This window comes from Cornus florida, unplaced genomic scaffold (assembly GCF_030987335.1).
Source record: "Cornus florida cultivar Cherokee Brave unplaced genomic scaffold, ASM3098733v1 CherokeeBrave_3.0.0_Hap2_Chr09, whole genome shotgun sequence".
NCBI lineage: Eukaryota > Viridiplantae > Streptophyta > Magnoliopsida > Cornales > Cornaceae > Cornus > Cornus florida.
In genome coordinates, this window is record NW_026775579.1 from 72,917,364 (window position 1) to 72,989,452 (window position 72,089).

The 72,089-nt window shown below is 35.4% G+C and overlaps 1 protein-coding gene across 1 annotated transcript; it reads left to right on the forward strand.

The window, feature by feature from the left end:
• The first annotated feature begins 29,908 nt into the window (after nucleotides 1-29,908).
• On the forward strand, nucleotides 29,909-59,885 carry LOC132272848 (uncharacterized). Its single transcript, XM_059773927.1, has 3 exons — nucleotides 29,909-30,238; nucleotides 30,305-30,645; nucleotides 58,952-59,885. The coding sequence occupies exons 1-3, from the start codon at nucleotides 29,909-29,911 to the stop codon at nucleotides 59,883-59,885; spliced, it is 1,605 nt and encodes a 534-aa protein (XP_059629910.1).
• Nucleotides 59,886-72,089: the final 12,204 nt, after the last annotated feature.

The following is a 72,089-nucleotide window of genomic DNA, read 5'->3' on the forward strand; positions in this document are numbered from 1 at the left end:
GCTATTTTATGGATTAATGCACCATTATGGGATGGGGGCATATTAGGGACGGATTAACTTACTAGTTAAGTCCTACCTATTTTTTTAATAAGGGAACGGATTAACCACAGTGTTAAGTCCTACTTATTCGTGTCAGGTCAACGGAATAGTTGGATGACATAGTATTGAAATAATAATTGGATAGTTTATTTTTGATGGTTGGATAGGACGGATTTTAAATATATAATTATACACCATGATATGAGCTTGATTCTCAGGATCAGTGGTTAGGGTGCGTATATTGCCAGGGATGTGTAGCTAGATATAGCGTAATTGTGTACCCTGGTAGGTCTAGGTACTCATGCCCACTATATGTGCGTTTTGCATGTTGCCTACTATTCAGGTTGAGACAACTCTATAGTCTAGTGAGGTTCCTTTAGTGTGTATATATCTACATATGGACTATTTAGTTATTGCTGAATTAATTAGGATGTGTACGTGTATCGGGTCTCTGTTTGGGATGTAGTAGATTAGAACTTGTTTGTGGGCCTGACCCACCATTATTTTTCAGGTGTTCGTCAGTTCCAGTCTTAGAGATTGTTCGTACCGAGCAGAAACAGTCATTCACTCTTCCGACTCTATGTAGGACTCGTCTTCATTAGTTACCTATTATTTTTATTTCGGTTCGGTTATTTCAGTTAGGATATTATTCGGGTCCACAGGATGGATTCCCGAGTTGTAATTTAATTAATTACTAGTATCCGAAGATTGGAGGATTTTATTATTGGATTTTTTTTTAACTATTATTTATTTGAGGATTTTAAAATAGGGATTTATTATTTAGTTTCTTTTTAGCTTATTTATTTATTCTTAATTCATCTTGTATTCCAATGCTTATTTAAATATTAATTGTTTGATATCCCTTGTATTCTGTGCTCGGACTTGATCACCCGTGGCTCTAGAATCGAGGGGTATCACAGTTGGTATCAGAGCACTCCAGGTTCAAGTGTCTCTAGGGATCTATCGTTTTAAGACTTCCACGTAGCGTATTCTTTTATTTAGAGCCTAAGATTAGGATTCGTTGTATTCTTTACGGTTCGGTTAAATCGTACTAATGTCTGTCTTTCTATGTTAACTGAATGGTTAACGCTAGAAGAAGACGGAACAATCAGAGAAACAGGCAACGAAGGGAGGCGGCTCGTAGGCAGCGTCAGGAGGATGAGGGTCAGTTCTATGAGGAGCATGAGGAAGTTCAGCAGACTCGGGATCAGGGAGGAGATCCAGAGTTTCCTCCTCACATCAATGACCTTATTGCTCGGGCTATAGAAGCAGGGGTAACCGCTGCACTTCGAAATCAGCCTCAAGTACAGCCGGCACCGTTGTCGGCACCGGTTGTTCGGATTGATACTTGGGAGAAGGCTAGGAGTTCTTTCACAAAGGGGAGCCCACCTGAGTTCACAGGCTCCACCGATGCGAGAGCAGCTCATCAGTGGAAACAGGATATCGAGCGACATCTTCGCTTGGTTCAGTGTACGGAGGTTCAGAAGCAGATGCTTGCTACCTTCAAGCTAGTTGGGGATGCACTACAGTGGTGGGAGTCAGTTACCAATGCAGCGGAGAAGATGGCATTGACTTACGATCAGTTCAGTGCACGCTTTGATGAAAAGTATTTCCCTTATGCAATCAGGTCAGCCATGAAGACTGAGTTTCTTAATCTGTAGTAGGGGAACATGATAGTGGCAGAGTATGAGCAGCAGTTCACGCGCTTATCTCTTTTTGCACCGGAGGAGGTGGATACAGAAGAAAAGAAGCGTAACAGTTTCGTCAAGGGACTGATGTGGTCTATCAAGAGAGCTATTACGGGTAGTCCAGCCTATACTACTTATGCTCAGGTGGTAGACGCCGCTCTACAGTAGTATCAGTTGACCGTGGATTTCAGACAGGCCAAGGGTGAGAAGCGGGGTGATCGAGACTCTGCTAATCAGTCAGCTGAGAAAGGGAATGGGAACGGATACCGACAGAATGACAGGGGCAAGTTCCAAGGACAACAACCTTGGAAGAAGCACAAGGGTGGTTCAGATGCTCCCAGGGATGTGGCACCTATTCAGCGACAGCAGAACGGGGGACCACAGGCAGGACAGGGTCAGCTACAGGCTAACCGACAGAGGAGGCCATTTGGTACTTTCCAGGGTAGTTGTTATACTTGTGGAGAGTATGGTCACACTTCCAGGTAGTGTCCTACAGTAAGACGGGGACAGAGACAGGGACAACATGTGCAGCAGGGGCAGAGGGCACCAGTGCCTTTACCAGCTCCACAGGTTCCACGGATTCAGGGACAGACATATCCGGCTCTACCAGTGCCACTGCAGCCTTAGGGACAGGCACCGCAGTAGTTACACTATGGCAGGGTGTACAACCCTATGCCATAGGATGTTTGGGCACCTCAGGCTGTTGAGGGTAAGTTTCCTATTCATGATTTACTTGGACGTGTTTTATTTGATACGGGTGCTACACACTCATTTGTAGCTAGGTCATTTGTTACTTTGTCTGGGATGATGACTCGGGTATGCAGTAGACCACATGGAATTTCTACACCGTTAGGCAATACAACCATTCTTCATGAGAGTGATGGGCCTGTGACACTAGATATTGGTAGACTCAGATTTCTAGCCAATCTTTTGGTCCTGGATATGCATACTTATGATGTGATACTTGGGATGGATTGGTTATCGCATTACCATGCCCAAGTTGATTGTTATGATAGGTTAGTTGTTTTCACCATACCTAGTCAGGACATGTACGTCATCGCTATGCCGCGTTCTAAGGGGGTCACTAACACCTATTTGTTTCATATGGAAGAGGAAACGGAGGAGGGGACTATTGTATTATTGGATAACATACCAATTGTACAGGATTACCCGGATGTATTTCAGGAGATTCCAGGGTTGCCGCCTAGTCGCGAGATCGACTTTGTGATAGACTTAGCTCCAGGCACTACGCCTATTGCTAGGGCACCGTATAGGATGGCACCAGTGGAGATGCGCGAGCTAAGGGAGCAAATTCAGCAGCTACTGAGCCAGGGTTTCATTCGCAGGAGTACTTCACCCTGGGGAGCACCGGTTTTATTTGTGAAGAAGAAGGATGGTTCGCTCCGCTTGTGTATAGATTACAGGGAGTTGAACAAGGTTACTATTCGTAACAAGTATCCTTTGCCCAGGATTGATGACTTGTTTGATCAGTTGAAGGGAGCTACTTATTTCTCTAAGATTGATCTGCGGTCTGGATATCATCAACTTCGGGTTCGGGAGCAGGATGTCCCAAGGACAGCGTTTCTCACTAGATATGGATCTTATGAGTTTCGGGTGATACCGTTCGGGTTAACTAATGCACCAGCGGTTTTCATGGATTTAATGAATAGAGTTTTCAGAGCTTACTTGGATCAATTTGTCATTGTCTTCATAGATGACATTTTGATTTACTCGAGGTCAGAGGACGATCATGCTAGACATCTTCGGATAGTCTTACAGACGCTTCGTGAGCATCAGTTGTATGCCAAGTTTGAGAAATGTGAATTTTGGCAACAGGAAGTGAAATTTCTGGGTCACGTGGTGTCAGAAAGGGGAATAGCGGTGGATCCAGCCAAGGTTTCAGCGGTGGTTGAGTGGGGACAGCCTACATCACCTACCGAGATTCGGAGTTTTCTCGGTTTGGCAGGTTGTTATAGAAGGTTCATCCAGGGGTTCTCAAAGATAGCGGGATCACTCACTCATCTGACTAAGAAGGGTGTACGGTTCGTGTGGGATGAACATTGTCAGAAAGCTTTTGATGAACTGAAGATTAAGTTGACTTCTGCACCGGTTTTATCTACCCCACAGAGCGGGATTGAGTATCTTGTCTACACAGATGCTTCTTTGCAGGGTCTGGGATGTGTCTTGATACAGGAGGAGCGACCAATTTCGTATCGGAAGCTTAAGCCTCATTAGCTTAATTATCCAACACATGATTTGGAGTTGGCAGCGGTGGTCTTTGCCTTACGTATTTGGAGGCATTATCTGTTGGGTGAATCCTTCAAATTATTTAGTGATCACAAGAGTCTGCAGTACTTGTTCACTCAGCGAGAGCTGAATATGAGACAGCGCCGATGGTTGGAGTTTGTGAAAGACTATCATTTCTCTATCCAGTATTATCCAGGGAAAGCGAATGTGGTGGCAGATGCACTCAGTCGTCGACCTATTGGTAGTCTTTCCACTCTATTCACTACTGAGTGGAATGCGTTGAAGAAGGTGGATGAATTGTCGGATACTTTCTTGGCTTGCATGGTAGTTACACCTTCTATCATTCACAAAGTTTTGAAGGCACAACTCACGGATCAGCAGTGCATTGATAAAGTTACAGAGATAGCTTCTGGAGAGGTTCCATTCTACAATGTTGGGGCTGATGGAGGTTTGAGGTACAAGGGACGGTTAGTGGTACCTTCTGCTGATGAGTTGAGGAAGGATGTGATGACTGAGACTCACCACTCTGAGTTTTCGGTTCATCCTGGAGGTGACAAAATGTATCAGGATATGAAGTGACAGTTTTGGTGGGCAGGTATGAAAAGGGACATTGCTCTATTTGTCTCACGATGTAGTACTTGTCAGATGGTCAAGATTGATCATCAGAGGCCGCCAGGAGCTCTACAGCCACTGCCGATACCAGAGTGGAAATGGGAGAGCATTTCTATGGATTTTGTGGAAGGATTGCCTAATTCGTTCAAGAATCACAATTCCATTTGGGTCATCATTGATAGGTTGACCAAATCAGCTCATTTCTTACCTATTCGCACTAATTACACTTTGGAACAATTAGCGAGACTTTACATTGCACTTCCGGATCACTTGGATCGCATCCACAACGTGTTTCATGTTTCCATGTTGCGGAAATTTCTGCGCGATGAGGATAGGTATCAGCACATAGATGTGGGTGAGATTGAGTTGCAACCGGATGCAACTTATGTGGAGCCACCGTGTCGCATTATAGACCGTAAGGATCATGTTCTTCGCAATAAAGTCATATCATTAGTGCGTGTCCAGTGGAGTCACCATAATGAGGCTGAGTCTACTTGGGAACAAGTGGATGTCATTCGCTCACAGTTTCCAGATATAATGGAAGAAGGTAAGGGCGAATTCCAAGGACGAAATTCCTTTTTTTAGGGGGGAAGAATGTAATACCCCTAATTTAAAAAGGATATTCTCGATATTTTTTTTAATAGTTTTAATTGCATTTAATTATTTAGTTGTTTCTTGGCTAATTGTTTACTTGTTTAATTGATTTAATTATTTGTTTAAATTGAATTGTATGTGATGGTGTGTATTTATTTAGGAATTTAATTGTTTTATTTTTATTTATTTTATTTTTATAATTTTATTTTAGTTTATTTTTATTTTGTTTTAGTTTGTCTTGGAATGGGAAAAGGATTAGGGTTATTTTAGTTGCCTATAAATATATAACTATAGAGTTGTGAAAGAGGTTAAAAAATATATCACGTACTATATTTTAGAGAGAGAAAGAAGGAAGAGGAAGGATGAGAAAAAGAAAGAAGGAGGCTAGGGTTTTTATCAAATCCCTAAAGGCAAGTTCTAATTCTTCTCTTCTCCTTTGATTCGTACTCTATACATGCTAGATTAATTATAGGTTCTGTAAATAAGGTAATTGAATCAAATTTCATTGATTAATTTGACAATCTAAATTCATATTTTAATAATGGAATTTAATTCTTCTCTTTCACCGAATTTAACGCTGTTGATGGCATTGTGTTTTAATTTAATTTATTTACTAGCATGAATCAATCTGGATACATTGATTTATTATCTGCAAAAGTGCGCCGAACGAGGCCAATATTTTGCATGAATCAGTTGATACACTATAAGCATTTGAAAACAAATTGTGAATTTGTTTCTTGCATATACACGCTGACCGAGGAAGACAAAAAGGCAAAAATATATATATATATAATAAAATACACAAACAAACAATGGCTTAAGGACAATCAGTATATCTAGAATTGGTTTCCTTTTTGGTTCATATGGTATGCACGTCACTATAACTAGAATTGGTTTCCTTTTTGGTTCATATGGTATGCACGTCCAACGAGGAAGTAGAAAATCAATGGATTTAATGGGACTAAATTGATTATTTAGATTGTTCTTTAAATTGTTTTGTATACAGTTGTTGTTCTGTTTTGATTTCATAGTATTATTTGATAGTATTATTTTGTTCATTAAATATTTTTGATATTAATCTATTTAATGTTAGAATAAAAATAAAAAAAATTATAAATAAATATTTGTTAGTTTTGATTGATCGATTCGAATTAAATTTTTATTTAATTTAATTAGATTCATTAAGAATTGGAATGCATGATTTAAGTTTACATGCTAAGTATGGAATTTAATTAATGTTAAAAGGATAACTTAATTAAATATTGTTGGATTAAATTATTTTGATCAATTGTTTAGATTTAAATTAATTTAATCAGACCATGGAGATGTACAATTTAGTTGATATGCATGGTAATTTCTTGTGTTGTAAATTAAATTATACTATTTGGAATTGATATTTTTACTCAAGTAAATGCAAAGAATGTGTTTATGATTTATATCATATTTTTGGATTATTAGATGTAAATATTATTTACATTATTCTTGGATTGAAAACTTTTATTTGGCTATTTTATGGATTAATGCACCATTATGGGATGGGGGCATATTAGGGACGGATTAACTTACTAGTTAAGTCCTACCTATCTTTTTAATAAGGGAACGGATTAACCACAGTGTTAAGTCCTACTTATTCATGTCAGGTCAACGGAATAGTTGGATGACATAGTATTGAAATAATAATTGGATAGTTTATTTTTGATGGTTGGATAGGACGGATTTTAAATATATAATTATACACCATGATATGAGCTTGATTCTCAGGATCAGTGGTTAGGGTGCGTATATTGCCAGGGATGTGTAGCTAGATATAGCGTAGTTGTGTACCCTGGTAGGTCTAGGTACTCATGCCCACTATATGTGCGTTTTGCATGTTGCCTACTATTCAGGTTGAGACAACTCTATAGTCTAGTGAGGTTCCTTTAGTGTGTATATATCTACATATGGACTATTTAGTTATTGCTGAATTAATTAGGATGTGTACGTGTATCGGGTCTCTGTTTGGGATGTAGTAGATTAGAACTTGTTTGTGGGCCTGACCCACCATTATTTTTCAGGTGTTCGTCAGTTCCAATCTTAGAGATTGTTCGTACCGAGCAGAAACAGTCATTCACTCTTCCGACTCTATGTAGGACTCGTCTTCATTAGTTACCTATTATTTTTATTTCGGTTCAGTTATTTCTTTTAGGATATTATTAGGGGTCCACAGGATGGATTCCCGAGTTGTAATTTAATTAATTACTAGTATCCGAAGATTGGAGTATTTTATTATTGGATTTTTTTTAACTATTATTTATTTGAGGATTTTAAAATAGGGATTTATTATTTAGTTTCTTTTCAGCTTATTTATTTATTCTTAATTCATCTTGTATTCCAATGCTTATTTAAATATTAATTGTTTGATATCCCTTGTATTCTGTGCTCGGACTTGATCACCCGTGGCTCTAGAATCGAGGGGTATCACATCGACCTTCTGTAAGGAGTGATCGATTTACATGCAATCTGCTATTACAATTGAAAGAAAATATAAGGGATGAATAATTATTTGGTTGTAGCAATCCACTCTCATCCATTTTGAGCTAGGGTAATTTGTTTCCAACTTCTGAATTAGTTATCCCTCAAATCAATTTAAGTTATGTCTTTGAGCCCTTCCATTGGTTCATTTAAATAGTGAAAATAAGTTTTAATATAGCTAGATTAAAATTAGTACTTAATTACTCAGGACTTTCTTTATTAAATTGATTACTCTTTCTCATTAACCATGATAGGAGGTGGAGGAGATGGTACCATCTTCATATAGAATTTGTCCCAACGGTAATGAAGAAACTCCTCATGCTTTGTTCACCACAAGGCACTCTAAATTAGTCAAAGAGGGAGAACAATGGATGAGAGATACAACAACGTCTTGTACAATTGTGGCCACACTCATTGTCACTATTATGTTTGCCGCGGCCTTCACATTACCAGGTGGAAATTATGATCAATCAGAGAATTCACGGAACCCCAAGTCAGCAAATGCAGGAACCCCAGGTTCCTTTGGCGTAACTCCTTTATGGTTTTCGTGATATCAGATGCATTATCTCTATTCTCTTCGGTTACTGCAGTGTTAATGTTCCTAAGCATCCTCACTTCACGCTTTGAGGAAAAAGACTTCCTTAAGGCATTACCCTTGAGATTGATAATTGGTCTTGCCGCCATTTTCCTGTCCATTGCCTCCATGATGGTAACTTTTGGTGTCACTCTTGTTATTGTGTTTAGCAAACGAATAAGACGGACATTTGTTCCGGTCATTGTGCTTGCTAGTGTCCCAGTAACCTTATTTCTTTTATTGCAAGCTCCTTTGTTTGTTGACATGGCCTCATCTACCTATGTTGGTATCTTCAACTGGAAAAAAAATGTTCCTTCTTCAACAACCCAAATGACTATCCTTCCGAGAAAAAAACAAATAACAATGTTGATGACCCTGCAAAACAGAGTGAGGTATAATGGTAGTGAAAGTATTTATTATGTTTGTTTCCTTCGTGTTAGTTGTTTGTATTTGTTGTATGTTTGATTGTATTTCTTGGTTGTGATGTCCGTGAATAAACTTTCTCAATGCTATTTATTATGTATGTCATCTACGCACATAATGGTTACCGTCACAAATAATTTTAATTGTGACGGAAATTTTACTGTCACAAAAAAATTTATTTTAGTGACATCTTTTTATTCCGTCACAATTGAAATGTCTATTTGTGACAATTCTCTTTAGGTGTCGTAAATACTTTTATTTGTGACAATAAATTTTCGTTCCCTGTAATGTACTACTTGTGACACTATTTTACTGTCACAATTGAAGTATTCATTTATAACAGTTCTTTAAAGTGTATTTGTGACTGCAAAATTTTGTTACCTATATATTTTATAGTCACAATTACCCTCTTTGTCTTTTTTCTTTTCTTTTCAGTTTTGATCTCAGATAATATTATTTCCTAATTGTACTATATCATCACCATTACACACCCACATATATTTTTTCTAACTAAAGAAACAATATCAGTTGCACACATTGAAGAATATATAGCATAGAAGTAGTTTCATTCAAGTTCTACAAGATAAAAGTTGTTTATTCAAGTTTTAACATACATTTTCATATTATTCTTTCTGAACAAAAACAACACAGAAATGAGCTAAATTTTTTGCCATTCCTTCATGTTGCTTTATGTTCTACCATCACCCTTTTTACCTGCAATAATAATAATAGAACATGAACTAGAACATAACTCTGTTTCCAATAAATCTAGCTATTTCGAAGCATTCATGTCATCTACAGTTTTTGTTCCCATTATGTTTCCATATGTTTTTCTAAAACATTCATGTTTTCAAGTCAATCAAGATTGCCACTCCAAAATATGAAAACAAGAACTCGCATCGAGATTATAAGATATCCGTTCATAGAAACGTCTTTAAAGGTGTCGCTATATGGTGATGACGGTTTCTATTTACAGAAAATACTTCTACCAGAGGAGTTGGAAGCATAGAGGTTGTTTGCTGCAAATATAAATGCAATTTCAGCTTGGCAAAGACACACAGAGACTAAAAACCGTTTGCATGTCCTGTTAAAGTGAGGTTATTTGCACATGTATTCTAGCAAGTCCACTTTAATTTTTCGCAGCATTTAAAACAAATCGATTTCAAGTGAGCAGTAACATTATTCGTTCATACTTATAATTATTTGTTTAAAAACAACTCTTTTGCGAGTTCTAATCAAACAAAATAATTTAACATTAATGGAAAGCCTACTTTTTGTTTCCCTCCTATTTTGCCCTTTTAGAGTAAATAAGTCAAACTTCCCATTAACCTAAGCTAGACACTCAAGAAAGACCTGAAAACATAATACTTGAAAGGAGGGATGGAACGTTACGAAAGTACCTGCTCCATACTACTGAGAAAAGCCGCCGACTGTGAAAAGAGTTCCGAAATCCTCTCTAGCATTGTAAAAATTGACCTGACAGATGACGATAAATTGAATGAGAAAAATTGTAAGCACAAGCCAATATTATGGATTTAATTATGATCCTAATTAAATATATAGAAGTTTAGGGATAACAATATCTGAGCATCGCGGTAGAAGCCAATATTGTCATATTAAGGCATTGTTGTGAACTAGCAGAAAAAAATTACTAGATGTAGGATACAACCCAAAGCATAATTTGTTAGAATTTTATGCTACTGATCATATTACCTAAAGAAAGGGCATGACATAGAAAGATATAAGACTTATTCATTTTGTTAGAACTTTCATTTTCTAGGAAACTAAAACAGAATAGAATGGTTCCATGGAAATTTGACTTGATCTTATTGTTGATTATGTCAGACGTGGGTCTGCCACCCTCCTTTATTATTGGCTCAAATTTGGTATGGTGTTTTTGGCAGACGTGGGTCTGCCACCATCCCTTATTATTAGCTCAAATTTGGTATAGTGGTTTTGGCAGACGTGGGTCTGCCACTCTCCTTTATTATTGGTTACACTATCTCCTATATTGCTCCACTAGCTGGATAATGCTCCATTATCAGCACTCCACTATCCACATATCAGCTAAATTCATGCATCAGTTCTCCTATAAATAGAGAATGTTGGAAGACAGAATACACCAAGAGCTTCAGTGAGTTTTGAGTGAGCAATAAGTGTGAAAAGAAATATTGTATAAATTTCTCTCTTGTGAGCCTTTTGTAACCCTTTGGGTTTTGATATTTCCAAACATTGATCTTGAGCTCCCATGGATATAGGCACATTGCCGAATCACGTAAATCATCGTCTTCCTTGTGTGTATGTGTGTTTTGCTCTTATTTATCATTTGTTATTACTTGTTTCACGCTTCCGCACAACAAATTGGTATCAGAATTTCAAGCTCGTTTTCTGTCCGGATACTATTCATAAGTTCTTTTGGGTGATCGTGATCATTGGAAAAGAAGATGGCAATCGCAAAATTTGATATTGAAAAATTTGATGGGCGACACAACTTCAGCATGTGGCAATGCAAAGTTTTGGATGTTCTGACTCAACAAGAGTTAGACACTGCTCTGGGGGTGGAGAAACCAGGAGAAATGGAGGAAAAAGATTGGAAAAAGATCAATCGTAAGGCTTGTGGTCAAATTCGGCTTTATCTCGGGAAGAATCAGAAATATCCTTTCATGCATGAAGTTTCAGCAAACAAGCTTTGGACACAACTGGAGGACAAGTATATGACAAAGAGCATTGAAAATCGGCTCTATTTGAAGAAGAAGCTCTTCCGATTTGATTATAAAGAAGATATGTCTATCTCCAAGCATCTGGACAATTTTAACAAAATTCTTACTGATTTGCAAATTTGAATGTTAAAATTGATGATGAGGATAAAGCATTATTATTGTTGAATTCTTTACTTAATTCATATGACCATCTTGTTACCACACTACTGTATGGAAAAGAAGAAATTATATATGTTGATGTCTCTAATACTCTCATGAATAATGAGCTTCGCAAGAAGGAAAAGGAGGTTCATAGAGACTCAACTGCTAAAGCTCAAACAGTACGTGGCAAAGCAAATCAGAAGAAGTCTAGTAGCCGTGGAAGATCTCAATCCAAATTTAGAGGAGTATCAACTTCGGACAAGAAAAATCTTACCAAAGATGAATGTGTCATTTGTCACAATAAAGGGCATTGGAAGAAATATTGTCCTAAGTTGAAAAACAAGTATGACAAGAAGATTACCACTAACATTGTAAGCAGTGACGATGAAACTGCAAAGCTAGCTTTGAGTGTATCAGTTGGATCCAGTTCTCATAAATGGATTTTGGATTCGGGTTGTTCTTATCACATGTGTCCCAACTGGGAGTGCTTCTCTAGTTTTTAGGAGCTGAATGTTGGAGCTATTTTCATGGGCAATGATTATGCTTATCAAATAAGGGGGATAGGAAATATCTGTTTGAAGTTGCACAATGGAATAGTCAAAGTTCTCAAAGATGTCCGGTATGTACCGGATTTGAAGAAAAATCTAATTTCACTTGGATCATTACCAGCAAAAGGCTATGAGATCACACTGAAAGGTGATGGTCTGAAGGTTACCTATGAAGCTCTAGTTATGATGAAGGGTACGAGGAAAAGTAACTTATATTTTCTCCTTGGAAATACAGTTACAGGCACAACTGCTGTTGCAGACAGTTTAGAGACAAATGCATCAGATACTACGTACCAGATTATGGCATGTACGCTTGGGACATGCAGGTGAGAAGGCTTTGCAGGGACTAGTGAAGCAGGGTCTATTGAAAGGTGCCAAGACCTGCAAGCTTGGATTTTGTGAATATTGTATTCTGGGCAAGCAAACAAGAGTCAAGTTTGGCACTGCAGTACACCGCACAAAATGAATACTTGACGATGTTCACACCTATGTTACTCGGACTCGGGTACGGGTGTCGGATACGGGTACATGTCTAGAGGTCGGATCCATCAATGTATCAAATTATAGGACACGGGGACACGAAATAAAAGTGTCCAAAACTCGGACACGGGTACTTGGACACTTCATATATCTCGTAAAAGAGAGAGTACTCTTGTCAGTTGTATACCTTTTAGTTTGCACCAGTTGAATTTATATTTTTTATTAAGTCTATTTTTTTCTGTTTTAGCAACCACATTATCTTTTACTATTTTACCTCAAACTAAAAAGAAAATACGAAAATAATTTACAAGAGAAAGTCCAAATAATAGCCCAGTTCAATGTATTTTATAATTGAAACACCCTTACAATTTAATATCCAAATAATAACCCAGACCAATGGATTATATTATTAAAACACTCTTACAATTTAATGTCCAAAGCCTAACCCAATGGATTATATTATTAAAACACTCCTACAATTTAATGGCCAAATAATAGCCCGGCCCAAATAATAGCCCAAGCCCAATGTATTAATGTGTGCACAATGGATATGCGTTACAGTTATAACCCAGTTGTAGTCCACATATAATATACACATGATAAGTGGTAGAATATGAAAAGTCAACAGTGCGTGAATATACTCTCCACAAAAAATTGAAAATCTACTACAGCTGCGCGTGAAAAAACATCATCTTCAACTTTCCAAAACCCTATCTTCCAACCAGCCGCCTCTATAAACTTACAGAACACATCCGATCTAACATAGAGGCTTGAAAAAAAGTTCAAATCCCTAACAAGCATCCATAATACAATCTTCTATGAGCAAGTCTTAATCAGCTGTGTCCGATGTCGCGAAAGGGTGTCTAACCCATATCCCGAGTCGGTGGCCGTGTCGTGTCATGTCAACACGGATACCCTGGGCTAATATGCCGAGTCCAGGTAACATAGGTTCACACAGATTTTTAGGGACCTACCAGAGTTGCATCTTTGGGAGGTACGCATTGGTTTGTCTCATTTGTTAATGACTTCTCTAAACGAGTATAGGTGTACTCCATGAAACATAAAGATGAAGTCTTAAAAGTGTTTTTGAAGTGGAAGAAGATGATGGAGACCCAGACTGGTAGAAAAATCAAAACACTCAGATCTGATAATGGCAGTGAATACACATCGGACCCATTCTTGCAAGTATGCTAAAACGAGGGTATTGTTCGACACTTTATAGTCAGAGACATGCCGCAACAAAATGGGGTGGCAGAATGCATGAATCGAACCTTGTTAGAAAAGGTTAGATGTATGCTATCCAATACTAGATTGGGAAAAGCATTTTAGGCTGAGGCTGTGACATACGCATGCCATCTCATCACCAGGTTGCCTGCAGCTACGAATGAGGGCAAAACGCCTACGGAGGTATGGTGTGGAAACCTATTACAGATTATGATTTTTTGCGAATATTTGGTTGTACTGCCTACTTTCATGTTAAAGAGAGTAAATTGGATCCTAGAGCCAAGAAAGCCATATTCTTAGGCTATAGTGAAGGTGTAAAGTGGTATAGACTTTGGTGCCCCGAGTTGAAGAAAATCATTAATAGCTGGGATGTTACATTTGATGAGTCTTCGATGCTGAAAAGTTCTCTTACAGAGAACAAGACCAAAGAAATTTCGCAGCAAATGGAGCTTGAGGCTCCAATTGTTACAGCTAGACCTATGAGTAATACAGATGATGAAGAAATAGGTACAGATGAGGAGAAGGCTCCTACCCAAGAGACTCCGCAGCAGCCATATTTTATTGCAGTTGGTAGATCAAAAAGAGAAATAAAGAAACCTGCACGATTTACTGATATGGTGGTATACGCATTACCTATAGTTGATGATGACATTCCATCTACCTATAGAGAAGCTGTCAGAAGTTCAGAAAGTGTAGATTGGAAGAAAGCAATGGACGAGGAGATGCAGTCTCTTTATATGAATCAGACTTGGGAATTAGTCTAGCTTCCAAATGAGAAAAAGGCTTTAAGGTGCAAGTGAGTATATACCAGAAGGAAGGCTCTTCAGGGTAAGACAGTGTGAGATTCAAAGCTAGATTGGTGGCAAAAGGCTATACGCAAAATAAAGGAATTGACTATAATGAGGTATTCTGACCTGTTATGAAACACTCTTCCATTCATATTTTGCTAGCTTTGGTTGCACAATTTGATCTTGAGTTAGCTCAACTCGATGTCAAAACTGCTTTCTTACATGGTGATTTGGAGGAGGAAATCTATAAGTCTCAGCCAGATAGATTCAAGGTTGTTGGAAAGGAAAATTGGGTTTACAAGCAAAAGAAGTCGTTGTATGGGTTGAAACAAAGTCCAAGGCAATGGTATAAATGATTTGATCAGTTCATAAAAGGGCAATAGTACATAAGAAGCCATTTTGATCACTGTGTGTATTTTCATAAGCTTTGTGATTGATCATTTGTATATTTGCTCTTATATGTTGATGATATGTTAATTGCATCTAAGAGCAAAGTTGAAATTGATAAGTTGAAGATTCAGCTGAGTACTGAGTTTGAGATGAAAGATCTTAGTGAAGCTAAGAAGATACTTCGAATGGAGATTAGCAGAGATAGAATGAAAGGCACTGTTTGTTTGTCTCAAAAGCAATATTTAAAGAAGGTGCTACATCGGTTTGGTATGGACTCGAATACTAAACCTATAAGTATCCCTTTGCCCCTCATTTCAAGATTAATGCTTCATTATCTCCAAGCACAGATGAAGAGCGTGCGCACATGGCCCATATTCCATATGCAAGCACAGTTGGAAGTTTAATGTATGCAATGATGTGTACGAGAACTGACATTTCACAGGCCGTTAGTATAGTGAGCAGGTATACGCATGACCCATGAAAAGGTAATTGGCAAGCAGTGAAGTGGATTCTACGGTACATCCAAGGTACTGTGGATGTTGGTTTCAAATTTAAGTGGGATGATAGACTTGGTCAGTATTTGAATGGTTATGTGGATTCGGACTACGCTGGTGATTTGGATAAACGTTGATCAACTACAGGTTATGTGTTCACACTTGCTAGAGGACTGGTGAGTTGGAGGTCGACATTATAGCCTACAGTTGCCTTATCTACTACAGAGGCAGAGTACATGGTAGTGACAGAGGCCATTAAGGAAACCGAATGGCTACATGGGTGATTAAGGACTTGGGGATTATTCAAGAGCATGTTGATGTCTATTTTTTTTTTTTATAAGTAATAATAAATTAAAAAAAGGCATTCAATAGGGGAACGCGTCCCATAAACATAAAAGAAATCGGGAACTAAGGCCCCAAAGAATCCAAAAAAGAAATTAAATCAACAGAAGAGGAACAGGAACTTCTGTTCACATAACTGAAGAGAGAACGAATAATAAAAAGTTTCAGTGTCGCTGTAGACGACTCATTTCCTTCAAACATTCTACTATTTCTCTCCCTCCAAATGCACCACCAAATACAATGCGGTGCAGATCTCCAATAATCACGAACACTTCTACTCACACGACAACCTCTCCAAGCATGAATCAGCTCCTTAGTAGAATGTGGCATTACCCAATACATGCCAAAAAGCCCAAGAATAAGATTCCAACAGTCGTGCGCTATAGAACAATGCATTAGGAGATGATCAACTGACTTCCCATTCTGCTTACATATGCAACACCAACTAACAAAATAATTTCCCCTTTTCCTCAAATTATCGATCGTCAGAATCTTACCCCAAACGGCGGTCCAAACAAAAAAAGCCACCCTAGGAGCCATAGAATGCCAAATAGTCGTCCATAGAAAATCAGTGGGTGCAAAATTAGACAAACATAAGAACAAAGACCTTACTTCAAAACGACTATGAGAAAAGGGAATCCAAATCAAATTGTCATAACCCCTGCCAATTCCTTCTTACCGATACAATTGATCCAAAAAAATGCTCACATCATCTAACTCCCAATCCTGAAAAGAACGCTGAAAAAGAACATTCCACGTAATTCCACTATTATTTAGTTGATAACAGTTAGCTACGGTGGCATGTCTATCAACTGCAATACTAAATAATCTTGGGAAAGTACGACATAAAGGCTGATGTCCACACCAAAGATCTTCCCAAAAAGGAATGCAACTGCCATCACGAACTCTAAATCTAACATGAGGAGAAAAGGCATTCCATCCTTTCCGAATAAATTTCCAAGCCCCAACTCCTCCCACAATAGAAACCGGACGTGTAGTCCATCCTCCAACATCATCCCCATACTTGCAGGAAACTAATCTACGCTAAGGGTTTCCTTCACGTATCTCCACAACCATTTACCCAAAAAGGCTTGATTAAAAGGAATCAATCGTCTAATACCGAGACCCCCCAGTTTTATAGGCTTGCAGACTTGCTCCCATCGAACAAGGTGATACTTGAACTCTTCTCCCCTTCCTCCCCAAAGGAAATTCCGTTGAATTTGTTCAATTCTATCAGCAACGGAACATGGGATTTGGAACATAGAAAGAAAATAAGTGGGAAGGCTAGATAAAGTGCTCTTGATAAGAGTAACTTTACCCCCCTTTGACAAATATTGCTTCTTCCAACCTGCCAACCTCTTTGCATACCTATCAATCACAGAATCCCAACTCCCCACTAATTTGGGAGAAACCCCTAGGGGCAAACCCAAATAAAGAATAGGAAAAGAACTCACCCTACACCCAAGAACTACAGCAAGAGAAGAGATGTCCTGTACATTCCCAACTGGAACAAGCACACTCTTGGCCACGTTAAATTTAAGCCCAGAAACTGCCTGAAAGCAAGCCAGAATACATCTTAAATATCTAAGTTAAGACACTTCTGCATCACAAAAAACTAGAGTGTCATCTGCAAATAACAAATGAGAAATCTCCACCTGATTTGCAATATCTCTTCCCACCCAAAATCCTTTGATGAGACCAAGATTCTCTGCCCGGTGCATAAGTCTGCTTAAACCCTCTATAACAATAAGGAAAAAAAAAAAAGAGGACAAAGGATCACCTTGTCTTATACCCCGAGAGCACCCAAAAAAGTCGGCTAGAGAACCATTCACAAGAATTGAGAACTTAACAAACGACAAACATGTCTGAATCCATGTCCTCCATCTATTTCAAAACCCCATTCTTTGAAGCAAGTAGAGAAGGAAATTCCAATTAACATGATCATAAGCTTTCTCAATATCAAGTTTACACAGAACTCTAGGAACACCATTACGTAACCTTGAATCCATACATTCACCGGCGATAAGAACTGAATCAAGAATTTGCCTACCTCCAACAAAGGCATTCTGAGAATCTGAAATAATCCCATTTATAACTTCTCGCATTCTTTGAGTAAGCACCTTAGCTATGAGTTTGTAAATACAACCCATTAAGCTAATAGGACGAAAATCCTTAATATCTGAAGCATTTCCCTTCTTAGGGATGAGGGCAATAAACGATGTATTAAGCAATTTCTCAAATACAACTATAGAATGAAACTCCTAAAAGGTGCTCATCACTTCATTTTTCACAACCGCCCAACTTTCCAACAAGAAACGCATAGTAAACCCGTCAGGCCCCGGGGCTTTATCCCCATTGCATGTTGATGTCATGTCTATTGCAACAATCAAAGTGTTATTTGTTTGGCAAAGAACCAGGTTCATCATTCACGTACAAAACACATCGATGACTATTTCCATTTTGTTCGTAAGATTTTGGATGAAGGCGATATTCTCCTTCAGCAGATTAGGACTGCGGATAATCCCGCAGATATGTTGATGAAGGTTGTAATGAAGGTCAAGTTTGGAAATACTTCACTTCGGAAGATGTATAGATTTTTCGCTAAAATGGAGATTGTTGATTATGGTAGACGTGGGTCAGACGTGGGTCTACTACCCTCCCTTATTATTGGCTTAAATTTGGTATAGTGTTTTTGACAGACGTGGGTCAGCCACCATCCCTTATTATTGGCTCAAATTTGGTATAATGGTTTTGGATATAGTGGTTTTGGCAGACATGGGTCTGCCACTCTCCCATATTATTGGTTGCACTATCTCCTATATTGCTCCACTAGCTGGATAATGCTCCATTATCAGCACTCCACTATCCACATATCAGCTAAATTCATGCATCAGTTCTCCTATAAATAGAGAACGTTAAAAGATTTTGTAAAATATCTAAGAATACACCAAGAGCTTTAGTGAGTTTTGAGTGAGCAATAAGTGTGAAGAGAAATATTGTCTAAATTTCTCTCTTGTAAGCCTTTTGTAACCTTTTAGATTTTGATATTTCCAAGCATTGATCTTGAGCTCCCGTGAACGTAAGCACATTACCGAACCACGTAAATCATTGTCTTCCTTGTGTGTGTTTTGCTCTTATTTATCATTTGTTATTATTTGTTCTCGCTTCCGCACAACACTTATCACAACTTTGTGAAGTCAAATCATATCATTAGTCAAACTAGTTAAAGTTTAATCCCAAAAACTAAATTAAGGCACAAGCTGCAACCATTTAGTTACCAACTAAAAACGCAATATGAAATAAGTTAAAAAAATAAATCAAGTAAAATAAGTGCCAAACAAAATTTTCTAAGAACAAAGTGAATCAAATTTCAAGATTTTAGCTTCCAAACTAGCAACTAGAATAACACAATGAAGCCATCAAATTTCAAGAGATCAGTAATATCTCACCTTGACCACTAGTCCACCACGCACCATAGTCAATCAAATAATGCTCAAGTTTAAGCTTTCACTGATGTTCGAGTACATGAAAATAAACACAATATTAATTAACAAAATGGAAAGGGAAAGCAGTAATCAAAATGAAAAAGATACAGCGCAATTCTATTTTGTTCTTAATGCAATTAGAAATTGTTATTTTGTTCTCATGGAAAATTTTAATTAATTCCATATTGAAGCTTAGTATATATATAATACATCCATATAGTATATATAAATATGCAAAGATACTCTGATGGACTGCACTAAAATCTTAGTTTCTTCTAAAATTGAAAGATAAACTAAATATTGTGATTGGTAAATGCGAACTACAAAGAAGTAATTGAGAAATGTGTATCCCATCTCTGGCACCAACATTATCAACCCTTCTGTGGTTTATAACCCATTAAATTAAGCACTTTCTCTACATAAGGATGTTAAGAGAAGCAATGCATAAGAGCGATTAATATATATATATACAGAACTTTACCAACAAATTAATTCTAAGTCTTCAATGTTGATGCCATTGTATGTTCCTCCACAAAAGGTGCTACCAAGAGCAGAAGCTGATATGGAAACTGTAACACCCAGATATATATTGTATATGTATATATATATTTTTATTTTGAATTCATGTTTTATCCATATAATATATATCTATGTGGAATTATAAGGGATATGAGGGTTATCGTATAATGGAATTTGAGAGATATTAGGCTATCAGTTTAGTTTGATTTTTTTTAAAAGAGTCCTTATAGAACTCAACTACTAGATATATATCTAGACTTGGTGTATCGGCATTATTTTTTTTTTTACGTGCAATACTATTCTGTGAGTAACGAAGAGGTGCAATACTATTCTGTGAGTAACGAAGAGGCTTAAGCAGATTCCATTGTCAAGCAAGTTAATTCTTGATTATATCCTGCATATAATTATGTGATTTGATAGTAAGATGATTATCTATGATATAATTATAGAACTCATGATAATTATGTTTAATTAGACTTATATATGAGGATTACACATGGAGTTACTGATTTATTAGAATTTGATTATATTTCAGTTGATAGTTACTTTATATGTGAATTAGAATGATTTATTTTATCGAGGTATTGGTGTTTTCTTTGATCGGATTATGAGTACATCAAAATGATTGGTTATAGAATCTCTCAGTTTTCATGTATATAAGAGAATGCCAGTGTATGATTTTAGTTGAATTCATTGGATAATCTGGGATAATTATATAATAGGTATGAATAGTGTTATTTGAACTATGTGGATCTTATACATTCAGACTGGGATGGATCTGTACAGATGGATATATATGGTCTAGACATATGTACATAATAATTGGTGGGATTAATTTAATCTATTGTAGGTCACTACTAGGATGTGATTTTTGTAGAAGCTGCATGATTGATACTTCTACTGACAAGCAATTCAAAAGTCAGAATCAAAGGATTTTAAAACTAGAGTATCATTGCATGCTCACGCCAGAATGATGCTACCATCAGTCCGTATTTTTGCCTCTCGGATTGGGCTCCTTATGCACCTGGGATATATATATATATATATACCTATGTCAATAGGTGTGTAAAAAAAGCTCATGAAATGCAAGTTATTTTAACTAATGGGTTGAATGTATGTAATGATGGGTACGGGATTAACTGGAGTAATGAATGAATTAGATAGAGACTAAGATGAAGGTGGTGGTTGGCAGTAAATGGGTTTTGAGGTTTTGCATGTCATGAATTAATATAGCCACTGATATATATATATATATATATATATATATATATATATATATATATATATATATATATATATATATATAAAACTTTTCTTTAAGCCATAGTTTATGGTACATTTTGGAGTCGTTAGAATTAGAAATTTAAGGATGACTTTGTTTTGATGATAGACTATGAATTGGTTAGTATTGGTGGGCAGTATACAAATTTAATGATACTGAGGTTGGAATTTAGAGTAAAGTTACAACTTATTGTAATTAGGACTATGAGTTGGTATGTTGGTATTAATTAATTAATTATTATTTAAGGTGTTGGATGAACTCATGAAATTATGAGTAGAAATTATTTAAATATAATTATTGTTTAATTGATGTGACTAAACAGGTTGGAGGGACTTATACAATGATGAGTTTGTTGAGTGCAGTCAGGGACTGTCTTCGGGAGTGAAATACTCTTTTGTTATAGCCATTGGGCTAAAAGTGCCCTTAGTATGTGGACGAAGTCAGAGGCCATCTGGGTGAGTAGACGTACAACCCAGCCACATATGTGTATTTGGTAGTCAGGGACTATGCAATTCACACCATTTATTTGGAGTGGAGCCAGGGGTTCATGTAAGGTAATGGTTTTAGAACGCCAACCAGTTGAGGGGAGCCAGTGGCTCATGTGAGGTAAGTAGAATTTTAGTAATTTAAATTCTAGATGGGTTACAAGTTCACAGTTTGAGTTAAATGTTATATAATGACGATGATTAGTAGATATGTCGTGGTCACTTCTATATGTATATATATACGGATTTTAAGTAAGGATTGACTTGCTGAGCGATGATAGTGTTTAGTAATTTCTTGCTAAGCTTGTGAACTCACCCCTTTATTACTTTCAGGTGACATGGATTTAGCTTGCAAAGGAGGCACAATGGGAGATGGAGATTTGCCGGATTTCCACATTTTGATTTTATTATTGTTTCTTAGCAAACATTTTGTAATAAGATTCACTTAGTTGGTGGAATTTTAAATTAGTTGGGGATGTAATAAATTTCATTTGGATTGATAGATTTTTGAATAAAATGCTTTCTTATTGATTTAATCATGGATTATGGTGAATGTATGATGTGAGTCACGTACTAGATTTTAGTATCAGAGCCTGACCCAGCCGGAAGTGTGATACCCCTAATTTAACAAGGATAGTTCTGGAATTTATTTAATTATTTAAATTGTGTTTTTGTTTATTTAGTTGTGAATTTGTTGATTACGTGTGACTTTATTAGTTTTTATTTATTTCGTAGTGGTTTGTGAATTAATTAATTAGTTTTTATTTATTTAGTGGTGGTTTGTGAATTAATTAATTAGTTATTAAATTGTATATATATATATTTTTTTTTTCTACTTTTCGTTAATTGAACTTAGGGTTTTGTTTTATTTTTCTTTAGCCGACTTAGTTGCCTATCTAGTATTAGGACTAGAATTAGGGTAACCTTAATCCTATAAATATATACATTAAGGTTTACCTAGGGTTTTAGAACTTAAACACGTCGGTGGAGGCAGAGAGAGAGAACAGAGGAAGGCTTACAGTAGTCGGAGTTCGCCGGAGAATTTAGGAAGCAACGGTGCAAGGTTTCAAACTGAGACCTAAAGGCAAGTTCTAATCCTCACTCCTTCCCGTTGCCTCATGTTCTTTGCATGTTTAACACAACTCCAGGGAACTGTTAAGGATTAAAATTAAACTGGATTTCTTGTACCTCTGTTGTTTTAAAACTGATTGTAGTTAAAACGTGTGTATTGTTTATTTTAATTTCTTCCTTGTGTAACCTCTGTTTAATTCGTGTAAACTGATGAGTAATGATTTTAATTAGTTTTATAACATGTTGGGAAGCACTAGAATTAATTTAGGTTGCAAGTTTGATTTGCTACAACAGTCGATGCTCTGGAATGCTTAAACTGCTCGTATTAAACTCTTGATGCAAAATTCATGTTTTAATTAATTTTAGTAACTGAACAATGAATTTAGTGGATTCTGGTATAAGTTGGAACCTGATTTAAACACTTAGGAACCCTAGGTATGAAGGTCAGTTCATCAGAAACTCACCAGAATTGAAAACGATGAAGAACAGAGAGAGAGACGGCTTACTGTTTTAAAGAGCAGGCTCTTCCGGACGAAGAGCAGGCTCTACTTTTAAGTAGAGCCGGCTCTAGGGGTCTTAGAGCAGGCTCTAATTTTAAGTATAGCCGGCTCCAAGATGGGAAGACCAGGCTCTTCTTTTGGTGGAGCAGGCTCTTCCCTCGGGTGTGCGTTTTTTAATTTTTCTGCGACTATGTGGGCTACAGAATTTGGATTTTGGGATTTTCAGTTTCTATTGGAAGCTATACTAAGGTGTTTAGAGGTGGTCAAAGCTTGATTAAAATCCTTGAGAGAAGATTTATGCAAAATAAAACAACTTTGTTTTAATGCGACAGTGGACAATGCTTAATTAATCAGTTTACTGGGTTTTTGTTATGAAATGATGCAGAATTGATTAACACTTAGAATAGCAATTCTTAGCAATAAAATTCTCAATTAAACCTATCTCAATGTTATAAAATAAGCGTGTGGATTTAAATGGTTTAGTATGCATATTTGGGCCTAAGTTGGTTTACAGTTTGGATGAGAGGAACTGCAAGATGTTTAAGCTTTGGTATTAAAATTCTTAGTGATGATTTGCAGTTAGTCATGTTCCAGAATTACTAAAAATAAACCTGTGAACATTTATATTCTATTATAGTTGATTAGAATTAATTGGTTTACATGTATAAACTGTAATATCAATTAGTGGACCTTGCAGAGTAGTATGGATTAAGCTTGTTAATTGACAATTATTTTATCATGCTTAATATGGAACAATTGATATTTGTACTTAGTGTTTTATTGTCAATTGTGGAATGTATGGATTGGTTGATAGTTATATTTTTATTTATTCTATCAACTGCCGGATGGATTGGATTGTATGCACTGGTATGGGACAGTGACATACTAGGTTTGGATTTGGCTCAAAATTGCTATATCCTACCTATACGGAATAAGGGAATGGATTAAAAATAAATCCTACTTATATTTAGGCTAAGTCAAAGAAGCTACACAAGCTGAATGACTAGCTGGATTACTGGTTATCTATGTTAAGTCTGTGCAGTTGAATAAGCTAAACGACTTACTAGATTTATTATGGATTGTTATGAACGGATTTTAAATTTATGTTTATGGTACCACGAGAGGAGCTTGAGTCTCAGACTCGTTGGTTAGGGTGCGTATATGCAGTGGATGCGTAGCTGGCTATAGTAGATTGAGGTGTACCCTGTTAGGTCTAGGTACTCATGCCCACCTTTGGGTGCGTTTTCGCATGTTGCCTTCTATTCAGGTTGAGACCCCTACTGTAGTCCAGTAAATGTCCCTTAGTATGGATATATATATATATATACACGACTTATATAGTTATTGTTGAGTTGGTTAGAGTGTATATGCGTATCGAGTCTCTGCTTCGATTGTAGTAGGTTAGAACTTGTTCGTGGGCCTGACCCACTCCTATTTTTCCAGGTGTATGTCAGTTCCAGGTTTGAGCTTGTTCGTGCTGGGCAGAGAAGATCTTCCATTCTACCGACGATGTAGGACTTCTTTCCAGATATTTGATTTGGATTTTATCTTTAGTTTACTTTCATTCAGTTTGGTTTTTAGGGGTCCACTGGAGATGGATTCCCGAGTTGTTAACTTATAGAGGTTTTGGATTATTGGGATTTAAGTATATTTAATATTAAAGGTTTTTATATTTAATTTTCTTCCAGCTTAAACTTTATTTATCAAATTCATTTTGTCATCTGTGTTCGTATTACATATTAATTGTTTGATATTTCCCTCGGGTTTGGGCTTGGGCCTGATCAACCCGTGTCTCGGATCCGAGGGGTATCACAGGAAGTGTGCCGACGAGAACGTCGGGCCTCCAAGGGGGGTGGATTGTGATGACCTTATGGGCAGGTGTGCCGTAGGCGGGTGTGAGAGACACTAACATGCTACCACATTGGCGAGCTACGAGTGCACAAGTCCCACATCACCTGGGAGAGGGAAAAGTGAAGTGCTTATATGTAGATGTGTTACTCCAATTGGTATGAGGCCTTTTGGGGTGAAGCCCAAGAGCAAAACCGTGCGGGCTCAGGCCCAAAGCAGACAATATCATACCATGTGGTGGAGTGGGTCTTTACAAATGGTATCAGAGCTTGACCCAGCCGGAAGTGTGCCGACGGGGACGTCGGGCCTCAAGGGAGGTGGATTGTAATGGCCTTGTAGGCGAGTGTGCCTTGGGCGGGTGCGAGACACTGTCAGGTTACCACACTGGTGAGCTACGGGTGCACAAGTCCTACATCACCTAGGTAAAGGAAAGGTGAAATGCTTATATGTAAGTGTATCATCTCCAAATGGTATGAGGCCTTTTGGGGTAAAGCCTAAGAGCAAAACCGTGCGGGCTCAGGCCCAAAGCGGACAATATCATACCATATGATGGAGTGGGTTGTTACAGAAACTGGAAACAATGTTTACTCGGTTTCTTTCTCTATAGTAATAAAATCAGTCTAAGCAAAACAAAACTACAAAATTTCTAACACTTTGTTTGGGAGCACTGATGGTCCGATGCAGCATCTTGAAATTGAAATTAAAATTGGAGAAAATATAGTTCAAAATTTTAACTTTTAATAAGAAAATTTGATGCACCATGTATCATATAGATTGTTATTTAACTAAAAGGTTCGTAGGTGTTTAAAAAACAACAAATTTGAAGAAATATTGGAAAGAAAGCAACCTTAAGCTCCACATCAACATATTCAACAACCAATAACCTATACCAAAAGAGGAAAAAAAAGAAAAAAAAGAAAAAAAAGAAAAAAAAAGAAAAAAAAAAGGGAAGTAGAACCAGCAAATTCCAATGTTCATGAATCGACTAAAGCAAAAATTGAAAGTATTGACCATTTTGGCCTTAATACACCAAAAATTGTATCATACAGAATAAGTTTTCATTTCCCACTTCCTTCCCATCTTCTATCTCCATTATTTAAAACAAGAGGCATTCCATGTGAAATAAAAAGACATTTCTTTAACTAGAATTTGATAGCCTTCCTGATTAATTAGCAAAACCCAGAAGCAAATGATGTGTGTGCGTATGAATCTCCATAATACCATTTACAATATGGAAATAACAAAATATTTGCTAGCTATTAGAAAAGATAGGCATTTGACAAGATTTACTTGCAAATTACAATAATAATTGGAGAACCTTTAATTCTCTGGCATTTTATCAATGTTGGTTTTTCAGTATTCTTTTTTGTCCAAATATCCATCAACCAAAAAATTCGTAAGGGGGCAAACTGTTCATGTTCTATTTAATGAAAAAAATAAATAAATAAAATAAAAATAGCTGTTTCAAGTTCTGAATTGTATTATTAATTTTTAATTGTTATCTTCTGAAATTTCAGAATAAACAAGCACTAAGGGTGTGTTTGGTAGTTGATTTGGAGGGATGGGGAGAGAAAAGAAAAGAGAGAATAGTATAAGAGTGTGTTTGGGTAACTTAATTCGAGAGAAAAGAGAGGATAGGGAGAGATAGGGAGGGATAGCTATCCCTCCCTATCCCTTATAAGCTTTCTCTCCCATTTTGAGAAGATAGGGAGAGATAGGGAAGGATAGTAAGTTATAAACTCTTAATACCAAAAATACCCTCCACAAATCAATATAAAGAAAAGTTATTCCATTTATGTCCTAATTTTGTTTTCATCCATTATTTTAATTTTTTTCTTTTTTACTTTTGTTTTTACCCATTGCATTGAACTATCACAAAGAAACATTCCAAATATCCTATGTGAGATTTTGGAAATGGATAATATGTGAAGTGGTTATGAAAGGGTAGGATAGTAATTTGGTCACTATCCTTTCTTTTATTTTCTCTCCTCTATCTTATCCAAACAACAATAATCATCCTTTCTTTTCTTTTCTCCCCTATCTATCCAAACACGAATTAAAATTATTACTATCCTTTCTTTTCTTTTCTTTTCTCTCCTAACTAATACTATCCTTTTTTTTCTTTTCTCTCCCATCTATCCAAACACACCCTAAGATTGAAACTTGAAAAAGGAATCCAATTCATAGGGAGAAGGATTTTCCAGAGCCTTCGTAAAAGAAATCCAATTCGATAAATACTTGATACATCAAAGTAGTTTGCCCTAGTTATACGCAATTCATACAATTTCGCATGCATATACATATGTGTGTATATATATAGAGAGAGAAGACAACCTAAACAACTCCAGCAAATGACTATCTCCAACCATTAGCAATTGAGAGGGGAACAATGTCCACCGACATAACAACATTGACTCTCTCTGAAGCAATGAAGTAATCAAATCTAGGCTGTGGCACTTCGTCTTCGTCCCCAAACGAACCGCTCGTGATAGACTGAGCTTCCTCCGAAGAAGCCCTAACTCAAATCGATCGAAATAGTGAAATTCATACACATCGTCTGAATCGAATTCTCAAATTCAAGCTCGAAAGTGAATGATAACGAATCAGTTGGTCATCAGAGAGTGAGAAATTTATGATGTAAAATTGAGAAATAATTGCTAGAGATTGTGGAATGCTCTTTTATAGAAATCGATCGGCGAGTAGTTTGAGAGAGGCGGTGGAAAAGGTCGAAGTGATTGACTGAGTGAGCTGGTATTCTGGAGCGTGCGGTGATGGCGTGGAGAGAAAGGGCATCCGTCCGGCGATGGCGAGGAATGCACAATGGGGTATTATGAAGTAGTGAATGACTGATATGAGATTGAGTAGACCGAGTGAGCTGCTGGTACGAGATTGAGTGAATTGTGACAAAATTTATTCTGTGATATATTTTTTTTATTCCGTCACAAATACCTTCATTTTGTAACAAATTTTTTTTGGTCATAAAAATTTCTTTTTTCGTGAGAGTTTTTTTTTTTTTTTTTTTCGGTCACAAATACTTTCATTTTGTAATATTTTTTTTTTCTTTCGTCACAAATATTTCTTTTTTGTGACAATTTTTTTTTCCTCCTATCATAAATATCTTTTTTTTTTTTGTGACAAAATAAAAAAATCTGTCATAAATATTGACATTTGTTGTAGTGATTTATGCAAAAGATTTATATTTTTAAGTGAGTTCAAATCCCAAATACTATAATTTATTTTCTCAATATTCAATTATTAAAATTGTATGCTTTAAATCCATTTTATTTGAACGTAGCAAAGAATAAAACTTACAGAAGATGTTAATTTGCACGCAATAAAAAAGTTGAGCTTGTAACGATTGTTTAATCCATAAAAAACCATATTGCTTAAAAAATAAATAAATAAATATAAAATAAAATAAAATAAAATTGAGTTTACGCACACAATAAAATGGTTTGTGGTGTGAAAAAACTATTTTGTCAAAAGAAAAAATATATATATGATGGATGTATAATTTAAATATCCGTTGATAGGAAAAAATAAACTTATCTTGACCTAATGATAGAGGCAACCAAGTGTTGACCAGCCGCCAGATCTTTTCGGTGATCAACGATAATATTTTATTATTAGAGGTAACGATTTCCATAGATAAGAATGATGAAAAATCTTACGCAGGATAAGATTTTCATGGGGATGATGACAAATCTTATCAAGGATAAGATTTTCATGGGATAAGTCCCATGGGATGAGGATGATGAAATTCCCTTATCGAGAATAAGGGAAGTGACGATAAATAGGACGACGACTCGGAAATAAGGTACGACGAAAAAACTATTATTAAATTCTTGCCTTCTTTTTAAACCTCCGGTGACTAACTTGACCGTCGGAGAGCTCTTGGCAGGCACCACATCGGTGCCGTCAAGGTTCATCGATCTTCTCCTCTCTTCCTTGCAGGAAAACGGTGTCGTATCGGACCACATGAATTTCACCCTCAACATCCATGATTGAGAGAAAGTTGCTAAATTAATGCACTATCTCATAAGATTGAGATAGGCTTTACAGATTACGATAAGGATTACAGATTATGATAAAGATTAAGTCTACAGATTACGATATGGATTAAACCTTCAAATTACGATAAGGTGACTCTACGTGACATCCTGACCTAAGCCTTATAAAGAAGGCGGGCTAATCAACGTTTTGAGGTACGCAATAAACCCTAACTGAATTTCTTGATTTCTACAGGGAGATTACTTTGCACACTGACTTGTTCATCGGAGCCTACTCCACCGGTAACACATTGGTGCTTGTAGGGACCACCTTTTCTTCTCTTTGTTCAGGAAGTCAGATCAGATTCGGGTTGTACATAATCCATCATCAACAGTTGGCGTCGTCTGTGGGAATGATTTTAGTTCTTTAAACAAAGCATGGTTCGATTGCAATCTGGTCTGGCTGCTGGCGAGGATGAAGCGTTGCAGACTTCTGATCATGGGGACTCGACGAGGCAACCCCCCATCATCCCAAATGATTAGGAACGCGTCGCAGCATTAGAATAACAGGTTCAAACCTTACATGAGGGAATGAACCAATTAGTCCAGCAAAATGCGATGATTCTACAACGCTTAGCCGCCCTTAACGAAGAGAGAAACAGTGAAGTACCAAACAATGACTTCCGTAGGGTTAACAACGACACTGAGCTTAGTCACATAGGGGGTCAACAAAGGTACCATCACCATCGATCTCCTGAGCAGAATACCATCAGGCTCTATAGAGATACTTCTAGTTATGTTGGTGACAAGAGTGAGGACGTCACTCATTTCGATCTAGAGATGCAGGATCTAAAAGCTAGGGTTGAAGACGTCATACAAGCGATGAAAGGGAAGGGTAGGCCGCAGTGAACGATATGGTACAGAAGACCAACCTAGCTTTTAGCCAAGCTGTTATGAGTTGTCCTCTACCTAGCAAATCCAAGATGCCAACTCTTGAGAGCTTCGATGGGATGCGGGACCCTCTCAACCATTTGGATACCTACAAAGCTCTTATGTATTTGCAAGCCGTACCGGGCGAGATTATGTGCAGGGCTTTCCCCACCACATTAAAGGGTTGGGCTCGTTTCTGGTTCAATAAATTAAAGCCAGGCTCTATTGAAAACTTTGAAGAGTTGAGCAAACAATTCATAGGATACTTCATCGCTGGGCAGAGGTATAAGAGACTAGCAACACATTTATTGAATGTAAAGCAGCAGAAGGGAGAGCGTCTTCATAATTACATAAGTCGTTTTAACACTGAAATGTTGTAGGTAGAAGAGGTGGAAGCCCCTACGAGCATGATAGAGTTGATGGTTAGAGCACGGAAGCACATGAACTCTGAGGATGCTATGAATGCAAAAAAAAACAAGGATGGTGAAGATAAGAGATCGGATAAAAAGAGGCCGGCACCTAGCACTAGGGAGGAAAGTGAATCGAAGTACAAGAAATTCTCAAGCACCCAGGCTGACAGATCATCTCGCCGTCCAGTGAGCCCAGGCAAGTATAATAACTACACCCCCCTAAATATGTTTGTAGAGCAGGTCTTTCTACAGATTCAAGATGACGCGTCATTGAAATGGCCACCAAAGCTAAAAGCTAATCCAACAAAGAGGTCTCGAGATAAATATTGTAGGTTCCACTAGGACCATGGACACAACACAAAAGATTGTTTCGACTTCAAAAACCAGATCGAGAACCTTGTTTGTAAGGGTCATTTACGCAAATTCACGACTGGAAATGGAAAAGGAGGCTCCAACCCAGCCTGAGAAGGCCGAGATGATCGCCCTCCTCAACACCAACCAATGGGTGAGATCAAAGTTATATCGGGTGGCTTCTGTGATACCCCCTAATTTCGGAACAGGGGTTGATCAAATTCGCGCACAAAATTAAGGGATATCAAAACAATTAAAGTATTTCAAACAAGCACAGATTACAAAAAGAAATAAAATAAATAAATAACTCACTGAAGGGAATCTATTAAATAAAATTTTTATTAATAATTCTCCAAAATTTACAACTCAGGAATCTTGTAACTCAAGGACCTCTTAACCAAAATCCATTATCCAGAAGTTCATTATTAAATACTAACATTAAATGAAAATAATAATAATATCCTACTTTTAAATAAACAGAAACAATTGATAAGTCCTTTAGCTGCGGATCCTCAACCTTGAGACTTAAACCTCTAATAACCTGAAAAATAAATCGTGGGTTAAACCCTACGAGCAAGTTCTTTCTACCAGTCCTCTGAAAACCAATAAGCAGATCATCTCTGATCAAAACCAAACCTAATAAGGTTTTAACCTTAATATACCATGATATACATATATATATAAATAATTATATACATTAAAACAATAACATCTATAACTAGGTGCATTAATTCCAAAACCATTATCAATGATTAAATAATAATCATACCTAGTCCAATCCGTAATTTTTTTTTTCTTTAAAGAAACTCCTCTAACCTTAATTCCATCCTAGACATCAATTTAATAATTTAAATAATAAAATATAATTAAAAGAATATTATATTTAATTCCAAAACCAATAATGCTTTTAAGTATTTAAATCACACAGCCAAAATCTAGGCTTTGACAAATCATCCATGTCACCACCAGTATTATTTTATTAATATGTATAAAATAATACACCAACATGTAAGTACTATACTATTCTAATTTAAGAATATCTAATCCTAATCCAACTTATACATACAATAACCATAGATGATATATTTTAATTATCTAACACATAGCAATATAATTACACGTTGGCAAATCAACCACGCCATTATAAATATATTTATTTATATATTAGCAATTCAACTATGTCTCCTTTAAGTATATTTATTTATACATTGGCAATTCAACTATATCTTATTTAAGTATATTTATTTATACATTAGCAATTCAACCATGCCTTTACAAGTATATATATTTATACTAATAAACTAGCAACTCATCCATGCTTCCTATGTATGTATTTTATTCATACAAATACTTAGGCAATATATTTACGCCTATAGCAACTCATCCATGTACAAATTATAGGCTCAACGATAACTAATTTATATATAGATATCTCATGCAGATTATAAGCACAAACCTAATTTAATAACCAGTCTATCAAGATATATCAAATAATAATAATAATAATATTAATCATCTTAAATGATATATATATACATACACATATATTATATAAAATATAAATATGTACAATACCATCCATAATAATATTTGATTATTTAAATCATATATATACATATATATATATATCTATATATATATATACACATCCCTCCATACTTATCCTAAACAATTAAACCATATATACATATATATAAATAATTATATATATATATATATATATATACTTATTTTCATAACAATATATTAATTTAATTATATTTATGCAATTTAAATGCTACTAAACATCGTCAGAAATAGTTTTCCATAAATACTCTATCTCGGTTTAAATAACTTTTCGACACTGTCTTACTAAAATATAAATATATCCTAGTATGATGGGAATTTGATAATGAAATTGGTACCATTGGAAAGAGGACGAAAAATCCTTAAATTTGAGCTTAAGAATGACCTAATTTGGATTTAAGATGACTAAGTTATGACCATTTAAATTTCGAGTAATAAAACAAGAATAATAATAAGTTGAGCTCAATCCCTACTGTGAGCGCAACCACACCAGATTAAAAACGACACGTGCGACACTATGATTCACTGGTCCACCAACTTTGATGGTGTGCACCGCACCAGATTCTTTTCCTTTGAGCAGATCTAATCAACGATCCTTTTATGCGATGCACTGAGACTCATGGAACCGCACCACACTAGATCATCTTCCATCCATCAACTTCCACTCGGTGGCCCAGATCAGTTTATCCACCAACCTACTCTATGCCACGCCGCATAGGATTATAATACCTTGTTGATGCGCCGACTACGTTGCAGAAGTCTCGTCTTATATAGATATATATCTATACTATTATTAAATGTGCAAAGAGTTTCAGTGTTTCAGTATTTCAGTATTTATTTATTAATATAAAAAAAAAGAGTCTTTATAAACAAAAAATTACCTAAAAATTATTTAAAGAGTTTTAATTCAAATAATTTAAAGAGTTTAATTCAAATTACAAATTACCTAATAAAATTTATAAAAATTAATTTAAAGAATTTAATTCAAATTACAAATTACCTAATAAAATTCATTTTTCTTGTCCCACATTGGTTTTAAGTAAAAAGGATTATATGGAAGCCTCTTATAAAACTATAGAGCTAAAGAAATACTAATCACACATTTCTCGGTCTTTTGGTTAAGATCAAGTGTAGTACTAATTTTTTTTGGATCGGCCTTTTACTAACCTTTCTTGGTCTTTTGGCTAATTTAAAGAGTTTAATTCAAATTACAAATTACCTAATAAAATTTATAAAAATTAATTTAAAGAGTTTAATTCAAATTACAAATTACTTAATAAAATTCATTTTTCTTGTCCCACATTAGTTTTAAGTAAAAATGATTACATAGAAGCCTCCTATAAAACTATAAACGTAAAGAAATACTAATCACACATTTCTCGGCCTTTTGGCTAAGATCAGGTGTAGTACTAAATTTTTTTGGATCGGCCTTTTGGCTAACCTTTCGTGGTCTTTTGGCTGCTAAGATCAAGTGTAGTACTACTTTTTATAAACAAAAAATTACCTAAAAATTATTTGAAGAGTTTAATTCAAATTACAAATTACCTAATAAAATTTATAAAAATTAATTTAAAGAGTTTAATTCAAATTACAAATTATTTAATAAAATTCATTTTTCTTGTCTCACATTGGTTTTAAGTAAAAAGGATTACATAGAATCCTCTTATAAAACTATAGACATAAAGAAATAATAATCACATATTTCTCGGCCTTTTGGCTAAGATCAAGTGTAGTTCTAATATGCACATATATAAATTGTTTGTTATGAAACAGAGAGAAAAAAGAGGTGTATATATTATAAAAATAGTAATACCACATATATATTATTATTTGTATGCATTCGTCTCTCCAATTTCTTGTCATATCATTCACATCAGTTATAGCCATGCTCTTAACAATATACATAAAAATGCAGTATAAAAAAATTCTTTTCAATTCTTTTATTTTATTTTTAAAATTTAATTTATATTACAATTCCCCTCAAATAAATATTTCTGGCTTTGATTTCCGGTGAAAGGTCATTTTATACCATAGACAGAGAGCGTGGGTTGCTCTGTTTTTGGGGAATCTACATGACAATAGATTTTGGGGTAAATTAAAATACAAACCAGCTGTCTAGGAGCAAATATAGCCAATTACAACCCCAAGATTCAAAAATATATTTCAAAGGCAGGCTACGACTATTAAAAAAAAAAAAGATCAAACACTATATATCTATATATATAGCAAGCAGTCATAAAAGGAAGGTGGCGAGACATCCAATCCCAAGATTTTAAACTAATTCAGCCTAATCATGGACTTTCACAACCTACATCTATTTCTATTCATCATAAGCAACTATTCAAATGACTTGCTCAACATAATCTAATGATAATTTCCTTAATAAACAAAAAAAAACAGTGGTATATATATCTATATATCTATATCTAATTTAAAATTTTCTATCCTTTTTTTCAAAACATTATATTATGATAAAGAGTATTTATGATTTTATCTTATCTATCTGGAGCCATTCCCAAACCTTATACACATCGCCCATCACGTTATGTGAGTTGGTCATGCCCGAAGTCGTCATTTTAATCGCAAGTCCGCTCCGTAATGAGGGGAATGCTAAAGGCAAGGAGGAGCCCGAGGCTCTGACCGTGTGTTTGTTAAAGAATGAACCGGTAGTTCATAGGCAGCTTTTAGTATTTTAGTATTTATTTATTAATATAAAAAAAGAGTTTTTATAAACAAAAAAATTACCTAAAAATTATTTAATGAGTTTAATTCAAATTACAAATTTCTTAATAAAATTTATAAAAATTAATTTAAAGAGTTTAATTTAAATTACAAAGTACCTAATAAAATTCATTTTTCTTGTCCCACATTGGTTTTAAGTAAAATGAATTACATGGAAGCCTCTTATAAAACTATAGACCTAAAGAAATAATAATCACACATTTTTCGGCCTTTTGACTAACCTTTCTTTGCCTTTTGGCTAAAATCAAGTGTAATACTAAAATTTTTTGGGTCGGCCTTTTAGCTAATCTTTCTCAATCTTTTGGCTAAGATCAAGTATAATACTACTATCTCGGTTATTAAAACTCTAACATGAAATACAGTTCAAATATAGAAACTCTAACAATTAATCCCTAATAAAATTTAAATAAAATATTTATTAAAACTGTAACACGAAATATATTTCAAATTATAGAAATCTAAAAAAAAAAGTGTCTATAAAATTCTAAAAATTATTACCTAATAAAATTCAAATTACCTATTTTATCTATTTGTTGTTTCTAAAAAAATATGTACTCTCTATATATAAGTCTTTTATTGCCTTGCTATACAAAATATATTTCAAATTATAGAAAATCTAAAAATTATTACATTGTCGATTTAGCAAACCAATGCCTTAAGCCACTCAGCGAAATTCAAATAAAATATTTATTAAAACTCTAAGACGAAATATATTTCAAATTATAGAAACTCTAAAAATTATTACGTAATAAAATTTAAATAAAATATAAAAATTATCACCTAATAAAATTCAAATAAAATATTTATTAAAACTCTAACACAAAATACATTTCAAATTATATATTTTAAATTATAGAAACTCTAAAAATTATTACCTAATAAAATTCAAATAAAATATAAAAATTATTATCTAATAAAATTCAAATAAAATATTTATTAAAACTCTAACACGAAATACATTTCAATTTATATATTTCAAATTATAGAAACTCTAAAAATTATTACCTAATAAAATTCAAAAAAAATATTTATTAAAACTCTAATACAAAATATATTTCAAATTATAGAAACTCTAAAAAAGAGTTTCTATAAAACTCTGAAAATTATTACCTAATAAAATTTAAGTTACCTATTTTATCTATTTGTTGTTTCTAAAAAAATCTATACTCTCTATATATATAAGTCTTTTTTTGCCTTCATGTAATCACATCAGTTTTATATGTTTTTTTCCAAGGTACGTGTAACTCCAGATTATACATTGTTTTATCCCCCAAACAGATTATACATTGTTTTATCCCCCAAATTATGCATTCTTTTATTATTTTTATTTTTTTGAGTTATGAATTCTTTTATATGTCCATGGCTTATACCTTCCGAATATGATGTTCTCTGTAGAATAACCCTCAGCATTTTTATCCCGGAAGAAACTGACTATTTGACTTGCCAAATTCAGAACTGAAATTATTGAATTAAAGTTTCTTAATAACATCTCAAATGAAGTTGAGAAGCTTGAAGTAGTAAGCTTAGAAACAATAAAATTTCATCTTGTGGACGGAGCTGAACAAGTACATTGATGTAAAATAAAATATGGGTTAGTTTTCGTTTAATTGTCAACTCTCCATATGTATGTTCTCTCTTGTACATATATAAAAAGAATTAAAATTAAAATTTTATTTTTATTTTATTTTTAATCTTGTTAGATGCTTTGGGAATTGTTATTAAGGTATCTCCTTCATTGAACATATGTAAGAAGAACAACAAAGGCACAACCCGAAAGCGGGAAGTTATTATAACGGATATGAGGTACGTCATTACTATATTACATATACAATCATAATTATACAAATATGATATAATGACTAAAGTAATTAATCTTTATTACAGTTCAAGGACAGCTACTTTGACGTTATGGGAGGATCTTACTGAGAATGAAGGAAACTTTATCATGGAGCTAATACAGGAAAGACCTATCATCACAGTTACACATGTAGCAATCAATACCTACAAAGGGAAATTATCATACAAATTGATATTATTTACATTATATATTATTAAGCAAATCTATAATAACAAACTTTTACAAATAATAATGTATATTCCAGGTCTGTCTCTTCAAACACAAAAATAATCTACATTGCAAATTAATATGGATATGGAAAGTGTCAAAGCATTAATATATTGATTCATTATTTATTGTAACTTCTTTTACATTATATATACATTATTTGTAGAAAGAGAACATGTTTTTTTTGTTTTATTTATTGATTTCCAGTACAAAAGATCAAAAATTCAATGGTGCTGAAAAGTCAAACTTCAAGACATAATAGGAAAATCTACAATGTCCTTTGAGGTATTAAATTTCAATATATTTCTTAATCTTCTTTAATTGTGTATCACATTTAATTAAATTAAAAAAAAAATTTACTTTGAATTTCTCAATAGCTCTAAATTATATTTGTTCTTTTTGCAAGATATTGATGAATTCAGTAACAAAGTGACAAGCTGCAAAGAAAAATCTTTTATTTTTCTGGTGAAGATAGACAATACTCAACAACAAGTCGTGAAAACTTATTTTGCGGTGAAAGAATTAAAACATTGACACTTGACAATGATTTATTTCATGAAGAAATGAGATATGTAAAAAAAGATAAAGATTGAAAAATAAATAATTTAGGAATACTTTTATTTTCAAATAGTTATAGTTTTGGATTTTCTAATATATTTTGTTTATTTTGAGATGACAATTATTACAATCTAAAAATTGTTGGTACCCTTTCGGATTTTATAATATATAAAATTTTTATATAATATTTATTTATGGATATTTTGTAAATTGAATTTTATTTTTATATATTTTTTAAATGTTTATAGTTTTCATTCATACATCAATGGAAAACCTTATTTTATTTCTTTTGAGGTGACAATTATTACTCTCTAAGGCATTCTTGGCCTGAAACTGTTTTGCCTATTTTTTTTATAAAACTATACATAATTAAAATATATATAAAAATATAAATTATATAAGTTATAAAACATTCATCACGTGCATCGCACATGCCTTTTACTAGTATATATATATATATATATATATATATATATATATATATATATAACAGAAAAAAAAACATAGATAATTTCCAAATAGATATAGGAAAATAATTCTAATAAAATCCTAAAAAATATAGAAAAATTCCAGAAAATTACAGAAAAATCCCAGAAAATTTCCAAAACTTCTATCAACCCTAAATAACTTTCTTGGGTTATAGATCAAATATAACAATTAATTTTAAATAAATACAATACATATATCTAACAATTTAAAATCCAAAGTTTAAAAGAATAAAATATAATAATTCATTTTTTTGATTAATCCATTCTAACCATGATTTAATCAATTATTATATCTAACAATTTAAAATCTAAAGTTTAAAAGAATAAAATATAATAATTCATTCTTTTGATTAATACGTTCTAACTATGATTTAATCAAATAAATTAACTTAATAGTTTTGATTAATCCATTCAACCATGATTTAAATTAGTAAATTAAATATAAAGCCTTAATATTCAAGGTGAAATCCTTATGAGTTTTAAGAGGAAAGTTAGAGAGAAGAACTCACCTGAAGTTTCGAAATGAAACCGATGCTTCAAACTTTGATTGTCTCTTTCAATTCCGGTGTACTCTTCCCCTAATTCGGTCTCGTCTTTGTCGGCCTTCTCATTTTCTCTCTCTGTCTCTCTCTTATTTTTCTAACGTATAAAACTTTTAACCCTAAAGCCTTATGTGTATATTTATACACATTAAAATCCAAATCTTAATTTAATTAGGACCATGAAGTAAAATAATCTTTAAATAATATATATCTATAAACATATATTATATAACACACACACACACACACACACACACACACACACACACACACACACACACATATATATATATATATATATATATATTCTTCCGTAACACTTATAAATTAATTATTTTTATATATATTTATAATTATCCAAAAATGATCATTTAAATAATCAAATAACCATGTGCCTTTATTAATTAACCCAATAAGGCTTCATCCAAGCCCAAGACCACATCCATTGGTCCCACTCATCTTAAGCCCAATTCAATTAAAATAAAACAATAAAATTAATAAAATTAAATCTAATAATTACAAATAATTAACAAACAATTCACACAAGCATAAATACATCTAATAATTACAAATAATTAACAAATAATTCACACAAGCATAAATACACACAATTCAAATAAACAATTCAATCGAAGCATTCCACAAAACAAAACACCATATCAATTCAACAAATAAAATCACGAAATATAATCTAATTAAAATAATACAATTAATCTAAGCACTCAATTAAAAAAATAAATCATATAAAAATATAAAATAAAATCAATTAAACCCAATTAAATCAAATAAATCATTTAAAAATAAAATAAAAGTAATTAATCCCAATTAATAAATCCTTTAAAATATTGAGGTATTACATTTTTCTCCCCTAACAAAAGAAATTCCGTTCTCGGAATTCACGAATCCATGACATGAAAACTTTAATTATTTAATTTCAAATTTTTATATTCCCTTTATCCGTGTGGAAATTAACCCATCCACATATACTCATAATTAGCAGGCATATCTCGTAATTTATTAAACTATGCAAAGCTAATCCATACTCATTGCATTTATTTGCAACTTAACCTCCCCAACTTACATGCATTGGTAAACGTTCCCATTGTGTATTTTCTTGAAGTAAAATATATAAAAAATAAAAAATAAAAAAAATAAAAAAAAAACTCCTTTACACACATGGTGCAAAAATACATATTTATATCCTTGCCAACAATAGTCTATTGCTTAATAAATAAAACATAAATCGTTACATAGTAATGTGATAACCTCATTTCCTTTCTAATCAACACTACTTCCCATATGGAAGGCAATTTGAGTAAAGACCCAATTGTCCAAAATATCTAGGACTCCTTTTTGCTTCATGTACTTGCTATAACGAATAAACCACTTTGTCATCTAACTAGTGACGACCCCAATTAAAATAAACTTCCCTCATAACATGGGTATTCCCACAATATTATGCGCAGAAATATCTCCCCTCGGCCACTTTAATATGGAAAGTGATTGCACAACACTAATGATCTCTATTGATCACACCTAATAACGAATATACCAGATACTTTGGAAGTAATGATGGTTATTGCCACTATCATTCATGTCTTCCATCTTGACATTTTATATTCTAATACGCCTTACCTTGTAGTCTACATACCTCAATATTTGTATATCTCTAATTAGTAAATTCTATATTTATGTAGTTGATAAATATAAGTACACACTACAGACTCTCACTGGACTAGGGCAGTCTAAACCAGATAGTGGGTATCTCATGCAAAATGCACACAAAGGTGGTCACAAGTCCTCCTTCTACCAGGGCCCACACATCCTTAAATCCAGCTACCTATCTCAATCGGCAATATACGCCTCCATCCTAACCATTAATCATGAGACTCAAGCTCATATCGTGGCACATATCTATACATATATAAAATTCATTCTATCCAAACATAAAAGTAAACTATCCATCCATATTATTTCAATGGCATGCCATCCAATTATTCCGTTGACCTGACACAAATAAGTAGGACTTAACTCTATGGTTAATCCGTTCCCTTATAAATATATAGGTAGGACTTAACTTCTTTGGTTAATCCGTCCTTGGAATGCCACCGTCCCATACCGGTGCATTAAACTATACAATCCATAAATAAATAGGTAGGACTTAACTTTTTCGTTAATCTATCTCTAAAATACCTCCATATTATTTTAATGGTATATAAATCTATAAAACCCATAATTCATGCAACGTATATAATTATACATCAAGTAATCCAGAAGTAACTATAATAAAAATTTGATAAATACAATATTATATTATATGCCAATACATGATTAAAATCACATAAATATACATTAAAATTGCTAGAATAATATTAAACAACTAAATTCTTCATTCACAACATGTAAGTTAATTAAAATTTCATATTGTTGAAGTCCTTAGCATATTAATGTATATTATGCATTCCGAGATTTGAACCAGTCTATTTCAACCATTTTAAGTGCCAAATTAGATCTAAATAACCTTGGAACACCCCAATCCTCAAAAGAGAACTTAAAAACCAATTCTGCATCTACATTCATCCTCTTTGAACAATACTGAGTGTAGAAGTAATAACTTTCCACAATTCAGTTATCTACTCTATCTCGCATATGTGTTTATTGTGTGAAGGTAAACTATCGACCTTCGTAGTCTATGTCATTCAATCAGTTTCCACAATAAATATTGTTTCCCTATGCACTGATTTAACATATGATTCTAGCGCCTATGCTCCTTCCTCCTCAAATACCTTCCAAATCCGTGTCTTACCATTTTCTGATAAGACTCAACGATTTACCATTATGACGCACTAACGGACCGAATATAGAATACAGTGAATCCTAAACTTAAGCTCTAAGTAAAAGAGTACACAACGCGGAAGTCACACAACAAAAGACACCCTAGGCACACTTAAACCCGGAGTGCTCTAATACCAACTGTGATACCCCCTAATTTCGGAACACGGGTTCATCAAATCTGCACACAAAATTAAGGGATATCGAAATAATTAAAGTATTTCAAACAAGCACAGATTACAAAAAGAAATTAAAAAAATAAATAAATAACTCGCTGAAGGGAATCTATTAAATAAAAGTTTCATTAATAATTTTTCAAAATTTACAATTCGGGAATCCTGTAACTCAAGGACCCCTTAACCAAAATTCATTATCCAGAAGTTCATCATTAAATACTAACATAAAATGAAAATAATAATAATATCCTATTTTTAAATAAACAAAAAGAATGGATAAGTCTTCCAGTTGCGGATCCTCAACCTTGAGACTTAAACTTCTAATAACTTGAAAAATAAATCGTGGGTTAAACCCTACGAGCAAGTTCTCTCTACCAGTCCTGTGAAAACCAATAAGCAGATCATCTCTGATCAAAACCAAACCTAATAAGATTTTAACCTTAATAGACCATGATATACATATATATATAAATAATTATATACAGTAAATGTGACGACCCTGGTTTTAGGCCAGCGCGTCCTGTGATGAACCAAAGATTGACCCGATAACGAATCCGAATGCGGAAGTGAAAACAGAAAATAAGACTCTAAGAAGTCAAAGTGACCTTCCATGAGGTCGTAAAACTCAATGAGAACAGATGCGGAAGCAGCAGATCGAAAATATGACGAATAAGCCCCCAGGGGCAAAATAGTCATTTCTAAAAAATGTAGATTCGGGTTCCACCGAGCACACTGCTGGAAAGAAAATAAAAAAATAATCAGGATGGACTCAAGAATCGCATAATTCGGAGTCCGGACGAAGGAGAAATGGCCTGACAAAGAAAAACGAGTACTTAAGGCTAAAAGGGTAAATTGGTAATTATCGAGGGAGATTTGGGTGCAACTGAGCACACCATTGGAAAGACATCAAAAAATTAGTCAAATTCAAAAAAAAGTTCACTCAATTTGGAGTCCGAACAAGGGAGAAACGAGGGTTTGAAGTTGTGACGTCGCGGCGGCCCGACGAAGGCCATGGCATGCCCCAAGTGCGCTGGGCGCCCATGCCGGCGCCCCATTCGGCGTCGAATGGCATGCACCATGACATGCTAGGAAAGAGAAAAATTTAGCCAGAACTGAGAGCCGAAATGAGGTCCGAAATGGATTTTTCTGGAAAAACACAAAAAAGAATCCCCCCTTAAAATTGAGTTTTCTACCCGAACAAGCGAAAGGAAACAAAAAAAACTCACTGTAAAATTTCCAAAATGCCCCTAGATCAGAACTGGACAAGAGGGCAAAAAGCTGGTACAGGATCTGAGATTGAAAACGGGCTACCAAACGAATTTTTCTGGAAAAACACAAAGAAGAAACCCCTCCCGAAATCAATTTTTCTAACCAGTTACTTGAGCGAAAATGAAAAAAACTCGCTGCAAAATGGCCAAAATGCCCTCCCAATAAATCTGGTCAAGAGAGCTAAAAAGCTGCTAAAATGAAAACTGAAAGCTGAAACTTCACGAGGGATTTCCGGTACCAAGACCATATTTCCTGGAAACACACGAAGAAGAAACCCTCCCCCTAAAATCATGTTTTCTAAGTGACCATGTGAAGACCAGAATTTATTTCCCGAAGGAAAACCCTAGAATGCCCTAAAATCATATTATGCAAAACAAATGCGAAGTGAGTCAATTGGAAGCTCAAATCACCAAGGATGAGGTTTTTCTTGAAAATGATCATGCACGCAAACGTAACTTACCTATTAGGATGCACTACAATGGTCCACGGCTTAAAAATATCGCCGATGCAAAATTCGACCCCCCAACGGCCAAAAAGGCAAAAATGAACTAGAAATGGAAAATTTGAAAACTAAAATTTTGAAAAGCTTTCAAATGACTGTTTGGCCCTTGGCTACACTTCATATAAGATTAATGAGACCTAGTAGAGGTGCCAGAACACACTTTACACCACCCGATTTGAAAATAACCCTTTAAAGGCTCGGTTTCTATTATTTTAGCCAAAAATGCAATATGTGAACTAAGATGCAAAAATGAAAACTAAATGGTGTTTAGCCCTTGGCCACACCTCACATATAGAAAATGAATGCTAAATGATGAATTACATACACAATGCACACACCGGTGCGAAAATGACATATTGAAACCCAAGTTTTCATGCTTTTCTCATTAAAGGCAAAATTCTACATTTTTCAATATACATGGATTACAAATGAAGTTTGGCCCTTGGCCGCATATCATATACATAGAAAGAATACCAAAAAGTGTGCTTAAGCACATAATACAAGTTTGGAATCCAATATACACATTTGACAAAATGGCTACAAATGGCATTTAAAGTCGACCTTTACAAGAATTGAAATCTTCAAGTTTACAAATCATCCAAGCATGATAAGAATCACGAACCAAGCCTTCGTACCTGATCAAAACCCCCAGTAACTTCGGGGTGAGTAAACAAGTTTACTCGTAGAGAATGAGCACGCATGACTTGATTTCTTTTAGATTTTTAGACTAACATGATACAGTTCAAAAAGATCATGCCACCTAACGTCTATGTCAAAATTGAGACCCAGGGAGCATCCTAAGCTACCTTAGAGTATAAGCAACAAGAATCATGATACATCTATGTATATGAAACGAATCAAGGTTGGGATAATCCAAGGAATACGACAAGTTTATAGTTAACATGAATCACATTATCAATGTAATTGAACAACATAAAAACATGTTATACAAGGCAACAAAATACAAATCCTCAAAGCCATCGACTTGAAATCTAATGCACGAAAACAACAGAAGTGGGTCATGCCACCTAGCGTCTATGTTCCAATTGAATCTATAGGATCATTCCTAAGATACATTAGAACATCAAAACACAAATCACAATATCGATGCCAATAACCAACATTGGAACCTCCAATACAATGCATAAAGCATGATTTCTTAAAGTAAACATCTTGAAACTCAAATGGGAAATCATATAAGGAACAACAAGTTACGATATCATCTAGTTATCAACTTGAAATGAAATGCGAAATCAAACAAAATGGATACCCGGATATCACGCCGGATCAAACCGACACCATAGTTACTTTAGGGTTACTAGCCCATGGGTAACCTCCCTATGTAAGCACCAGACTGTAGAGGGATAATTGTAATACCCTTAATTTAAAAAGGATATTCTCGGTATTATTTTAATAGTTTTAATTGCATTTAATTATTTAGTTGTTTTCTTGGCTAATTATTTACTTGTTTAATTGATTTAATTATTTGTTTAAATTGAATTGTATGTGATGATGTGTATTTATTTAGGAATTTAATTGTTTTATTTTTATTTTTATTTTATTTATTTTTATTTTTATATTTTTAAGGAATTGAATATGGATAGTAGTAATTGACCAATCAATTGGATTGACATGGATTACTTGGATAAGGGGTTTAATGGGTATGGATAATTACCCATGTATATGTATATTTAATAAATATATATATATATATATAAGAAAAGTCCTTTAATAATAATCTGATATATATTTATATATTATATATAAAAAAGAGTACACATAGATTATACGTAATATATATTTAAGTTACCTTTTTAGTATTTAAATTTTATTTTATTTTATTTTTATTTTAGTTTAGTTTGTCTTGGAATGGGAAAAGGATTATGGTTATTTTAGTTACTTATAAATATATAACTATAGAGTTGTGAAAGAGGTTAGAAAATATATCACGTACCATATTTTAGAGAGAGAAAGAAGGAAGAGGAAGGAAGAGAAAAAGGAAGAAGGAGGCTAGGGTTTTTATCAAATCCCTAAAGGCAAGTTTTAATTCTGCTCTTCTCTTTTGATTCATACCCTATGCATGCTATATTAGTTCTAGGTTCTGTAATAAATTAATGGGATCTAATTACATGAATTAATTTAGAAATTAAAGTTTATATGTTTTAATAATGGATTTGTGATGAATTGTCATATTTTGATAAATTAAATTTTAATATGTTTTAATGTGTTTGTTTGGTAGCTGGGTCTGTTTGTTTTTTTTTTGTTTGTAGCATGATTTTTTTTTTTTTAAAAGCTTGATCCAATTGTTACATGTAATTGAAATACACTTTAATTATAAAGTGTTACACGCCGAACGAGGAAGGGGAAAAATACATGCACGCCACACAGTTTAGTATCAGTTTATTGATTGCAATTGCTAATTGAAATTTCCATTATTTTCTTATTAGTATTATTTGTTTCATAAGACATACACGTGGAACGAGGAGCATGAATCAAATTACTATGAACCAGTTACATGCATATACGAAATCTGTGTGTGTTTCTTTTCATGCGCGCCAATCGAAAATTTCCTATATACATGCATTATGTTGTTAGCATTAATTGAAACTTTGTTTTGTTTTTTTTCCTTGATATTATTTGGATCAGTTTAGTGTTTATGTGAGAACACATGGGCACGCCGAACGAGGAAGAAAAAAAAACAAAAGTCAAAGGCTGTATCAGTTGTTAATAGTAAATGAAATATTTGTTTTGGGTTTTTCTCTTGATATGGTTAAGATCAGTTTGCATCAGTTTGTAAATATTAACAAATAGGAAAAGTAATTTAAAAGATTAAATTAATTAAATAGGATTGGGTTACATTATTTACAATATTTATTTGAATTTAAATAAATTTAATCAGATTGTGGAGTAATTCAAGTATTTGAGATGCATGTTAGTTTTATGATGTAAATTAAATGCATGCTACTTAAAAATTGATATTTGTTTGCTCAGGTAAATGTAAAGTATGTGTATATGATTTATATCATGATTATTTGGATTATTTGATGTAAACATTATTTACACTATCTTTGGCTTGGAAACTTTTATTTGATTATAATATGGATTAATGCACCATTATGGGATGGGGGCATAGTAGGGATGGATTAACGTAAGAGTTAAGTCCTACCTATTTTTAATAAGGGAACGGATTAACCACAGTGTTAAGTCCTACTTATTCATGTTAGGTCAACGAAACAGTTGGATGACATATTATTAAAATAATAATTGGATAGTTTATTTTGATGGTTGGATAGGACGAATTTTACATATATAATTACACGTCATGATATGAGCTTGAGTCTTAGGATCAGTGGTAAGGGTGCATATATTGCCAGGGATGTGTAGCTAGATATAGTGTAGTTGTGTACCTTGGTAGGTCTAGGTACTCATGCCTACTATATGTGCGTTTTGCATGTTGCCTACTATTCAGGTTGAGACAACTCTATAGTCTGGTGAGGTTCCTTTAGTGTGTGTATATCTATATATGGACTATTTAGTTATTGTTGAATTAATTAGGATGTGTACGTGTATTGGGTCTCTGTTTGGGATGTAGTAGATTTAGAACTTGTATGTGGGCCTAACCCACCATTATTTTTCAGGTGTTCGTCAGTTCCATTCTTAGAGATTGTTCGTGCTGAACAGAGACAGTCATTCACTCTTCCGACTCTACGTAGGACTCTTCTTCATGGTTTAATTATTAGTTTTATTTCAGTTCAGTTATTTCAGTTAGGATATTATTAGGGGTCCACAATATGGATTCCCGAGTTGTAGTTTTAATTAATTACTGGTATCAGAGGATTGGAAGATTTTAGTATGGGATTTTTAATTATTTTTATTTGAGGATTTAAAATAAGGATTTATTATTTAGTTTCCTTCAGCTGATTATTTATTTAATTCTTTATTATTCTTTTTGTATTCAAATGCTTATTTAAATATTAATTGTTTGGTATCCCTTGTATTCTGTGCTTGGACTTGATCACCCGTGGCTCTAGAATCGAGGGGTATCATAGTTGGTATCAAAGCACTCCAGGTTCAAGTGTCTATAGGGATCTATCGTTTTAAGACTTCCGCGTAGCGTATTCTTTTATTTAGAGCCTAAGATTAGGATTCGTTGTATTCTTTACGGTTCGGTTAAATCGTACTAATGTCTGTCTTTCTATGTTAACAGAATGGTTAACGCTAGAAGAAGATGGGACAATCAGAGAAACAGGCAACGAAGAGAGGCGGCTCGTAGGCAGCGTCAGGAGGATGAGGGTCAGTTCTATAAGGAACATGAGGAAGTTCAGCAGACTCGGGATCAGGGAAGAGATCCAGAGTTTCCTTCTCACCTCAATGACCTTATTGCTCAGGCTATAGAAGCAGGGATAACCGCTGCACTTCGGAATCAGCCTCAGGTACAGCCGGCACCGTTACCAGCACCGATTGTTCAGACTGATACATGGGAAAAGGCTAAGAGTTCTTTCACAAAGGGGAGCCCACCTGAGTTCACAGGCTCCACCGATGCGAAAGCAGCTCATCAGTGGAAACAGGACATCGAGCGACATCTTTGTTTGGTTCATTGCACGGAGGTTCAGAAGCAGATGCTTGCTACCTTCAAGTTAGTTGGGGATACACTACAGTGGTGGGAGTCAATTACCACCGCCAAGGAGAGGATGGCATTGACTTACGATCAGTTCAGTGCATGCTTTGATGAAAAGTATTTCCCTTATGCAGTCAAGGCAGCCATGAAGACTGAGTTTCTTAATCTGCAACAGGGGAACATGACAGTGGCAGAGTATGAGCAACAGTTCACGCGCTTATCTCTTTTTGCACCGGAGGAGGTGGATACAGAGGAAAAGAAGCACAACAGTTTTGTTAAGGGACTGATGTGGTCTATCAAGAGAGCTATTACAGGTAGTCCAGCTTATACTACATATGCTCAGGTGGTAGACGTCACTCTACAGTAGTATTAGTTGACAGTGGACTTCAGACAGGCTAAGGGTGAGAAGCGGGGTGATCGAAACTCTGCTAATCAGTCAACTGAGAAAGGGAATGGGAACGGACACCGACAGAATGACAGGGGCAAATTCCAGGGACATCAACCTTGGAAGAAGTACAATGGTGATTCAGATGCTCAACAGAATGGGGCACCTATTCAGAGGCAGCAGAATGGGGGACCACAGGCAGGACAGGATCAGCCACCGGCTAACCGACAGAGGAGGCCATTTGGTATTTTCCAGGGTAGTTATTACACTTGTGGAGAGTATGGTCATACTTCCAGGCAGTGTCCTAGAGCATGACAGGGTCAGCATGTGCAGCAGGGACAGAGGGCACCATTACCTTTACCCGCTCCACAGATTCCACGCATTCAGGGACAGACCTTCCAGGCTTTACCAGCACTGCCGCAGTCTCAGGGACAGGCGCAGCAGCAGTTGCACTATGGCAGGGTGTACAACCCCATGCCACAGGATGTTCGGGTACCTCAGGCTGTTGAGGGTAAGTTTCTTATTCATGGTTTGCATGGACATGTTTTATTTGACACGGGTGCTACACACTCATTTGTAGCTAGGACTTTTGTTACTTTATCTGGGATGAGGACGAGGGTATGCACTAAACCTTAGGATATTTCTACACCATTGGGCGATACAGCCATTTTATATGAGAGTGATGGGCCTGTGACACTAGACATTGGTAGACTCAGATTTCTAGCCAATCTATTGGTCCTGGACATGCACACTTATGACGTGATACTTGGGATGGATTGGTTATCGCATTACCATGCCCAAGTTGATTATTATGATAGGTCAGTTGTTTTCACCATACCTGGTCAGGACATGTACGTCATCGCTATGCCGCGTTCTAGGGGGGTCACTAGCACCTATTTGTTTCATATGGAGGAGGAAACAGAGGAGGGGACTACTGTATTATTGGATAACATACCAATTGTACAAGATTACCCGAATGTATTTCAGGAAATTCCAGGGTTGCCGCCTAGTCGCGAGATCGACTTTGTGATAGACTTAGCTCCAGGCACTACGCTTATTGCTAGGGCACCGTATAGGATGGCACCAGTAGAGATGCGGGAGCTGAGGGATCAGATTCAGCAGCTACTCAGCCAGGGTTTTATTCGCAGGAGTACTTCACCCTGGGGAACACCAGTTTTATTTGTGAAAAAGAAGGATGGTTCACTCCGCTTGTGTAAAGATTATAGGGAGTTGAACAAGGTTACTAATCGTAACAAGTATCCTTTGCCCAGGATTGATGACTTGTTTGATCAGTTGAAGGGAGCTACTTATTTCTCTAAGATTGATCTGCGGTCTGGATATCATCAACTTCGGGTTCGGGAATAGGATATTCCGAGGACAGTGTTTCTCACTAGATATAGATCTTATGAGTTTCGGGTGATGCCGTTCGGGTTGACTAATGCACCAGCGGTTTTCATGGATTTGATGAACAGAGTCTTCAGGGCTTACTTGGATTAATTTTTCATTGTCTTCATAAATGACATTTTGATTTACTCGAGGTTAGAGGACAATCATGCTAGACATCTTTGGATAGTCTTACAGACGCTTCATGAGCACCAGTTGTATGCCAAGTTTGAGAAATGTGAATTTTGGCAGCGGGAAGTGAAATTTCTGGGTCACGTGGTGTCAGAAAGGGGAATAGCGGTGGATCCAGCCAAGGTTTTAGCGGTGGTTGAGTGGGGACAGCCTACATCACCTATCGAGATTCGAAGTTTTCTTAGTTTGGCAGGATATTACAGGAGGTTCATCCAGGTGTTTTTAAAGATAGCGGGACCACTCACTCATTTGACTAAGAAGGGTGTACGGTTCGTATGGGATGAACATTGTCAGAAAGCTTTTGATGAGCTGAAGACTAAGTTGACTTCTGCACCAGTTTTGTCTACCCCACAGAGCGGGATAGAGTATCTTGTGTACACAGATGCTTCGTTGCAGGGTCTTGGATGTGTTTTGATACAGGAGGAGCGACCGATTTCGTATGGATCTCGGAAGCTTAACCCTCACAAGCTTAATTATCCAATGCATGATTTGGAGTTGGCAGCTGTGGTTTTTGCCTTACGTATTTGGAGGCATTATCTGTTGGGTGAGTCCTTCAGATTATTCAGTGATCACAAGAGTCTGCAGTATTTGTTCACTCAGCGGGAGCTAAATATGAGACAGCGCAGGTGGTTGGAGTTTGTGAAAGACTATCAATTTTCTATACAGTATCATCCAGGGAAAGCAAATGTGGTGGCGGATGCACTCAGTCGTCGACCTGTTGGTAGTCTTTTCGCTCTATTCACTACTGAGTGGAATGCGTTAACGAGGGTAGATGAATTGTCGGATGCTTTCCTTGCTCGCATGATAGTTACACCTTCTATCATTCAAAAAGTTTTGAAGGCACAACTCACAGATAGGCAGTGGATTGATAAAGTTGCAGAGATAGCTTCCGGAGAGGTTCCATTCTACTATGTTGGGGCTAATGGAGGCTTGAGGTACAAGGGACGGTTAGTGGTACCTTCTGCTGATGAGTTGAGGAAGGATGTGATGACTGAGACTCACCACTCTGAGTTTTCGGTTAATCCAGGAGGTGACAAAATGTATCAGGATATGAAGCAGCAGTTTTGGTGGGCAGGTATGAAGAGGGACATTGCTCTATTTGTCTCACGATGTAGTACTTGTCAGATGGTCAAGATTGACCATCAGAGGCCGCCAGGAGCTCTACAGTCACTGCCAATACCAGAGTGGAAATGGGAGAGCATTTCTATGAATTTTGTGGAGGGATTGCCTAATTCGTTCAAGAATCACAATTCCATTTGGGTCATCGTTGACAGGTTAACCAAATCAACTCATTTCTTACCTATTCACACTGATTACACTTCAGAACAGTTAGCAAGACTTTACATTATAGAGATTGTGAAGTTACATGGCATTCCATTATCTATTATATCGGATAGGGATTCGAGCTTTGTATCAGGGTTTTGGAAGAGTTTTCAGCAGGCTTTGGGTACAGAGCTGCATCTTAGTACTGCTTATCATCCTCAGACTGATGGACAAACCAAGAGGGTTAATCAGATAATGGAGGATATGCTTCGTTCTTGTGTCCTTGACTTTAAGGGTCATTGGGAGGAGTATTTACCACTTGTGGAGTTCGCATATAACAATAGCTTTCAGAAGACTATTGGTATGGCACCGTTTGAGGCATTATGTGGCCGACCATGGAGATCTTCTGTTTGTTGAATGGAGGTTGGCGAGAGCAGATTTTTGGGTCCTTAGTTCATTAAGGATACTTCTGAGAAGATTGCTCTTATTAGGGATCGCATGCGCACTGCCCAGAGTAGGCAGAAAAGTTGTGCAGATCGTCGTACTCGTGCATTGGAGTTTCAGGTTGGGGATTTGGTTTTACTCAAAGTGTCTCCTATGAAAGGTGTATTGTGCTTTGGGAAGAAAGGGAAGTTATCACCACGGTTTGTGGGTCCATTCATGATTATCAATCGCGTTGGAGCTGTAGCTTATCGGTTGGCACTTCCGGATCATTTGGATCGCGTCCACAACGTGTTTCATGTTTCTATGTTGTGAAATTTTTTGCGCGATGAGGATAGGTATCAGCACATAGATATGGTTGAGATTGAGTTGCAATCGGATGCAACATATGTGGAGCCACCGTGTCGCATTATAGACCGTAAGGATCATGTTCTTCGCAATAAAGTCATATCGTTAGTACGTGTCCAATGGAGTCATCATAATGAGGCTGAGTCTACTTGGGAATAGGAAGATGTCATTCGCTCACAGTTTCTAGATATAATGGAAGAAGGTAAGGGCGAATTCCGAGGACGAAATTCCTTTTATTAGGGGGGAAGAATGTAATACCCCTAATTTAAAAAGGATAGTCTCGGTATTATTTTAATAGTTTTAATTGCATTTAATTATTTAGTTATTTTCTTGGCTAATTGTTTACTTGTTTAATTGATTTAATTATTTGTTTAAATTGAATTGTATGTGATGATGTGTATTTATTTAGGAATTTAATTGTTTTATTTTATTTTTATTTTATTTATTTTATTTTTATATTTTTAAGGAATTGGATACGTATAGTAGTAATTGACCAATCAATTGGACTGACATGGACTACTTGGATAAGGGGTTTAATGGGTACGGATAATTACCCATGTATATGTCTATTTAATAAATATATATATATATATATATATATATATATATATATAAATAAGGAAAGTCCTTTAATAATAATCTGATATATATTTATATATTATATATAAAAAAGAGTACACATAGATTATACGTAATATATATTTAAGTTACCTTTTTAGTATTTAATTTTATTTAATTTTATTTTTATTTTATTTTAGTTTGTCTTGGAATGGGAAAAGGATTATGGTTATTTTAGTTGCCTATAAATATATAACTATAGAGTTGTGAATGAGGTTAAAAAATATATCACGTACTATATTTTAGAGAGAGAAAGAAGGAAGAGAAAAAGGAAGAAGGAGGTTAGGGTTTTTATCAAATCCCTAAAGGCAAGTTTTAATTCTGCTCTTCTCCTTTGATTCATACCCTATGCATGCTATATTAGTTCTAGGTTCTGTAAATAAATTAATGGGATCTAATTAATTTAGAAATTAAAGTTTATATGTTTTAATAATGGATTTGTGATGAATTGTCATATTTTGATAAATTAAATTTTAATATGTTTTAATGTGTTTGTTTGGTGGCTGGGTCTGTTTGTTTTTTTTTTGTTTGTAGCATGATTTTTTTTTTTAAAAGCTTGATCCAATTGTTACATGTAATTGAAATACACTTTAATTATAAAGTGTTACACGCCGAACGAGGAAGGGGAAAAATACATGCACGCCACACAGTTTAGTATCAGTTTATTGATTGCAATTGCTAATTGAAGTTTCCATTATTTTCTTATTAGTATTATTTGTTTCATAAGACATACACGCGGAACGAGGAGCATGAATCAAATTACTATGAACCAGTTACATGCATATACAAAATCTGTGTGTGTTTCTTTCCATGCGCGCCGATCGAGAATTCCCTATATACATGCATTATGTTGTTAGCATTAATTGAAACTTTGTTTTGTTTTTTTTTTCCTTGATATTATTTGGATTAGTTTAGTGTTTATATGAGAACACATGGGCACGCCGAACGAGGAAGAAAAAAAAAAAACAAAAGTCAAAGGCTGTATCAGTTGTTAATAGTAAATGAAATATTCATTTTAGGTTTTCCTCTTGATATGGTTAAACCATACCTCCTTTAAGTATATTTATTTATACATTAACAATTCAACCATGCCTCTACAAGTATATATATTTATACTAATAAACTAGCAACTCATCCATGCTTCCTATGTATGTATTTTATTTATACAAATACTTAGGTAATATATTTACGCTTATGGCAACTCATCCATGTACAAATTGTAGGCTCAACGATAACTAATTTATATATAGATATCTCATACAGATTATAAGCACAACCCTAATTTAATAACCAGTCTATTCAGATATATCAAATAATAATAATAATATTAATCTTCTTAAATGATATATATATATATACATACACATATATTATATAATATATAAATATGTACAATACCATCCATAATAATATTTAATTATTTAAATAATATATATACATATATATATCTATATATATACGCACATCCCTCCATACTGATCCTAAACAATTAAACCATATATACATATATAGAAATATATATATATATATATATATATATACTTATTTCCATAACAATATATTAATTTAATTATATTTACGTAATTTAAATGCTACTAAACTGTGATACCCCTCGGATCTGAGACATGGGTTGATCAGGCCCAATCCCAAACTCGAGGGAAATATAAAACAATTAATATTTAAATGAACATAGATTACAAAACGGAACGTGAAATAAATAATTCAAAGCTGAAAGAAATCTAAAATATAATCCTTTAAATATTAAATACTTAAAATCCAAAACCTCCAATATTTTAACATTTCGGGAATCCATCCAGTGGACCCCTAAAAAGAAAATCCAAACTGAACTGTAAAACTAAAAGAAATCCATAACTAAATCATGAAGAGAGATCATACGTCGTCAGAAGAATGAGTGACTATCACTGCTCACCACGAACAACTTCTACGCCTGGAACTGACGAACACCTAAAAAATAGAAGTGGGTCAGGCCCATGAATAAGTTCTATCCTACTACAATCCAAGCAGAGACTCAATACGCATGTACATCCTAACCAATTCAACAATAGCTATATAGTCCGTATATATATATATATATCCACACTACGGGACTCTCACTGGACTATGCAGGGGGTCTCAACCTGAATATAAAGCAACATGCAAAACGAACCTGAGTGGACATGAGTACCTAAGCCTAACAGGGTATTCCTCAACCCATCATATCCAGCTACGCGTCCTACTACATATACGCTCCCTAACCGTCGACTCTGAGACTCAAGTTCATATCGCGATACCATAAATATATTGAAAAATCCTATCATATCCATCCGTAAGAAATCTAGTTATTCGTTCAGCTTATACGGTCGCACAGACTAACATATAAAGAGGATTCTATTTTTATAATCCATACCCTTATTCCAAAATAGATAGGACTTAGCAATTTGCGTTAATCCATCCCTAGTATGCAACCGTCTCATACCGGTGCATATAATCCAAACATCCAGCGGTTGATAATACAGATTATAAGTGTAAATATCAACTAATCCATAAATCCCACAATTGATAATAGAAATATTAAATATAAGCATCAATTGTTCCATATTAAGCATGATAAAATTTTGTAAATTAACAGGCTTATTCGATACTACTACACAAAGTCCAATAATTGATACTACAGGTCATACATGTAAACCAATTAATTCTAAGTAAGCATAACAGAATATAAAATTTCACAGGTTTATTTTTATAATACTGGAACGTGATTAACTGAAAATCATCACTGGGAATTGCAATACTAAAATTAAACAACTTGCAATCCTTTCCACCGAGAAAACCGTAAACCAACTTAGTTCCAAATAAGCAGCCAGAATATACAAATCCACACACTTATTTTTATAACACTAGGACAGAATTAACTGAGAATTTTATTACTAAGAACTGCTATCCCAAAATTTAAGCAATTTGAAATCCTTTCATCCAGAAATAGTAAACTGATTTGTTTAAATATTGTTTACTGTTGCATTAAGAACAACAGTTGTTTTATTTTGCATAAATCTTCTCTCAGATATTTTAATCAAGCTTAGAACATCTCCAAACACCCCAATACAGCTTCTACCAGAATCTAAAAATTCCAGAATCCAAGCCCCGTAGCCCAAACAGGTCACCGAAAAGCCAAAAAACAAAAAAAATTCAAAGGAGCTGCCTCCCTAGTGCATGGAGCCGGCTCCCTCCTGGAAGGAGCCTGCTCTTTGATTAGGGGAGCCTGCTCCCTTCCAACGGGAGCCGGCTCTCCTCCTGTTCCCTTTTCGTCTTCAAGTCCGGCGACTTCCCAGACGTTTGTCCTCCATTCCTAGGGTTCCTAGGTGTTTAAATTAGATCCTAGCATGTTCCAGAAACAATTAAATTCTTTATTCAATCACCGACATTAGTTAAACATGAATTATTCCAAAAATGATTTAAACCGGAACAATTATCCATTCATGAACGTACTGTTCAAGTGATCACCCATGCGAACTAGATTAAGTTTGATGTTTTCTCAAGGTGTTCCAGAACTGATTAAATCTTTTATTCATTAATTAACATAAATTAAAACATGGACCATGCAAGAAAAATTTAAAACAAGCAATATATGATTCATGAACACGTACTGATTTAACCAAATCCAACATACAAAACCAAATTAATTTTAATGTTTAAGTACTCCTGGAATTGAGTTAGACATGTAAAGAACACGAGCCAAAGGAAGAGAGTTATGAGTAGAACTTGCCTTTGAGATTTCGGTTCAAAATCTCAGCGTCGTCTTCCTAAGGTTTCCGGCGAACGTTCTGTTTTCCCTTTCTGTTTTCTCCCACGCTTCTCTAAATGTCTCTCTGCCTTCACTATGCCATGAATAGGGTTCTAAAACCCTAAGCAGACATATGGTATGTATTTATAGACAACTATAATACCTAAGTCCAATTAAACCCTAAACTGACACTTAATCGGCCCATAAAACAAAACCTAATGTATAAACTATGTCTGCTAGCAATTAATAAAAGAAAGTTAATTAATTAAAACATTTCATTCATTTCAATAAAATAAAATATACAATTAAACCAATACTCAAATTAAACATGTAATTTCATTAAATAAAACAAATAACACAATTCATTTAATTAATTCAACTCAACAGGCAAATAACCAATTAAATAATTAAAAATGCACGTAAACAAACAAAAATGCAATTAAATAATTTATTAAAATACCAGGATTATCTTTTTAAAATTAGGGGTATTACATAAACATCGTCAGAAATAGTTTCCCATAAATACTCCATCTCGGTTTAAATAATTTTCCGACATCGTCTTACTAAAATATAAATATCTCCTAGTATGATGGGAATCTGAAAATGAAATTGATACCATTGGAAAGAGGACGAAAAACCCTTAAATTTGAGCTCTAGAATGACCTAATTTGGATTTAAGATGACTAAGTTATGACCGTTTAAACTTTGAGTAATAAAACGAGAATAATAATAGGTTGAGCTTAATCCCTACTGTGAGCGCAACCGTACCAGATTAAAAACAACACGTGGCGCACTATGATTCACTTGTCCATCGACTTTGATGGTTCGTACCGCACCAAATTCTTTTCCTTTGAGTAGATTTAATCTACGGTTCTTTTATGCGGTGCACTGAGACTCCATGGAACCAGACCACACCAGATCATCTTCCATCCATTAACTCCCACTCGGCGGCCAAGATCAATTTATCCACCAACCTATTCTACGCCACACCACATAGGATTATAATACCTTGTTGATGCGCCGACTACGTTACAGAAGTCTCGTCTTATGTATATATGTATATATATATATATATATATATATATATATATATATATATATAATAGAAAAAAACATATATAATTTCCAAATCGATATAGGAAAATAATTCTAATAAAATCCTAAAAAATATAGAAAAATTCCAGAAAATTACAGAAAAATCCCAGAAAATTTCCAAAACTTCTATAAACCCTAACTAACTTCTTGGGTTATAGATCAAATTTAACAATTAATTTTAAATAAATACAATACATATATCTAACAATTTAAAATCCAAAGTTTAAAAGAATAAAATATAATAATTCATTCTTTTGATTAATCCGTTCTAACCATGATTCAATCAATTATTATATCTAACAATTTAAAATCTAAAGCTTAAAAGAATAAAATATAATAATTCATTCTTTTGATTAATACGTTCTAACCATGATTTAATCAAATAAATTAACTTAATAGTTTTGATTAATCCGTTCCAACCATGATTTAAATTAGTAAATTAAATCTAAAGCCTTGATATTCAAGGTGAAATCCTTATGAGATCTAAGAAGAAAGTTAGAGAAGAACTCGCCTGAAGTTTCGAAATGAAACCGATGCTTCAAACTTTGATTGTCACTTTCAATTCCGGCGTCCTCTTTCTCTAATCCGGTCTCCTCTTTGTTAGCCTTCTCCTTTTCTTTCTCTGTGTATCTCTCTTATTTTTCTAACATATAAAACTTTTAACCCTAAAGCCTTATGTGTATATTTATACACATTAAAATCCAAATCCTATTTCAATTAGGACCATGAAGTAAAATAATAATCTTTAAATAATATATATCTATAAATATATATTATATTACATATATATATATATATATATATATATATATAGTATATCGATATACTATATATATATATATATATATATATATATATATATATATATATCATTCCATAACACTTATAAATTAATTATTTTTATATATATTTATAATTATCCAAAAATGATCATTTAAATAATCAAATAACCATAGGCCTTTATTAATTAACCCAATAATGTTTCATCCAAGCCCAATACCATATCCATTGGTCCCACTCATCTTAAGCCCAATTCAATTAAAATAAAACAATTAAATTAATAAAATTAAATCTAATAATTACAAATAATTAACAAACAATTCACACAACAAATAATTAAAAAACAATTCACACAAGTATAAATACACACAATTCAAATAAACAATTCAATCGAAACATTCCACAAAGCAAAACATCATATCAATTCAACAAATAAAATCACGAAATATAATCTAATTAAAATAAGGCAATTAATCTAAGCACTCAATTAAATAAAAACAAATCATATAAAAATATAAAATAAAATCAATTAAACCCAATTAAATTAAATAAATTATTTAAAAATAAAATATAAGTAATTAACCCCAATTAATAAATCCTTTAAAATATTGAGGTATTACAGCTTCGCTGGTGGTGGGGAGACGAGTTCGGCTTGGAGGGCACATGCCGGGAGAATTCGAAATTTTTTAGAGGTTAATGACGTTGGAGTGACAAGTCCTCCAACAAAATTACCGCGAGTTGAGGAGCCAGTCATAAACTTTTCTGAAGAAGATGACAAGGTAATTCACCAGCCCCACGATGACTTTCTGGTAGTTTTCATGGTCGTTGCTAATTTCACTGTGCGACGAATACTGATAGACAATGGTAGCTCGGCAGACATACTATTTCTCGGGGTATACAGCAAATTGAAAATCGGCCGAGAGAAGCTCCGCCCCATGAAGTCACCACTGGTGGGATTTTCAGGTGACAAAGTATATCCACTGAGGGTAATTACCCTTCCAGTCACTGCAGGAGCCAATCCAAAGCAGGTCACTGTAATGGTGGACTTTCTAGTGGTGGACTGCCCATCATCATATAACATTATCCTGGGGAGGACAACATTGAATGCTATGAAAGCAATCACTTTTACTTACCATCTCCTAATGCCTTTCCAAACCGAATATAGTATGGGAGAGCTAAAAGGGGACCAAACAATGGCTCGAGAATTTTATGTCGCCTCTCTCAGAAAAACAAAATCACAAGAGGCACTTATGATTGAAGAGTTGGAAGGGAGAGAAAGGCAAGACTTTCATAGAGCGAAACCTACAGAGGAGCTAGAAGAGGTTATCCTTGGTGATGGTGAGCCCGAGAAAAAAGTGAGTATAGGGTCTTTACTCCCCCCAAGTATTAATAATGAACTTTCAAAATTCCTCAAGAAGAATCAAGACGTAATTGTATGGGCGCATGAAGACATGCCGGGTATAGACCCAACTATCATGGAGCACCGCCTAAATGTAAATCCTAACTTTAAACCTATCAGACAAACGAGGAGGACTTTCACTCCAGAGAGGAATTAGGCTAGAAGAGGTGGAAAAGCTCTTAAAAGCCAACTTTATTCAAGAGGTGTACTACCCCAACTGGCTGGCAAATGTGGTCCTAGTGAAGAAGGCAAATGGAAAATAGAGGCTATGTGTGGATTTCACCGACCTTAACAAAGCTTGCCCGAAGGACAGCTTTCCTCTCCCAAGAATCGATATGCTCGTTGAGGGAATGGCTGACACGAACTACTAAGTTTCATGGATGCATATTCTGGATATAACCAGATATCTATATACACCTCAGATAAAGAAAAAATGGCCTTCATCACTGATAGAGGTTTGTACTGTTACAAAGTAATGCCTTTTAGGCTCAAGAACGCTAGTGCAACATACCAAAGGCTAGTGAATGCAATGTTTAAGCACCAAATTAGCAGAAACATGGAGGTATATGTTGATGACATATTGGTGAAAAGCTTAAAAGCTGAAGACCATTTGACTGACCTGCAGGAGACTTTTGAGGTACTTATGAGGCATAAGATGAAACTCAACCCCAGCAAGTGTGCCTTTGGGGTTTCCAAAGGAAAGTTCTTGGGATATATGGCAAGCAGAAGAGGAATTGAGGCTAATCCAGAGAAAATCCGTGCAGTCATTGACATGAGATCACCAAGATCAACCAAGGATCTACAACGACTAACAGGGAAGATTGCTGCCTTGAGTAGGTTAATCTCTTGGTCAACTGATAGGTGCCTACCTTTCTTTCGTGTTCTAAGGAAGGCTTTTGAATGGACCCCAGAGTGTGAGCAGGCATTCAAAGAACTAAAGCAATACCTTAGTTCTCCCCCACTACTGTCTCGAACCATACCAGGAGAGGAATAATACATATACCTTGCGGTCTCCACGACAGCTGTCAATTCAACTCTAATACAAAAAGAAGAAGGGGTCCAAAGGCCAGTGCATGTACTTCATGAGCAGAGCACTCAGGGGTGCGGAGGAAAGATATCCAAGGATGGAACAGTTGGCCTTTGCTTTAATTGTGTCCGCTAGGAAACTGAGACCATACTTTCAAGCGCAAACGATAGTGGTGCTAACAGATTAACCCCTCCGACAGGTCCTACATAAGCTAGAAAGCTCTTGTCGATTGATGAAGTGGTCAGTAGAGTTAGGAGAGTTCGATATTCAGTACAAGCCAAGAACAGCACTAAAGGCCCAGTTGTGGCTGATTTCTTAGCTGAGTTTACCCCTCTAGAAGAGGAGAAACAACCCCAATTTTTGACAGAATCAGGTTCAAGTGAGTGGATTGGCCCAAAAATAGTCTGGAACTTGTTCGTGGATGGGTCATCTAATGTTCAGGCTAGCGGAGCTAGGCTTGTTCTTGTCTCCCCAAAGGGAGAAAGTATACAGTATGCATTTCAGTTTGGTTTCAAAGTAACCAACAACGAGGCAGAGCACGAAGCCTTGATAACAGGATTAAATGTGGCAAATGCCCTAGGTGTTGAGCAATTAAAGGTGTACACCAACTCCCAGTTGGTCGCTGGACAAGTTCAAGCAGAATATAAGGCAAGGGATGAGAAGATGAAGAGTTACCTACAGAAGGTGAGGAATTAAAGAATCACTTTTAGAGATTCTCAATTTATCAAATACCACGAGAAGAGAACGGGAAAGTAGACGTCTTAGCCCGGCTAGCTACTGCATTGGAACCTGAGATCAATAAGACTATACCACTGGAATATTTGGACGAACCATCTATATCTCAGGAGAGACAAATTGAAGTGCAACAAGCAATATTGAGTATGGAATCGGCAGATCTTATCATCAGATATATCAAAAATGGGGTGCTACCAACAGACTGAGTAGAAGCTCGAAAGGTCAAGATGCGGGTGGCTAAGTATACGTTTATCAAAGGGGTGCTTTACAAGAGAAGCTTCTCCATGCTGTATTTACGATGCATTTCTAGCGAGGAAGCTGACTACATTTTGAGGGAGATCCACCTAGGAGTTTATAGAAACCATGCTGGGGGTACGTCACTTGCCAACAAGGCCATCCGATAAGGATACTATTGGCCTACCATACAGAAGATGCACTTGACTTCGTTAAAAAATGCGACAAGTGTCAACGATTTGCCAACATCCTGAGACAACCGTCAGAGGAGATGACTCCCATGTTGAGACCATAGCTATTAGCTCAATAGAGAATGGACTTGATTGGTCCTCTCATCAAGGGTAAAGGGCAGACTAAGTATGCCATTGTTATGGTTGATTACTTCACTAAATGGGTAGAAGCTAAACCTCTTACCAAGATTATAGAGAACAATATAAGGAACTTCGTGTGGAAGTCAATTGTTTGTAGATTTGGGATTCCTAGAGTGACTGTCACAGACAATGCAAAACAGTTCGACAACTCTTACTTCAAAAATTTTTGTTCCGAGGTCGAGATTCAAATTCATTTCTCATCGCCAAGACATCCCCAGGCAAATAGATAGGTCGAAGTCACTAACAGAACAATCATTCAGATGATCAAGACTCGACTCGATGCTTCAAAGGGACTGTGGCCTGAGCAACTACCAAGTGTACTATGGGTTTAGCGTACTACTGTAAGGACTCCCACAGGGGAAACCCCTTTTCTTTTAGCTTTTGGAAGTGAGGCAGTAGTCCCTGTAGAGATTGGCCTAACAAGCTTTAGGACGAAGCACTACGAGCCCAAGCAGAACGATGAGGAATTGGAAGCAAGCTTGGACCTGATCGAAGAAAGGAGAGACCAAGCCCAGATTAGGATGGTTGCCTATCAATAGAAGGTTTCCAAGTATTACAATGCTCGGGTTAAGCCTAAGAGGTTCTCAGTAGGAGATTTAGTACTTCACAAAGTTACTCAAGCAACCAAGGATTCAACCATAGGGAAACTGGGTCCCAAATGGGAAGGGCCTTACAAAGTTACGCGATGTCAGCGACCAAGAACATACTGGTTGGAGGACTTAGAGGGAAAGCCACTGCCTCACCCATGGAATGTTGAGCATCTGAAGAAATATTATCAGTAAATAATTTCAGTTTAATCTCAATTTATTACTTGTTTTTGCTAATACTTCTAGTTTCAATATTTGTTTCATTCTTTACGAATGAATATCTTCAATAGCCTTGTTATCAACTTTAGTTTTAATAAAGTATTCCCTACTTCGATTAATTGTTTCAAATAATTCATTATTATTTTGATATGTTAAGATATTCATGTTAAATGGATGAGCTAAGTGTAGTTTATACTCATCTACTTCCCTTGTTAAAGGGTGTGCTGCATGAAGCTCATAGTAATCTACTTCCCTTGTTAAAGGGTGAGTTGGGTAAAGCTCATAGTAATCTACTTCCCCTGTTAAAGGGTGAGCTGAGTGAAGCTCGTATTCATCTACTTACCTTATTACAGAGACGAGCTACGTGAAACTCAGCTTAATCTATTTTCCTTATTAAAGGGACGAGCCAACTAAAGATGTCAATAGGATGAAGTATAAAATAACATCATGCGACAATCGCAATGACAAAACATAACTGTTCATCCTTCTTATGAACCTTACAAATATAAATGGAAACTAATTGCAAAGAAATAGAAGTTTCAAGCATAAAGAGAAAAATAGGAGCAAGTAAATGAATGGCTACACATTTATCCTACTCGGAGTCACTCACTTCATCTGGTTGAATGATAGAGAAGTCTTGGTCTGCAAATTCAGATGCAGCACGATTCCGAAAGTCTTCGAAGCCATCAAAGTAGGCCTTCGACATAATCTCCTTGAAGGTTGGTGAGGCTTTAAATTCATCAATTGCATTGGATCTTTCCACCATCAGTTTCTAGGACATCTTTTTGTCGAGCTTTTGCACATAAGATGCATGACAAGTTCGCTCTGTTTCTAACTTACCACACACTTCTTGTAGAGCGGCCTCATGTTTATCACACTCCAACTGTAAATTGGCTTGGTGTTTGGAGCGAGTAGAAGCCAACATTTTGTTGTAATGTTCCCCTCCTTTTGCAACTAGACATGATTAGTAATACGCGTGTGTATTAACCTGTAAGCATATAGGAACAAAAAGTTACAATGAAGAGGAAAAGAAAAGCTAAATAAAATCAAAGGATGGTGAGAAAGTTAACCCGTGCGAGATCATGCAAGAGCCGGTCTATAATCTCAATTGGAGGGCGAAAGTTCAGATACATTATATCCTCTTTCGACAAAGACTCACTTATCTTTTTAAAAGCAAGTTGAGCATTGCCTAGAACAGATGCTGCTGAAGAGTAGGGGTCTGAGGGGAGTATTACTGCTTCAGTAAGAAGTGGCTTAGTCTCATCCACAAGCTGCTGAGGGAATTATGAGTCGGATACATGTGGAGAAACAACTAAAATAGGTAAGACTCTTTGTGCCGTAATAGCAGGCTTCTCTTTTTTCCTCTTGGCGGGGGAAGTAGGTGGGAAGTCACTTGAGCCTTCTTTGAACTGAGCTAGAAGCCTCTTATTAAGTTTTCAGAATATAGTTACAAAGGAGTTGCCAACAGGCTGAGGACCAATCTGATGGGTGAACAAAGTCTGAGGTGTCACGAGTGAAGACCAATCCCTCACTGAATGGTTGAAGGCTTCCTTTATTCGCTGGAGCTAATTAGATGAAATGACAATCTCTTTAAAGCCTGAGAGGACAACAACTCTGTTAATAACTCAAAATTTAAATAAAGAGGGTATCATTATGGATAACTCACCAGTGGAATTCTGATTACACCACGTACGAGGAATGGAAGTCCCTATTCGCAGGAAAGCACTTTCATCAGGAAAGAACTCCCATCCATCACCAGAAACGAAAAAGAAACAACTTTTCCATGGTTTGTGCTTAATGGAATTTCCAGGGATAAGAATTTTATCCCGTGGGGAGAATTACAACCAGTCACCCTTTTTGGGAATGTAGCAATGAAGACACTCCTGAAAAATGGGCGAGGTATTACAACAAGCTCGCCACAGAACTAAACAATCCATCATTGTTCTCCAGGTATTCGGGGAGAGTTAAGTCAGAGCAAGATTAAGGTGATGCAGCAGTTTCCTAATAAAAAGGAGGATTGGAAAATGCAATCTGGCAATGAAAACAGACTCATAGAAATAAATCTCAGTTGGGTAAAAGGAGGACGCTCTATCATCAAGTGAAGGAAGCCTGAGAGTAACACTATCTAGAATTGAATAAGTTTGCCTGATTTAATCCAGATCATCTGGGGTAAGGGAACCTACTATATCCTATACCAGATGTGTCTCTAACAGAGCTGAATCAGATTGGTGGTGCTCCTCATCTGACATAGTGTTGGATTCTAGGTGAAACATGCTGGCAGTAACACACGCTACTGTATGGAAGAGTCTAGCTTCACAGTGACCGATATATACTGAGTTGGAGGAAGAAGCAACAACGAATTAAATAGAAGAAGGAAGAAAACAAGGGCATGAAACTTACCACATTACTACGACTTGTACTACTTGGCTTTCTGGAAGATGGAAATAATTTGAGTGAATTCTACTTAAACCATCTCTATTTATAGACGAGAAACATAAACAGATAAGGAAAATATTTATGGTGGAGTTCTAATAGAAATATGCTTTGGGAGGGACAATCAGCTCCCAGCGGGCTATTTTGCATAGGAATTTACTTTTACAAAGTAGAATAGGATTAGGAGTCAATCCTCGAATAGGACAACCACACTGGAAGCCCCACATGAGTTACCTATGTGCCGAAAGGTAAGCTGCCAGCATGGCAGCTTGCCACACATACGAGCTGCCAATGTGACACTATAACAAATATTTCAAAGACATTAGCTCGACCCCCGCCTGTATTCGCAAAGTGGCAATATGAGTCAGGCTAATGGACAAGGCTCTACTATCTAATAATCAACCCAACTTATTGTAGAAATACGGGGTGAATGGCTCTACAATTCTAACTATATATTATTATGTAATATTTTGGAATTAACGTTCCGGTGGTTTGACAAGCAATCCTCCGAAACCGGGGGCCATTGATGGATGTATAATTTAAATATCCGTGATCAAGGGAAGGTTGCTAAATTAACGTACTATCTCATAAGATTGAGATAGGCTTTACAGATTACGATAAGGATTAAACCTTCAGATTACGATAAGGTGACTCTACGTGACATCCTGACCTAAGCCCTATAAAGAAGGCGGTCTAATCAAGATTTTGAGGTACACAATAAACCCTAACTCAATTTCTTGATTTCTACAGAGAGATTACTTCACACACTGACTTGTTTGTCGGAGCCTATTCCACCGGTAACACACCGGTGCTTATAGGATCACCTTTTCTTCTCTTTATTCAGGAAGTCAGATCAGATTCGGGTTGTGCAGAATCCATCATCAACAATATATATATATATATATATATATATATATATATATATATATATATATATATATATATATATTTGCATATACAACAAAATGGTGTATGAAAATGTTTCAATTTTAATCAAACTTTTATTTTAGCAGTGATTCTCGACCTAGGTGATGCAATTAGTTAATTCGGGGGATGACATAAGATAAGTGTTTTTCTGGTGTCATTTGCAAGGATTGCTTTTGGGGTTTGCTTTTGTGGGCTGTAAGTAGATTACCGTTGGGATTTTAGGTGCATATCTAATGATACAGCTTTGCATGGTTGTTAGTAGATAGCCCATCAGGCCTTTTTTTTTTGTGGCTTTTGGGTTTGTCTTTGGGCTATTTAGGCCTAGGTCTAGCTATAAGTCTTTTTATTTCAATATATACAAATTTACTTACCCAAAAATCACAGATATCAAAGAATATATATATATATATATATATATAGTGGGAAAATTATACAAGAGATCAACTAATAAAAACTCTAAATTTAATTGGCTTGGCAAAAGATGAGGCACACAAATTGCATTGTTTACAATCGCATAACTAGTCTTTCAAGTCTAAAGTTGCAGATGTTAGGAAATAAGATAAAATTAAATAAATGAAGGTAAAAAAAAAATGTCAAAATGTATATATAAATTAATAAAATTATGGTGTAAAATATTTGCTAAGAGTAATAGAGAGAATGATGTACAAATTAGTGTAAAGAGAGAAATTGATTCTAATAAATAGAGATAGGCTTTTTAATACTCCTATGCTTTTTATAGAGTTGTAGGGTCTTTCAATAATGTTAAAATACAACGGCTAAAATTATGAAGAAAAAAAAATGGATACTAATTTTGTAATGGAATACACAAAGGCTTTCCAGTTATAAATTTTGACTCAAAATATGTAACAAAATGGTGAAGAATAAATATGGGCTGAAGAACCAAATTGGGCTGGACAAAAGAATGTGGGTTGGGGGGGCTGGGGTTTGGTGCAACATGTTTAAGGCACAACTTCTTTCTTCTATAACTCATTACGTGTTATTTCATCCCTCCCATATTAGTTATTTATTGTAATTAATGTATTGTCTTTTTTAAAAATTAGTAAGTTATTTTTTTAAGTGATACATGAAGTTTATTTAAATACACTTATGAGTAATGTGGGTTACGAAGAGCTTGCTACAATTGCATTTTCTTGTTAATAATTAACAAAATAATTGAAATTGAATAATGTAGTAAAATGAGTTTAAAAAACAATATCTTTTTTCATAGTCTGTCATTTATATATAGTCCTAGGACAACACTCGTTTTTGTACAATTCATGCTCGCGGCACGGGTCCCGTGGATTAGTCAGGACAAAGCCCTGGACTCTCCAATTATTGAAAAAAAAAAAAAAAAAAAATCTTTTTTTTTATATACCTGCTGAGTCACTTTCTATGGTAGCTTAGCATGTTGGGCTCCCCTTTGTCCTCTTTCGCCATCTAAATTTTCCTATACATATATATACATTACCTAACCATTCCAACAAAAAACAAAAAAAGTCTACGTGGAATATATGGTTGCTTTTGTTTCTAAGATCTTTCACACCTAAGAACTCGACACTAGCATTTATGTTGAATTTCGTAATTGTTACATAAACAAATATGGGATCTGTTTTATTTTCTAGTCATATAATTAAGTGTATATTAAAAGAAATTTGTTTTACAACCTTTTAGTGAATCAGATCATATTCTAACCTGTTGATGATGGATTTTGCGCAACCCGGATCTGATTTGACTTCTTGAACAGAGAGAAGAAAAGGTGATCCTACGAGCACCGGTGTGTTACCGGTGGAGTAAGCTCTGACGAACAAGTCAGTGTGTGAAGTAATCTCTCAGGAGAAATCAAGAAATTAAGTTAGGGTTTTTTTTTTTTGCGTACCTCAAAACATTGATTAGCCTGCCTTCTTTATAGGGCTTAGGTCAGGATGTCATGTACAGTTACCTTATCATAATCTGTAGACTTAATCCTTATCATAATCTGTAATCCTTATCGTAATCTATAATCCTTATCGTTATCTGTAAACTTTATCGTAATCTTATGAGATAGTGCATTAATTTAGTAACCTTCCTTTAATCACGGATATTTAAATTATACATCCATCAGTTGCCCCCCGTTTCGGAGGATATTTTATCAAACCACCAAAACGTTAATTCCAAAATATTACATAATAATATATAGTTAGAATTGTAGAGCCGTTCACCCCATATTTCTACAATGAGTTGGGTTGATTATTAGATAATAGAACCTTGTCCATTAGCCTGACTTATATTGCCACTTCGCGAATACAGGCGGGGGTCGAGCTGCCCGGTCAGCTCTCGCGGGGTCCAGGGGGCAGCGCCCCTAGGAAATTTTTAAAAAAAAAAAAAAAAAAATGACCTTTTAGGACCGTAGATGTCTGTGAAATATTTGTCGTAGTGCCACATTGGCAGCTTGTATATATGGCAAGTTGCCATGCTGGCAGCCTACCTTTCGGCACATAGGTAACTCATATGGGGCTGTTAGTGTGGTTGTCCTATTCGAGGATTGACTCCTAATCCTATTCTACCTTGTAAAAGTAAATTCCTATGCAAAATAGCCCGCTGGGAGCTGATTGTCCCTCCTGAAGCATATTTCTATTAGAACTCCACCATAAATATTTTCCTTATCTATCCATAAATATTTTCTTTATCTGTTTACGTTTCTCGTCTATAAATCGAGACAGTTTTAGTATAATTCACTAGAATTATTTCCATCTTCCAGAAAGCCAAGTAGTACCAGTCATAGTAATGTGGTAAGTTACATGCCCTTGTTTTCTTCCTTCTTCTATTTAATTCATTGTTGCTTCTTCCTCCAACTCAGTATACCAAGACCAAAGTTAGAAAATTTTATCAGTCACTGTGGAGCTAGGCTCTTGCATACAGTAGCGTGTGTTACTGCTAGCATGTTTCACCCAGAATCCAACACTATGTCAAACGAGGAACACCACCAGTCTGATTCGGCTCCGTCAGAGACACATCTGGTACAGGATATAGCAGGCTCCTTTACCTCAGATGATATAGATCAGATCAGGCAAACTTATTCAATTCCAGATAGTGTTACTCTCAGACTTCCTCCACTTAATGATAGAGCATTCTCTTTTTACCCAACTGAGATTTATTTCTATGAGTCTACTTTTATTGCCGGATTGCGTTTTCCAATCCCTCTTTTTATTAGGGAACTGCTGCGTTACCTTAATCTTGCTCCGACTCAACTCTCCCCGAATGCCTGGAGAACAATGATATGTTGTTTAGTTCTGTGGCGAGCTTGTTGTAATACCTCGCCCACTATCCAGGAGTTTTTTCATTGCTACATTCCCAAAAGGGGTGACTGGTCGTACTTCTCCTCACGGGATAAAATTCCTATCTCTGGAAATTCCATTAAGCACAAACCATGGAAAAGCCGGTTCTTTTTCATTTCTGGTGATGGCTGGGAGTTTTTTCCTGATGAAAATGCTTTCCTGCGAATAGGGACTTCCATTCCTCGTACGTGGTGTAATCAGAATTCCACTGGTGAATTGTCCATAATGATACCCTTTTTATTTAAATTTGTAGTTATTAATAAAGTTGTTGACCTCTCAGGCTTTAAAGAGATTGCCATTTCATCTAATGATCTCCAGCGAATAAAGGAAGCCTTTAACCACTCAGTGAGGGACTGGTCTTCACTCGTGACACCTCAGACTTTGTTCACCCATGGGATTGGTCCTCAGCCTGTTGGAAAGTCCCCTGTAACTATATCCCGAAAACTTAATAAGAGGCTTCTAGCTCAATTTAAAAAAGGCTCAAGTGACTTCCCACCTACTTCCCCTGCCAAGAGGAAAAAAGAGAAGCCTGCTATTACGGCACAAACAGTCTCACCTATTTCAATTGCTTCTTCACATGTATCTAACTCAGAATTCCCTCATCAGCTTATAGATGAGACTATACCACTTCTTATTGAAGCAGGGGTACTCCCCTCAGACCCCAACTCTTTAGCAGCATCTATTCTAGGCAATGCTCAACTTACTTTTAAGAAAATAAGTGAGTCTTTATCGAAGGAAGATATGATGTATTTGAACTCTCGCCCTCCAACTGAGATTTTTAACCGGCTTATGCATTATCTCGCACGGGTTAACTTTCTCACCATCCTCTATTTTTATTTAGCTTTTCTTTTCCTCTTCATTGTAACTTTTTGTTCCTATGTGTGTATAGGTTAATACACACGCGTATTACTTATCGTGTCTAGCTCCAAGAGGAGGGGAGCATTACACCAAAATGTTGGCTTCTACTCGCTCCAAACATCAAGCCGATTTACAGTTGGAGTGTGACAAACATGAGGCCACTCTATAAGCAATGTGTGCGACGTTAGAAACAGAGCGAGCTTATCATGCATCTTATGTGCAGAAGCTCGACAAGGAGATGTCCTAGAAACTGATGGTGGAAAGATCCAATGTAGTGGATGAGTTTAAAACTTCACCAACCTTCAAGGAAATTATGTAGGGAATACTTTATTAAAACTAAAGTTGATAACAAGGCTATTGAAGATATTCATTCGTGGAGAATGAAATAATTATTGAAACTAGAAGTATTAGCAAAAACAAATAAATTAAGATTAAACTGAAATTGTTTACTGATAATATTTCTTCAGATGCTCAACATTCCATGGGTGAGGCAGTGGCTTTCCCTCTAAGTCCTCCAACTAGTATGTTCCTGGTCGCTAACATCGCATAACTTTGTAAGGCCCTTCCCATTTGGGACCCAGTTTCCCTATGGTTGAATCCTTGGTTGTTTGAGGAACTTTGCGGAGTACTAAATCTCCTACTAAGAACCTTCTAGGCTTGACCCGAGCATTGTAATACTTGGAAACCTTCTGTCGATAGGTAGCCATCCTAATCATATTTCTACATTTCCCATAGACTCAAGTCATAATCTGTAGGCTTAATCCTTATCGTAATATGTAGATTTAATCCTTATCGTAATCTGTAATCCTTATCGTAATCTGTAGGTTTAATCCCTATAGTAATCTGTAATCCTTATCATAATCTGCAGAGCCTATCTCAATCTTATGAGATAGCGCGTTAATTTAACAACCTTCCCTTATCTATGGGTATTTAATTTATACATCCATCAGTTGCCTCCCGTTTCAGAGAATTGCTTGTCAAACCACCGGAACATTAATTCCCAAATATTACATAATAATAGATATTTAGAATTGTAGAGCCGTTCACCTTGTATTTCTACAATGAGTTGGTTTGATTATTAGATAGTAGAGCCCTGCCCATTAGCCTGACTCATATTGCCACTTCGCGAACACAGTAGGAGGTCGAGCCTGACTCAAATTTAGCCTAACACAATCGGGGGTAGAGCCTGACTCAAATTTAGCCTAACTCAAATTTAGCTTGATACAGTCGAGGGTAGACCCTGAATCAAAGTTAGCCTAACACAGTCTGGGGTAGAGCCTGACTCAAATTTTGCCTGACACAGTCGGGGGTAGAGCCTGACTCAAATTTAGCATAACTTAAATTTAGCCTGACACAATCAGGGGTAGAGCCTGACTCAAATTCTTCCTGACACAGTCAGGGGTAGAGCATGACTCAAATTTAGCCTAACTCAAATTTTGCCTGACACAGTCGGGGGTAGAGCGTGACTCAAATTTAGCCTGACTCAATTTTTTTTTTTTTTAGGACCGTACATGTCTTTGACATATTTGTCGTAGTACCACATTGGCAACTCGTATATATGGCAAGCTGCTATGTTTGCAGCCTACCTTTCGGCACATAGGCAATTCACGTGGGGCTACCAGTGTGGTTATCTTATTCGAGGATTAACTCCTAATC

Bases quoted from the DNA above. Each gene is read 5' to 3' on its own strand.
- LOC132272848 (XM_059773927.1), top strand. From the start codon at position 29,909: ATGGTACAGAAGACCAACCTAGCTTTTAGCCAAGCTGTTATGAGTTGT. The intron at 30,239-30,304 runs GTAAAGCAGCAG...GAAATGTTGTAG, and splicing joins TAGCAACACATTTATTGAAT to GTAGAAGAGGTGGAAGCCCC. The intron at 30,646-58,951 runs GTCTCGAGATAA...GAGGTATTACAG, and splicing joins AAAGCTAATCCAACAAAGAG to CTTCGCTGGTGGTGGGGAGA.